The 55000-nt window shown below is 39.3% G+C and overlaps 1 protein-coding gene across 1 annotated transcript; it reads right to left on the bottom strand.

The window, feature by feature from the left end:
- Window positions 1-13747: 13747 nt before the first annotated feature.
- LOC137648238 (loricrin-like) lies at window positions 13748-32400 on the bottom strand. The gene is made up of 3 exons (XM_068381161.1): window positions 32310-32400; window positions 18214-18318; window positions 13748-13857 (listed from the first exon to the last, which is right to left on the bottom strand). Exons 1-3 carry the CDS (start codon window positions 32398-32400, stop codon window positions 13748-13750), a joined length of 306 nt encoding a protein of 101 aa, XP_068237262.1.
- Window positions 32401-55000: the final 22600 nt, after the last annotated feature.

Genomic DNA, 55000 nt, shown 5'->3' with positions numbered 1-55000 from the left:
TATATACATATATATTTGTATATATATATATATATATATATATATATATATATATACATGTAAAATATATATGCATATATATTTTACATGTATATATATATATATATATATATATATATATATATATATATATATATATATATATATACACATATATATATGCGTGTATGTATGTACGTGCATAATGAGGCATAAAAATAAAGCCGTACAAATAACTACTAAACGTTGCATAATTGAGATGGCGTGAGAGCAATCGCTAAATACAAAAGAAAAATAAGAATTTTAAACACATCCCCATCCGCCAAGTTTATCCCCCCCCCCCTCCATTTCACCACCATTCGTGTTGTCACCACCACCACCACCACCACCACCACCACCACCACTACCAGCATCAAAGACCTTCAGCCTATCTGTCGGCAACAGGTCGAATCCAATCTCAAGATGGCAACATTGACAAAGCCTGTTATCTTGACTTCAAACTTTCCACAGTCCAATTAGTCTTTCCTCTACTAGTTCCTTTAATCATTATTCTCCCTCTCTTCCCTATTCCAACTCCTTGTTCTTCCCTTTACCGCCTCTCTTCACTTATTTTGATTGCAATGTATATCACCGGATTGTAATCGGCTTCTAAAAACGGCACGTGTATCCTGTTTTGCCTTCCCTCCCAGAGGAATTAGATCCGATGTGATATTGATCGAGGCCCAAGAGAGATCCATAGACAGAGGCACAGAGTTCAACCAAAGTGTCGCATGATAAAAGGCAATGGAAGTCAGGGGTATCGGTGGCATTGTTAACCGCACCGACCTGAAAGACGCCACAACAATCAATTATATTAATTTGCTGTTGACAATCTATTCGTGATGAAACGTTCTCGTCAGACTTTCAAGGCAGAAATTGGGAGAATTAAATATATCTTTAGAAAAAATACTTTTTTCTCTTTACTTTTTGTTTCGCACTTGTTCTGTATGTTTTTTTTTGTACTAGTACAAACACGCGCACACACATACACACACACACACACACACATATATATATATATATATATATATATATATATATATATATATATATATATATGTTAGCACCAAATGCAGCCGTTACTATTCCACTGCAGGAGAAAGGTTTCAGACATGTCCTTAATCATGTCTGGTGTTTGGCCATTTTCATCATCACGCTGGCCAGTACGTTTTGATAATGATGGGAGACGCTAGTCTGATTGCTCACAGCAAAACCAACCTAGTATGGATGGAACTGACTAGTTCAGCTTTACTAATCATGGCGATACACAAACCCTTCCTCAACGTTAAGGTATCCCCATTCATCAATATATATATATATATATATATATATATATATATATATATATATATATATATATATACAGTATATATATATATATATATATATATATATATATATATATATATATATATATATATATATATATATATATACAGTATATATATATATTTTTGGGCTCAAGCCATGTCGTCCTGATGGAAGTTCCTATAGGGTAGCTTCCTAGGGTATATTACAACTACGGCGATATTCCCAGAGAATTTACCTTAAGGTACCAGAATTCTAACTCCTGGAGCGAGTATCCCTCATGAAAGGGATATCGCGACATATCAGAGGACGTATTCTAGACACGTCACATGGCAATCTACATCCTGGACAGAGATTTCGTCTCGGAGGTGATTGACGATATACGAATTCGGGAAAGAAAAAGGGGAGCCGCTCCCAAGGCTTCCCTATCCCCCGATTCGTATGCGTGCCTGGCGCCAATCCTGGCGCCATCTGTATTCCTTTTTGCGTAGCTTAACAACTCGGTGTTTTTTCCTGTTTTTCTCGCAAATCTTGGATTTATTCGGCTTTTCATGGCTTCTCCGTCTTCGTTGGCCTCTGATAAGTTGAGTATAGTGTCTGTTATGTATAAATGTAGGCTCTTGGTAAAATTCTGAGTGATTAATAGGATTAATCTTTGATACAAGAGCCGTAGCCTACCAGAGGTGTCCTGGACACTGTCGCTCGCTAGGTATAAATTAGTTAGTCAGAGCGACATTCCTGGTTGTTTTGCTTTAATAAATTTTAGCTATTTAGCATTACATAGGATTTCCTTTCGTGCTTAGTATTATTTGGCGAAGTATTCGCCATTCTGGCCTACGCTAGGCCATGTAGCCTAGTCGTTTGGTCCTAGTACTTCATGCATGATTTTGGTTTTTCCGAGTGTAATTAAAATTTTATTGAAGCTTTAGGCTATATTTTATACATTTTAGACTGTGTGGAATATTTCCAAGATTGTATACGTGTGAGTTTCGGTGAATTAGGTAATCAATTCTCTTGGTGCCTAGGCTAATTGCTTATGGAGCCTTAGTATACTTTATCATACTCCCCGGTTGCTTCTTTTCTTCGGAGAAGGTATGCAATCCCTTTCCCTCTGTTTAAGCCTTGGGTTTATCCCTAAGTGGTTTTTTCCTAATTTATTTTCGATAAAACTATACTAGGGTGTTACTGTACCTTCCTGTTCCTGTAGTTATGGTTCAAGAGGGACAGAACAACAGAGTTTTTAGTCTGAGTCTGTGTTGTCTGGCTTGGGGCAGAGTCCCCCTCGCTGACCTAACACATACAAAGGGAGCTTAGCTCCCTTAGGTCACTACCGAAGGTTTCTGTAGTTATGATTCCTTCTTTTGTGATCTACCAGACTAGTCCTGTTGCTGTTCTCGGGGGAGGATAAGTTCTTCCCTTGGGAGTAGCAACGCCTTCCTTGCTTTGGTGCTATGGAAGCTGGCAAGTATTGCTGGCCTTTCCCCTTAGATCTCCCTTAGGCTAAGATAAGTTTCTTGGCTGCGGGTGATCTGTCACTAAAGCAAGGTTGGCAGGACCCTCTTGTCCCTTCCCGCTCTTTCTTCGTAATGGCCGAGCCATTACTGTACTGTACGTCGTTCTACATCTGGACCTAGTATAGGTTAGGATGTGGAATTGACTCAGCCCCTTGCCGGCCGGCAGAGCTGGCCGGCAGGGGTCTTACTGTACTGTACGTCGTTCTACTTCTGGACCTAGTATAGGTTAGGATGTGGAATTGACTCAGCCCCTTGCCGTCCGGCAGAGCTGCTGGCCGGCGAGGGTCTTATGTTTTCGAGTGCTGCCCGGACCTCTCTTGGTCCCTCATCCATGCCTGCCGGCAGAGCCGGACGGCATTGGTCAAGGAAGCCTGAATTAGTTTCTCCCCTTCCTTATATGCACTCTTTCGGTTGCCGGGCTTGGAGGTTGTGTACACTCTTATCCCGGCATCCATTCTATTTTTCTTCTAGTGCTGTACCTGTAGTCCTCTGGTTCTTTTGCTGCCGGCTGGCATCGGTCTTGTACCTTTGCCGGCCGGCTTATGTCAGTCCTTGTCTGCCGGTCACCAAGAGTGTGGCCGGCAGCTGGGTACTACCTTGTGTAGTTGCTGGCCGGCAGCCATTGCCGGCCAACACTGGCTGTTACCGGCCGGCAGTTGCTGCCGACCGGCACAGGCATTTGAACCAGAGTGCTGCCGCCCTATAGCTGTTAAGTAGTATACTTTAAAGCTAGTTGTGGTGTGTGCCGGCCAGCAAAGGCAGGCCGGCACACATCCCCCTATACTGTACTAGTATTCTTCTGTATAGCATATACAGTAAGAAGAAAACTATAGTAAAGGTTTTGGTACAGCACTGTATCTTCTAACACTATTGTGTTTTCTTGCACATCCCTTTGCTGTTGCCCTCAGACAGGAAGCTGAGTTCTTCCCTGTCTATTATCCAGGATTTTAAAATCATTGCTTAGGTGTGAGCTCCACCTGTTTCCTCTGGAAACCTTGCATTGGTTACTCTAGAAGAGATGAACCATTTTTGATTTTATTATCTGGAAGGCTGCAACAATGGGTTGTGAGGGAAACACAAGTGTGTGTCTTTCCTTTCTGAATTGTTATGCTATACTATGCATATCCAGTGATACATAGTTCACTTGATACTCATGGAAATTTCTTCTCTTTACAGAAGGACACTCCGAAGTGGGGAAGTGCTTTCTGCAATGTCAGCAGCAAGAACCTCTGCGGACATGAGTTTTGTAGGAGACACGCAGCATACGCTGTCTCCAAGGATGATCTCCGGTATTGGGACCCTCAGGTATGTACTGTGTGCACTAACCTGATTAATGAGACATTTAAATAGCTAGGAAGAAGCTTCGTACCTGGGTAAGGGGCTTCCAAAAGAACTCTTCTGGCCCTTATCTTCCAAGTGAGAAGATGAGGGCGTATCCTTTCCCTAAGGCATCAGCTGATGCAGTGATTCCCCAGCCTCAAGAGGAGATCCCCTAAGTTCAGATCCAGGTGGATGCTGAAGTCGCGGTCGCGATGCAAGACATCCAGCTAGATGACAGGATGTCTGATGTGGACGGGTGTCAGGAGGAAGACCTCCTGGCAGAAGCCCAGGATGAAGTTCAAGCCCCTCTACATCGGCCGGTCTCCCAGTAGAGCTGGGACAGGCCCTCTCTTCTATTGTTGGAATGATCCAACAAATGCAGAAGGAGAATCAGGAGAAGGCGGCTGCAATGGAACTGAGAATGCAGTGCCTTGCAGAATCACATGGGCCCCAGAAAAAACTCAATGTGAAAGACCTTCCCTTGTGCTCAGATGCTAACCCATGGAGGTATGCTGAGCACATGCCGATGACGACTGGAAAGATCGTCATCTCGGATAAGCTGGGCTCAGTTCCCCTGGAGGGTGGAATTCTGGCCCAGCAAGGCATCATATCCGGACTGTTATGTCCGGCTGAGGAAGGAACCAGCTTCAAAGGAGGAGACAGAGCCGAAGGAGGTCATAGTGATGGACCATGCTAAGGCTCAAGCTCTACTTTCATCCTCGATGAAAGAGAGGGGCTTCTCTAACTCAAAGGTAACTGCATTGAATAGGAAGCTCCCTTCCTTTGTGTCCTCGCCTACTAGAGCCTTCCCCTTTTTACAGAAAGGGTTTCTGGCTGTACTAAAAGCAATCGAGGCCGGCAAGTCTTGCCCCTCCCTAGAGGAGTGTAAACCCTTGTCGCTGGCCCTGCCTATGGACCACAAAGACTGGAAGGATGTCCATCTTACGTTCTCAGTGGGAAAGTTGGAGGCTGATATTGCCGGACGTCAGTTCGGCAAGGACCTCCCTAAGCTGTCTGACTTTCTTTTGCGAAGTGAGTTCGATACAAAAGAAAGACTGACTGCCTCAATGTCTCTTCAGACTACTCTCGAGACGATGGCAAGTGACCCCAAGGTCCATGAAATGTTCATGGTAGTGGCCAAGCCTCATCTGGCCACAGTGACGAAGGACCTTTATGGCTTCGTCAAGGCAAGGAGAGCTTGTAGGGAGTTCGTGTTTACCTCGGCTACGGTGAGGCACGAGATAAAGAAACTAATCTCCTCCAACATTTGGGGAAAAGACCTTTTTCCCTACCGACTTGGTCAAAGAAGTTGTTGATAAAGCCGCCTTGGAGAATAGAAACCTTCTCCAGAAGTGTGGCCTGGCTATCAAAAGAAAGTCTTCCCCGGATGAGGGTCCTCAACCAAAGAAGAAGACTATGAGGATTAGGCTACCGTCTCGGCCAGCCAAGCCTCTTAGACAGCAACAGCAACTGCAATTGCCATTGCCCCCAGTGCCCCAGATCGTGGCACAAACCCCGACCACCTTTCAGTGGGTACCCCAGGCCGTGTCGACACAGTCCACGGCATTCACCCCAGCGTTCGAAGGGCAGTCTACTTCCTTTCGAGCAAAGCCTAGAGGAGCAGCCAGAGGCTCGTCTAGACGCCCCTCAAGGGGAAGGGGATTCAGGGGTGGTCGTGGTCAAGAAGGCAAGACCTCAGGACGGCAGTCCAAGTGAGGTGATACCGGTAGGAGGGAGACTGATGAAATTTTGGGATCGGTGGACCTTCGATCCCTGGGCCCACAGCCTACTCAAGAATGGACTGGGCGGGAGCTGGTACAGCACTCCACCCCCGTGCCTTCGGTTTTTCCAACACTCCACCCCCGTTATGGAGGAGTACGTTCAAGAACTGTTGGAGAAAAAGGGTGAAGCCCATCAATTTCTAAGGGAGGCTGTTTTGTGTTCCCAAGAAAGACTCGGAAAAGCTCAGAGTCATTCTGGACTTGTCGCCACTTAACAAGTTCATAGTGAATTGCAAATTCAAAATGCTAACACTGCAACACATAAGGACCTTACTGCCCAAGAGGGCATATTCCGTCTCTATGGACTTGTCAGACGCCTACTGGCACATTCCAATTAGCCATCGACTCTCCCCCTACCTAGGGTTCAGGCTACAACGAAGACTATACGCCTTCGGAGCCATGCCATTCGGGCTAAACATAGCCCCAAGGATTTTTACGAAGCTTGCGAGCGTAGCTCTCAAACAATTTCGCCTAAAGGGAATTCAGGTAGTAGCCTACCTGGACGACTGGTTGGTGTGGGCAGCATCCGAGACAGAATGCTTGCAAGCTTCCAGTCAAGTGATCCAGTTCCTAGAGTACCTAGGCTTCAAGATCAACAGAAAAAGTCTCGACTTTCTCCATCTCAAAAGTTCCAGTGGCTGGGAATCCACTGGGACCTTTTGTCACACCGTTTCTCCACCCCGGCGAAGAAAAGGAAGGAGATAGCGGGTTCTGTCAAGAGACTTAAAGATTCCGAAAGGATATCAAGACACGAGCAGGAGAGAGTACTGCGCTCTCTCCAGTTTGCTTCGGTGACAGACCCAGTGCTAAGAGCACAGCTAAAGGATGCAATCGGAGTTTGGAGAAGTTATGCATCAAACGCGTGAAGAGATCTGAGAAGACCAGCCGCTTCGGCTAAGTACTCTTCTCAGGCCTTGGTCCCAAGCCAGACATCTAAAGAAGTCAGGTTCTTCTTCAGCTACCTCCCCCGTCGGTGACGATTCACTCAGACGCCTCGAAGGAGGGATGGGGAGGTCACTCTCATCGGAAAAAAGTCCAGGGGACTTGGTCCAGGCTATTCAAGACCTTTCACATAAAACTTTCTAGAAGCTAGGGCAGTGCTCCTTACCTTAAAGAAAGTCTCCCCGCGTCATTCGATCCACATAAGGTGGTGATAGACAGCGAGGTAGTTGTGAGATACTTGAATCGACAAGGATCGAGATCACCACCTCTCAACCAGGTGATGTTGGCCGTCTTCCGATTGGCGGAAAAGAAGAAGTGGTACCTGTCGGCAGTTCACCTTCAAGGAGTCCGCAATGTGACAGCGGACGCTCTATCCAGGTTCACACCGATAGAGTCGGAATGGTCCTTAGACGCAGGATCATTCTCCTTCATTCTGAATCAGTCCCAGAACTGCAGATAGACCTCTTTGCGACGAAAGACAACAAGAAGTTGCCCCTGTACGTGCCCCGTACGAGGACCCCTTAGCGGAAGCAGTGGACGCGATGTCCCTCGACTGGAACAGATGGTCCAAGATTTATCTGTTCCCTCCTCACAACCTTCTGTTTAGGGTCCTCAACAAACTGAGATCCTTCAAAGGGTAGCGGCAATAGTGGCCCACAAGTGGCCGAACAGCGTGTGGTTCCTCCTGGCATTGGAACTGTAGCTGAAGTTTGTACCACTACCAGATCCAGTTCTGACCCAGCGAGTCCAGAAGTCAACTGTCTGCGCTTCATTACAGAAAACCCGGACCCTGCAGCTCATGATTTTCTCTCCTTAGCGGTGAGAAAGCGTTTCGGGATTTCGAAAGCCAGTATAGACTTCCTTGAGGAATATAAGTGCAAATCTACTAGAAGGCAATATGAGTCATCTTGGAGAAAATGGGTGGCCTTTTGTCAAGGCGAAGATTCCGCAGGAGATCTTGACAGACTTCTGCTTATCTTTTTTCCCCACCTCCATGGTCAAGGGTTGGCAGCGAACACGATTTCAGCGTGTAAGTCTGCTTTGACAAGACCCATTCTATATGCCTTCCAGGTCGACCTAGGTAACGAGATCTTTAATAAAGTCCCGAAAGCCTGTGCTAGGCTCAGACCTTCAGCACCTCCAAAGCCCATTTCATGGTCTTTAGACAAGTTCTTCATTTCGCTTCTCTGTTGAGCAATGAAGAGTGTGCGTTAAAGGATTTGACACAAAAAGTTATTTTCCTATTTTGCACTCGCGTCCGGGGCCAGGGCTAGTGAGATTGTAGCCTCTCGAGAGAGGCAGGTCGTGTTCAGTTCCTGGATGGGGAAGAACTGAACCTGTTTCCGGATCCTACGTTTCTCGCCAAGAATGAGTTACCCACCAACAGGTGGGGTCCCTGGAGAATCTGCCCTCTGAAAGAAGATGCATCTCTATGTCCAGTAGAATGCCTAAAGGTCTATCTTCATAGAACTTCAGACTTCAAGGGTGGTCAACTATTCAGGGGAGAAACATCAGGCTCAAATTTATCTCTGAATCAACTTAGAGCGAAAATCACATATTTTATTCGCAGAGCGGATCCTGACAATACACCCGCAGGTCACGATCCGAGGAAAGTTGCCTCATCCTTAAATTTCTTTAATTGTATGGATTTTGAACATCTCCGTTCATACACTGGCTGGAAGTCTTCCAGAGTGTTCTTTCGCCACTATGCGAAGCAAGTAGAGGAACTAAAAGAGATCTGTGGTAGCAGTGGGTCGCGGTGTTAACCCTACTGTTTAACTCTGCGAGGAACAGTGGTCTTAATTGGGACGATTAATTCCAGGGTGAGTGTGTAGTTACATACTGTACTACAAACTAAGTGAGGGCACTGTGTTGCCCATCCAGACTGTTCCATTTCCGAAGGTGAACCTAGCATAAGTGCAGACATGTGTGCCGAGCGTTTCTAACGCTAATGTCATTGATTTGTAATACAGGCTTTTATGACTTTGATACCTCGGTATCTTAAAAGTGGCATCTAATGTTTTTTCTTTCAGACAAACAAGCTCTGTTTACTATCATACTTATGCTTAAAGTTTTGGGTTATCCTCTTCTTATATATATATATATAATTGTGGTTAACCTGTCTATTTATTGCCTGTCAATAATCTGGTTCTTGAGAACCTTGCGTCTCCTTCACCTGTGTCAATTTATTGGTATAATTGAGCATTCATTCTATGTACCTTATCTGGGATAATTCTAATAGAATTGTTCCTTTATGCAAGCTATGTTGCATTGGTTTTCCTCCTATGCGGATATAAAACCTTTGTCCAATACAAGTATTGTGCGGATTACTGGTCGATATTTCATATTGACGCAGTGGTCCTTTACAAACTATGCTTTAATTAATATAGGGCGAGACCACTATATTAGCTTGCCTGGTATTCATACATAGATATATGTACTCTTCGAGACTTTTCCAGAGTCTAGTAGGACTCTTCCCTGTAGGGGGCAGGAAGCTCTAACATAGTTTATAGTTAGTTGAAAAGATGCATAACGGTAACATCTTAGGTCTCTAGGTCTAGTCGACCGGGAAAAAATTACCTCCGGGGAGTACGGCACGTTCTGAGAATCCACAGATACAGTAATGCTCTGGTACACTTCCATCAGGACGACATGGCTTGAGCCCAAAAAACGGATTTTGAGCGAAGCGAAAAATCTATTTTTGGGTGAGATGGCCATGTCGTCCTTATGGACCCGCCCTTGCCTTTCTAAGAAAGGGCTGTAGGACCCCTCCCTACATACAGTATCTGTAGCAACTCGTGTACGCTACAAGGAATACAGATGGCGCCAGGATTGGCGCCAGGCACGCATACGAATCGGGGGATAGGGAAGCCTTGGGAGCGGCTCCCCTTTTTCTTTCCCGAATTCGTATATCGTCAATCACCTCCTACGAGACGAAATCTCTGTCCAGGATGTAGATTGCCATGTGACGTGTCTAGAATACGTCCTCTGATATGTCGCGATATCCCTTTCACGAGGGATACTCGCTCCAGGAGTTAGAATTCTGGTACCTTAAGGTAAATTCTCTGGGAATATCGCCGTAGTTGTAATATACCCTAGGAAGCTACCCTATAGGAACTTCCATCAGGACGACATGGCCATCTCACCCAAAAATAGATTTTTCGCTTCGCTCAAAATGCGTTATATATATATATATATATATATATATATATATATATATATATATATATATATATATATATATATATATATATATATGAATACCAATCTTACAAATCCATCAACAAATGCAATTTCTTAGCCACTTTGGCACATTCTCTATTCTAAGAATCTTGGGTTCTCAAAGGATATACATGAAGAAATTTGCGTTTGTGAACAGGTGGCAATTAAAACCAGGTAAAACGATCATCAGATTTCCAAAATAGCTTTTGTATTTCGCTTGAATCATTCGGCAAATCAACTCCCTACACGTTGTAATATGAAAAAGTCTATGCTAAAATAGTCGACCGTTTAAATGACTGAAACATGTAATGTTATTTTGAATAAACCATTAAATATTTCTACGATTTCTGAAGAATGGACTCCTAACATCCTAAAAGTTTTACGGTATGTATAGTGACAATTTATGTTCATTTAGGTGAGCAGATGTCATGGGACTCTTTATAATAATAATAATAATAATAATAATAATAATAATAATAATAATAATAAGAAGAAGAAGAAGAAGAAGAAGGAATATATGAACAGAATTGGATTTATATATTTCAGCTATATAGCCAGGCGCTGGAGCCTGGGGAGCCATTCAGCGCCCTATGGAAAAACCCTCGAATTACACTATGAGCTAAAATCTAGAAGAGGCTGGAGAACAATATAGAAGAAAGGCAGCTGGAATGGAGGTAAAGCAGAAAGATATAAGACAAGTGCACCTAGGGGACAAAGGAACACTTACAAAGTCCCTCAAGTAATGCCTACAGTGCACCGCGTGAAGTGAACTGACAGTACTAACCCTCCACGGAAGTAGTGTGCATATACTTGACTTAAGCTAGATTGACTTTTCAGGAATATATCGGGAGTCACAATTGTTCGGTTCCCTGACGACGATAGGCTGTGAGGATACTTTGAATACCTGTAGCTATTTATAACTCGGCTCTATCGACATAAATTCCATTACTAAGGGTGCGTTGCTTATGCTAAAGCCATGACTCTCGGGGAGACTTCCTCCTTATATGATAAAAAACAACGTGTCTGGCTATATATATATATATATATATATATATATATATATATATATATATATATATATATATATATATATATATACATATGTGTGTGTGTGTGCAGATATATTTCTTTCCTGTCACGTTTAGCGGCATTACCATCCGTATGACTATTTGGTCTCTCCCATCTTTTGGGTAGGGGGAGAGGGAGTAGTCATCGCCTGGTGAGAGGGGGTAACCCTGAGAGGTACACTCGGAAGCAACAATCTCCCACAAATTACCGAACCATCAGGTTATAGTTAGGAAAGGCGGAGGGGATGGGAAGGGCTGCATCTGTGCGTACGTGTGTGTGATTACCTAAATATTAAGCTGCCCTTTTTGTCGGGTCGCGCACACTAGTTAAGTAACAATGCTAACCTCTCAATAACTCTGGTAATAAGGGGTACTGAACAATAAAAGCATACGTGTCTTATTTCCTAATGTTCTATTATCCGACTATTAATAAGTAGCCTACTACCATGAATATCTATCACTAACAGTACTATAATCATTTTAATGACAGCATGATTGGGTACCCTCTGATGCAATCGAAGTACAATAATACTACATCTCTCTCTCTCTCTCTCTCTCTCTCTCTCTCTCTCTCTCTCTCTCTCTTCGAAGAGGGGAGGGACGAGTGGAGCCTTGCCACGTCTTCTGATTTCGCAGAATTTCAGGTTCCAATTATCGCTTTGAATGCTGGATATCCGAAACATTATAATGGAAGTCACGCCTTTGTGAGCGTGTGTGTGGAATGCTGAGTTTCAAGAATACAGTGCATCAGATACAGATGCATTTGCAATTGCAAATACGGACTTGTTTCATAACAATGTCGCTCGAAATCCTTCTATGATCTAGGAGGTTATACCGTAGGTTTTTTCGAACTACATTACCAACATTTGAGTGTAATAAGTTGCAATTGAATGAAAGTACATTGAACGCATGACAGATATAAAGAGAATTTCATTTAGGACAAAAATTTCCATTCTTTATAATCTGAGGTGTGACTGCTGTTGATCAAGGATTAACACAAATTCACACTCCTATATAATAAGTGAACTTCCAGATACACAACTTCACCTATAAAAACTTCCAATATTCTGTAAATATTTCAATGAGACCGAAGAGGTGGAATCATGTTATTACTGTCACGATGGAATTTCTTTAGACTGAACTTAAAATTCGATTTATAACTTTGGTCGAAATCAAAAGTCGGTAAAATTATCATTATCATCATTAATTTCTTTTAGTTGCGTCCCATGATATAAGCCAAAAGGCTCCAACAAGGGAAATAGCTCAGTGAGTAAAGAAAATAATGATACAGGTGGAATAGTGTGCTCGAGGGTATCCTTAAGTAAAAGAACTGTAACCCAAGATAATGGAAGTCCATGGTACAGAGGCAATGGCACTACCCAAGTCTAGAGAACAATGGTTTTATTTTGAAATGTCCTGATCTTAGAAGAGCTACTTACCATAGCTAAAGAGTCTCTTCACCCTTTACCAAGTTGAAAGTAGCCACAGAACAATTACAAAGAAATAAAAAAGAATAGAAGAATTAGAAGCTAAAGACAAATTAAAATGAGAATTTCTCTGTAATGAGCCGAGAAAAAGCATAAACAAGACATAGCGAGAGTGAATTCCTTGATGAAACCCACAAGTACTCTCTCACACTTTCTAATACTTTTAAATCTTCTGGATTTCAAAAAAAAAAAATTTCTACCTTAGGAAAGAGAAGCAGGGGACCTTACGGGAAACGGGACTAAATCATTACCTTATCTGGAATTTATCATAATATTCGCTGATGAAGAGAGGCTCCCTAGACTATATATACTGTATATACATACATACATACATACATACATACATACATACATACATAAATACATACATACATACATATATGCACGCACGCACGCACGCACGCACGCACGCACACTATCTATATATATATATATATATATATATATATATATATATATATATATATATATATATATATAAATATGATAAATTTTGCACATTTTTACGTGTTTTTCATATTCAAATAAGCCATATATATTTTGATATATTAATGTCTGGATTCTCTTAACGACCTCGGGATCAGAGCCCCAGGCGAAATCTCACAAAGACAAGAGCTTGGCTCCGGCCGGGAATCGAACCCTGGTCGGCAAGCTTATATAGACAGATACTAACCCATTCGGCCGAATGGGTTAGTCACTGTCTATATAAGCTTGCCGACCAAGGTTCGATTCCCGGCCGGAGCCAAGCTCTTGTCTTTGTGAGATTTCGCCTGGGGCTCTGATCCCGAGGTCGTTAAGAGAATCCAGACATTAATATATCAAAATATATATGGCTTATTTGAATATATAAATATATATATATATATATATACATATATATACATATATACAGTATATATATATATATATATATATATATATATATATATATATATATATATATATATATATATATGTATGTATGTGCATAATGAGGCGTAAAATAAACCGGTACAAATAACTACTACACGTTGCATAATTGAGATGTCGTGAGAGCAATCGCTAAATACACAAGAAAAGAATTTTAAACACAACCCCATCCGCCAAGTTTATCCCCCCTCCATTTCACCACCATTCGTGCTACTACTACCACTACCACCATTACCACTACCACTACCACTACCACAACCACCTTCAGCATCAAAGACCATCAGCTGATCTGTCGGCAACAGGTCGAATCCAATCTCAAGATGGCAACATTGACAAAGCCTGTTATCTTGACTTTAAACTTTCCACAGTCCAATTAGTCTTTCCTCTACTAGTTCCTTTAATCATTATTCTCCCTCTCTTCCCTATTCCAACTCCTTGTTCTTCCCTTTACCGCCTCTCTTCACTTATTTTGATTGCAATGTATATCACCGGATTGTAATCGGCTTTTAAAAACGGCACGTGTATCCTGTTTTGCCTTCCCTCCCAGAGGAATTAGATCCGATGTCATATTGATCGAAGCCCAAGAGAGATCTATAGACAGAGGCACAGAGTTCAACCAAAGTGTCGCATGATAAATGGCAATGGAAGTCACTGGTATCGGTGGCATTGTTAACCGCACCGACCTCATACACGGCATAACAATCAATTATACTGATTTGCTGTTGACGATCTATAGGTGATGAAAGGTTCTCGTCAGACTTTCAAGGCAGAAATTCGGAGAATTAAATTTACCTTTGGAAAAAATACTTTTTTTTTTCCTTTACTTTTTGTTTCGGACTTGTTCTGTATGTATTTTGTACGAGTACACACACGCACTAACGCACACGCACACACACACACACACACACACACACATATATATATATATATATATATATATATATATATATTAGCAACAAATGCAGCCGTTACTATTCCCTTGGAGGACAAAGGCTTCAGACATGTCCTTAATCATGTCTGGTGTTTGGCCATTTTCATCATCACGCTGGCCAGTGCGGATTGATGATGATGGGAGACTCTAGTCTGATTGCTCACATCAAAACCAACCTAGTATGGATGGAACTGACTAGTTCAGCTTTGCTAATCATGGTGATACACAAACCCTTCGCAACGTTAAGGTATCCCCACTCATCAATAATATACACACACACACACATATATATATATATATATATATATATATATATATATATATATATATATATATATATATATATATATGAATACCAATCCTACAAATCCATCAACAAATGCAATATCGTAGCCACTTTGGTACATTCTCTATTCTAAGAACCTTATATTCTCAAAGGATATACATGAAAAAATTTGCGTTTGTGAACAGGTGGCAATTAAAACCAGGCAAAACGATCATTAGATTTGCAAAATATATGTTGAATTTCACTAGAATCATTCGGTAAATTAACTCCCTACACGTTGTAATGTCAAAAACGTTATTTTGAATAAAACATTAAATATTTCTACGATTTCTGAAGAACGGATTTCTAATATTCTAACAGAGCTTTATGTTATAATGAAAATTTATGTTTATTTAGGTGAGCAGATGTCATGAGACTCTTTAATATCTTAATAATAATAATAATAATAATAATAATAATAATAATAATAATAACAACAACAACAAGAAATATATGAGAAGGTAGAAGATGAATTAAATTGGATTTATGAATTTTGGTTATATAGCCCGGCCCTAGAACCTGGGAGGCCATTCATCGCTCAAGTATATATATGGCAAAACCCTAAAATTAAATCATGAGCTAAAATTTAGAAGAGGTTGGAAAACAAGATGGAAGAAAGGCAGCTGGAATGGAAATAAAGTAGAAGGATATAAGGAAAGTGCACCTAGGGGCCGAAGGAACACTTACAAAGTCCCTTAAGTAATGCCTACAGTGAACCGCGTGAAGTGAACTGACAGTACTAACCCTCCACGGAGGTAGTGTGCATAAGTCTTTTACTCTTAAACAATTGTCACTTGACTTGAGCTAGATTGACTTTCAGGAATATATCGTGAGTCACAATTGTTAGAGTCACTGATGACGATGGGCTGTGAGGATACTTCGAATACCTACGTCAATATGCATAGGAGGAGATGATGATGATGATGATTTATAACTCAGATCTTTCGAAATAAATTTCATTACCAAGAGTGTGTTGCTTATGTTAAAGCCATGAATCTTGGGGAGACATCCTCCCAATATGATAAAAAACAACGTGTCTGGCTATATATATATATATATATATATATATATATATATATATATATATATATATGTGTGTGTGTGTGTGTGTGTGTGAATGTGTGTGTAGATATATTTATTTCCTGTCACGCTTAGCGGCATTACCAGACGTATGACTATTTGGTCTCTCCCATCTCTTGGGTTGGGGGGGGGGAGGAAGTAGTCATCGCCTGGTGAGAGGGGGTGACCCTGAGAGGTACACTCGGAAGCAACAATCTCCCACAAATTACCGAACCATCAGGTTATAGTTAGGAAAGGCGGAGGGGATGGGAAGGGCTGCATCTGTGCGTACGTGCGTGGATTATCTGAATATTTAGCTGCCCTTTTTGTCGGGTCGCGCACACTAGTTATGTAACAATGCTAACCTCTCAATAACTCTGGTGATAAGTGGTACTGAACAATAAAAGCATCCATGTCTTATTTCATAATGTTTCATTAACCGACTATTAATAAGTAGCCTACTAACATGAATATTTATCACTAACAGTACTATAATCATTTTAATGACAGCATGATTGGGTACTCGGATCCAATCGAAGTACAATAATACTACATTCTCCACTACGCACCACCACCGATAATGCAGCGACTATTTAATGTGCTGCCAGCTCATCTAAGAAACATATCAGGAGTGAGCGTAGATGTGTTTAAGAATAAGCTCGATAAATACCTAAGATGCATCCCAGACCATCCAAGACTGGAAGATGCAAAATACACCGGAAGATGCATTAGCAACTCTCTGGTGGATATACGAGGTGCCTCACACTGAGGGACCTGGGGGAACCCAAACAAAAAATAAGGCAATAAGATAAGGTAAGGCTCTCTCTCTCTTCCAAGAGGGGAGGGGCGAGTGGAGCCTTTCCACGTCTTCTGATTTCGCAGAATTTCAGGTTCCAATTATCGCTTTGAATGCTGGATATCCGAAACATTATAATGGAAGTCACACCTTTGTGCGCGTGTGTGTGGAATGCTGAATTTCAAGACTACAGTGCATCGGATACAGATGTATTTGCAATTGCAAATACGGACTTGTTTCATAACAATGTCGCTCGAAATCCTTCTATGATCTTGGAGGTAATACCGTGGGTTTTTTCTAACTACATTACCGACATTTGAGTGTAATAAGTTGCAATTGAGTGAAAGTACATTGAACACATGACTGGTCTAAAGATAACTTCATTTAGGACTAAAATTTTCATTCTTTATAATCTGGGGTGTGACACTCCTATATAATAAGTGAACTTCCAGATACACAACTTCACCTATAAAAACTTCCGATATTCTGTAAATATTTCAATGAGACCGATGGAATTTCTTTAGACTGAACTTAAAATTGGACTTATAACTTTGGTCGAAATCAAAAGTCAGTAAAATTATCATTATCATTAACTTTTTTTAGTTAAGCCCCATGATATAAGCCTAGGGTCTCCAACAAGGGAAATAGCTAAGTGAGTAAAGAAAATAATGAAACAAGTGGAATAGTGTGCCTGAATGTATCCTCAAGCTAAAGAACTGTAACCCAAGATAATGGAAGGCCATGGTACAGAGGCTATGATACTACCCAAGTCTAGAGAACAATGGTTTTATTTTGAAATGTCCTGATCCTAGAAGAGCTACTTACCATAGATAAAGAGTCTCCACCCCTTACCAAGTGAAAATTAGCCCCTGAATAATTACAAAGAAATAAAAAATAAAAAGGAATAGAAGAATTAGAACCTAAAGACAAATTAAAATGAGAATTTCTCAGTAGTCAGCCGAGAAAAAGCATAAACAAGACAAAGCGAGAGTGAATTCCTGGATGAAACCCACAAGTACTCTCTCACACTTTCTAATACTTTTAAATCTTCTGGATTTCAAAAGAAAAAAAATATTAAACCAGTCCTCTCATTAGCTGAGAGTTGACTCATTACCAGATACTTAATTTCTACCTTAGGAAAAGAGAAGCAGGGGACCTTACGGGAAACGGGACTAAATCATTACCTTATCTGAAATTTATCATAATATTCGCTGATGAAGAGAGGCTCCCTAGACTATATATACTGTATATACATACATACATACATACATACATACATACATGCATGCAAGCATGCACGCACGCACGCACGCACACACATTATATATATATATATATATATATATATATATATATATATATGTATATATGTATGTATGTATGTGCATAATGAGGCGTAAAATAAACCGGTACAAATAACTACTAAACGTTGCAAAATTGAGATGGCGTGAGAGCAATCACTAAATACAAAAGAAAAATAAGAATTTTAAACACATCCCCATCCGCCAAGTTTATCCCACCCACTCCATTTCACCACCATTCGTGCTATCACCACCACTACTACCACCACCACCACTACCACTACCACCACCACCACCACTACCCCCACCACCTTCAGCATCAAAAACCTTCAGCCTATCTGTCGGCAACAGGTCGAATCCAATCTCAAGATGGCAACATTGACAAAGCCTGTTATCTTGACTTCAAACTTTCCACAGTCCAATTAGTCTTTCCTCTACTAGTTCCATTAATCATTATTCTCCCTCTCTTCCCTATTCCAACTCCCTGTTCTTCCCTTTCCCGCCTCTCTTCACTTATTTTGATTGCAATATATATCACCGGATTGTAATCGGCTTTTAAAAACGGCACGCGTATCCTGTTTTGCCTTCTCTCCCAGAGGAATTAGATCCGATGTCATATTGATCGAGGCCCAAGAGAGATGTATAGACAGAGGCACAGAGTTCAACAAAAGTGTCGCATGATATATGGCAATGGAAGTCAGTGGTATCGGTGGCATTGTTAACCGTGTACCAACCGTGTGTCACACAATTGTACATAATTTCTTTTGTATATATTATGCTTGTATCTTCGCTCTTCCCTCCCACTAAAACGAACATGAAAATTCATGTCTGGTTTTCCTCTGTAACATTGTCACTTTCTCGAACATGTATTTTCCTGTTGCCTTGAGGTTTTGTATATAAAGGAGAGTGTTCCTTAATAAAGTACTCAGTTGATTGCATCCTGCCTTTGAGTCACAACCTTCTCCCTCCTTCGTCACATTGGTGACCCCGGAGTGACTCGCTTCTCCCGCCTCTCCCCCCCCCCCCCTCCACCTCTCACCGTTACTATGACGCCGTCAACGCATACCTTCTGCAGCAGTACTCGCCGTCGCCAGCCGCCCGTATAGCAACGCCTTTTCAGCTCTCTCAACAACCGTTGGGGGACCAAAGGGCTTCACTCACCCTCGGGAATATGACCAGTATCACTCGCCTGCAACCTGTCGCAGATAGCTCTCCTCGTGAGGTGAACCTACTTCGTGCCCTTATGGACAGCCACTTCAAAACCTCCATCAACGCCTCCACTCGTGACGATGAGGACACCTATTCAACTTCAACCGAAGCTGACGTGAATGCCGTAGGACACGCCTATGAATGCTCCTGCATCTACACCTACAACTGCTCCTGCATCTACACCTACAACTGCTCCTAAAAAGGACCAGCAACGACCTGCAACTGTTCCTAAAAAGGATCAGCACCGACCTGCAACTGCTCCCCAAAGGGACCAGCAACAACCCTCATCCTCATCCCCTTCTCAAACCTTGACTCAAGCAATTGAGTCTCTCACCTTGCAAGACCTCATACCTATCGCCTTCCAGATCCTTACCAAAGTCCTCTCCCTCTCATCAACCTCCACCTTCCAGCAACTCCTGCAACAGTTCCAGTTTCCAGCCACGGAGCAGAGATAATCCTTCCCTGCTTGAAATGCTCTCCTTCCCAATTCCCTATTCCTAAAAGGAGAATAGTTATTACAAGGCTGTGTTCCTCATAAGGAAACAGCTCTTGTTTTTCCTATCTCCTACCCTTTTTCACTGTCATCCCTCTTCCTACCCTATCCTTAGGGGGCCTTTCTCGTGCTTACTGTCCGAGCGTTGCACAGAAATGGCCCCCTCCCCCTTTCCATCACAAGAGCAGGAATAAGCTTCTTTGCTTAAACCTACTCCTATTCTCTCCTACTAAAATTCCTTCTCTACTCTCCCAGTCTCTTTTACTTACTGGGACTTGCTACTATCAATACTATTTTCTCTGACTAAAAACTTTCTTTCGTGGACCTAAAAAGGAGTCCCCTTTTTCGGGTTACTTTCTACCCCTTTTCACGTCTTGTAAATCCATCCCATTCCATCCCTCATTCATCATCCTCACCTCTCATCCTTCGTCCTTTTTCCTAATTTTTACCTAACATTCCTTTTCCAATTTTTACCTAACATTCCTTTTACTAATATAAATTTACTCCTTTGGAGTACACCCTTTACAGAACCAATCGCTTACGGGCTGTCTTTATTGACAAGAGCCCACGTCATGCTATATGCATGGCAATCTACTCATCATCATCATTAATAAAGTACTCAGTTGATTGCATCCTGCCTTTGGGTCACAACCTTCTCCCTCCTTCGTCACAACCGCACCGACCTCATAGACGCCATAACAATCAATTTGCTGTTGACGATCTATTTGTGATGAAAGGTTCTCGTCAGACTTTCAAGGCAGAAATTTGGAGAATTAAATTTATCTTTAGAAAAAATTCTTTTTTTCCCTTTACTTTTTGTTTCGGACTTGTTCTGTTTGTTTACTTTGTACAAGTTCACACACACGCGCGCGCGCGCACACACACACACACACGTATATATATATATATATATATATATATATATATATATTAGCAACAAATCCAGGCGTTTCTAATCCACAGCATGACAAAGGCTTCAGACATGTCCTTAATCATGTCTGGTGTTTGACCATTTTCATCATCACGCTGGACAGTACGGATTGTTGATGATGGGAGACGTTAGTCTGATCGCTCAAAGCAAAAACAACCTAATATGGATGGAACTGACTAGTTCAGCTTTTCTAATCATGGTGATACACAAACCCTTTCACCATGTTAAGGTATCCCCACTAAAAAAGAAGATATATATATATATATATATATATATATATATATATATATATATATATATATATATTCACATAAGCCATATATATTTTTGATACATAATTGTCTGGATTCTCTTAACGACCTCGGGATCAGAGCCCCAGGCGAAATCACACAAAGACAAGAGCTTGGCTCCGGCCGGGAATCGAACCCTGGTCGGCAAGCTTGTATAGACAGTGACTAATCCACTTGGCCACGAAGAAAGATAAAAGTCAATGACAATTCTTCTGTACTTATACCTGTACTTATACCTTGCCGACCAGGGTTCGATTCCCGGCCGGAGCCAAGCTCTTGTCTTTGTGTGATTTCGCCTGGAGCTCTGATCCCGAGGTCGTTAAGAGAATCCAGACATTAATGTATCAAAAATATATATGGCTTATTTGAATATGAAAAACACGTAAAAATGTGCAAAATTTATCATTAATTGAATGCCAAGTAACAAACTACCAATTAGCTACGATGGTGAAGATGGGTTGATTTCAATTCTAAGTACAAAATACCTGAATTCGACAGGTATAAGTACAGAAGAATTGTCATTGACTTTTATCTTTCTTCGTGGCCAAGTGGATTAGTCACTGTCTATACAAGCTTGCCGACCAGGGTTCGATTCCCGGCCGGAGCCAAGCTCTTGTCTTTTTGTGATTTCGCCTGGGGCTCTGATCCCGAGGTCGTTAAGAGAATCCAGACATTAATGTATCAATAATATATATGGCTTATTTGAATATGAAAAACACGTAAAAATGTGCAAAATTTATCATTAATTGAATGCCAAGTAACAAACTACCAATTAGCTACGATGGTGAAGATGGGTTGATTTCAATTCTAAGTACAAAATACCTGAATTCGACAGGTATAAGTACAGAAGAATTGTCATTGACTTTTATCTTTCTTCGTGGCCAAGTGGATTAGTCACTGTCTATACAAGCTTGCCGACCAGGGTTCGATTCCCGGCCGGAGCCAAGCTCTTGTCTTTGTGTGATTTCGCCTGGGGCTCTGATCCCGAGGTCGTTAAGAGAATCCAGACATTAATGTATCAAAAATATATATGGCCTATTTGAATATGAAAAACACGTAAAAATGTGCAAAATTTATCATTAATTGAATGCCAAGTAACAAACTACCAATTAGCTACGATGGTGAAGATGGGTTGATTTCAATTCTAAGTACAAAATACCTGAATTCGACAGGTATAAGTACAGAAGAATTGTCATTGACTTTTATCTTTCTTCGTGGCCAAGTGGATTAGTCACTGTCTATACAAGCTTGCCGACCAGGGTTCGATTCCCGGCCGGAGCCAAGCTCGTCTTTGTGTGATTTCGCCTGGGGCTCTGATCCCGAGGTCGTTAAGAGAATCCAGACATTAATGTATCAAAAATATATATGGCTTATTTGAATATGAAAAACACGTAAAATGTGCAAAATTTATCATATATATATATATATATATATATATATATATATATGAATACCAATCCTACAAATCCATCAACAAATGCAATTTCGTAGCCACTTTGGTACATTCTCTATTCTAAGAACCTTATATTCTCAAAGGAAATACATGAAAAAATTTGCGTTTGTGAACAGGTGGCAATTAAAACCAGGCAAAACGATCATTAGATTTGCAAAATATATGTTGAATTTCACTAGAATCATTCGGTAAATTAACTCCCTACACGTTGTAATGTCAAAAACGTTATTTTGAATAAACCATTAAATATTTCTACGATTTCTGAAGAACGGAATTCTAACATTCTAAAAGAGCTTTATGTTATAGTGACAATCTATGTTTATTTAGTTGAGCAGATGTCATGGGACTCTTTAATATCTCAATAATAATAATAATAATAATAATAATAATAATAATAATAATAATAATAATAATAAAAATAATAATAATAATGATAATAACAACAAGAAATATATGAGAAGGTAGAAGATGAATTAAATTGGATTTATGAATTTCGGCTATATGGCCAGGCGCTGGATCCTGGGAGGCCATTCATCGCTTAAGTATGTCTACAGCAAAACCCTAAAATTACATTATGAGCTAAAATCTAGAAGAGGTTGGAAAACAAGATGGAAGAAAGGCAGCTGGAATGGAGGTAAAGCAGAAAGATATAAGACAAGTGCCCCTGGGGGCCGAAGGACCACTTACAAAGTCCCTTAAGTAACGCCTACAGTGCACCGCGTGAAGTGAACTGACAGTACTAACCCTCCACGGAAGTAGTGTGCATATACTTGACTTAAGCTAGATTGACTTTTCAGGAATATATCGAGTCACAATTGTTTGGGTCCCTGACGACGATGGGCTGTGAGGGTACTTTGAATACCTGTAGCTATTTATAACTCAGCTCTATCGACATAAATTCCATTACCAAGGGTGCGTTGCTTATGCTAAAGCCATGAATCTCGGGTAGACATCCTCCCTATATGATATAAAACAACATGTCTGGATATATATATATATATATATATATATATATATATATATATATATATATACATATATATATATGTATATATATACATATATATATATATATATATATATATATATATATATATATATATATATATATATATATATATATATATATATATATATAGAGAGAGAGAGAGAGAGAGAGAGAGAGAGAGAGAGAGAGAGAGAGAGAGAGAGAGAGAGAGAGACGTGTCTGGTTATATATATATATGTATATATATATATATATATGTATATATATATACATATATATGTATATATATATATATATATATATATATATATATATATATATATAGAGAGAGAGAGAGAGAGAGAGAGAGAGAGAGAGAGAGAGAGAGAGAGAGAGAGAGAGAGAGAGAGAGAGAGAGAGAGAGAGAGAGGTGTGTAGATATATTTCTTTCCTGTCCCGCTTAGCAGCATTACCAAGCGTATGACTATTTAGTCTCTCCCATCTCTTGGGTAGGGGGAGAGGAAGTAGTCATCGCCTGGTGAGAGGGGGTAACCCTGGGAGGTACACTCGGAAGCAACAATCTCCCACAAATTACCTAACCATCAGGTTATAGTTAGGAAAGGCGGAGGGGATGGGAAGGGCTGCATCTGTGCGTACGTGTGTGTGATTCCATAAATATTTAGCTGCCCTTTCTGTCGGGTCGCGCACACTAGTTATGTAACAATGCTAACCTCTCAATAACTCTGGTGATAAGGGGTACTGAACAATAAAAGCATGCATGTCAACCGGCACGGTGCGCTATAATGCTAGGGTCAACCGGCACGGTGCGCTATAATGCAATTTAGTGTTTTCTTATGTTTATACCTGTAGAGAATGCGAAGTGAAGCGAGGACTTTCAGGTTCCAATTATCGCTTTGAATGCTGGATATCCGAAACATTATAATGGAAGTCACGACTTTGTGCGCGTGTGTGTGGAATGCTGAATTTCAAGACTGCAGTGCATCGGATACAGATGCATTTGCAATTGCAAATACGGACTTGTTTCATAACAATGTCGCTCGAAATCCCTCTATGATCTAGGAGGTAATACCGTAGGTTTTTTCGAACTACATTACCAACATTTGAGTGTAATTGAATGAAAGTACATTGAACACATGACTGGTCTAAAGATAATTTCATTTAGAACTAAAATTTTCATCTTTATAATCTGAGGTGTGACTGCCCTTGATCAAGGATTAACACAAATTCACACTCCTATATAATAAGTGAACTTCCATATACACAACTTCATCTATAAAAACTTCCAATATTCTGTAAATATTTCAATGAAACCGAAGAGGTGGATTCATCGTATTACTGTCACGATGGAATTTCTTTAGACTGAACTTAAAATTGGATTTATAACTTTGGTCGATATCTAAAGTCGGTAAAATTATCATTATCATCATTAATTTTTTTCAGTTAAGCCCCATTATATAAGCCCAAAGGCTCCAAAAAGGGAAATAGCTCAGTGAGTAAAGAAAATAATGAAACAAGTGGAATAGTGTGCCTGAGTGTATCCTCAAGCAAAACAACTGTAACCCAAGATAGTGGAAAGCCATGGTAGAGAGGCTATGGCACTACTTAAGTCTAGAGAACAATGGTTTTATTTTGAAATGTCCTGATCCTAGAAGAGCTACTTATTATTATCATTATTACTTGCAAAGCTATAACCCTAGTTGGGAAAGCAGGGTGCTATAAGGCCAGGGGCTCCAACAGAGAAAATAGCCCAGTGAGGAAAGGAAACAGAGAAAAAGAAAATATTTTAAGAAGAGCAACAACACTAAAATAAATATCTCCTATATAAACTCTAGAAACTTTAACAAAACAAGAGGAAGAGAAATAAGATAGAATAGTGTGCCCGCGTGTACCCTCAAGCAAGAGAACTCTAACCCAAGACAGTAAAAGACCATGGCACAAAGGCTATGGCATTACCCAAGACTAGAGGACAATGGTTTGATTTTGGAGTGTCCTTCTCCTAGAAGAGCTGCTTACCATAGCTAACGAGTCTCTTCTACCCTTATAAGGAGGAAAGAGGCCACTGAATAATTACAGTGCAATAGCCCGTTGGGTAAAGAAGAATTTTGGTAATCTCAGTGTTGTCTGGTGTATGGACAGAAGAGAATCTGTAAAGAATAAGCCAGACTATTCGGTGTGTGTCTGTAGGCAAAGGGTAAATGGACTGTAACCAGAGAGAAGGATCCTATGAGGTACTGTCTGGCCAGTCAAAAGACACTTTATCTCTTTAGCGGTAGTATCTCAACGGGTGGCTGGTGCCCTGGCCAACCTACTACCTATATTTACCATTGCTAAAGTCTCTTCACCCCTTACCAAGTGAAAATTAGCCACTGAATAATTACAGAGAAATAAAAAATAAAAAAGAATAGAAAATTAGAGCCTAAAGACAAATTAAAATTTCACAGTAGTGAGCCGAGAAAAAGCATAAACAAGACAAAGCGAGAGTGAATTCCTTGATGAAACCCACAAGTACTCTCTCACACTTTTTAATACTTATAAGGGACAAAGTAATCCAATCTAAAAAAAAAAAAAAAAAAAAAAAAACCCTCTCATTAGCTGGAAGTTGACTTATCACCAGATACTTAATTTCTACCTTAGGAAAAGAATAGCAGGGGACCTTACGGGAAACAGGACTAAATCATTACCTTATCTGAAATTTATCATAATATTCGCTGATGAAGAGAGGCTCCCTAGGCTATATATACTGTATATACATACATACATACAGAGATCTATAGACAGAGGCACAGAGTTCAACCAAAAGTGTCGCATGATAAATGGCAATGGAAGTCACTGGTATCGGTGGCATTGTTAACCGCACCGACCTGAAAGACGCCATAACAATCAATTATATTGATTTGCTGTTGACGATCTATATGTCATGAAAGGTTCTCGTCAGACTTTCAAGGCAGAAATTGGGAGAATTAAATTTATCTTTAGAAAAAATACTTTTTTTTCTTTACTTTTTGTTTCGGACTTGTTCTGTATGTTTTTTTTTGTACGAGTACACACACGCGTACACACACACGCACACACACACACACACATATATATATATATATATATATATATATTAGCAACAAATGCAGCCGTTACTATTCCCCTGCAGGACAAAGGCTTCAGACATGTCCTTAATCATGCTGGCCAGGGCGGATTGATGATGATGGGTGACGATAGTCTGATCGCTCACAGCAAAACCAACCTAGTATGGATGGAACTGACTGGTTCAGTTTTACTAATCATGGCGATACACTAATCCTTCCGCAACGTTAAGGTATCCCCACTCATCAATAATATATATATATATATATATATATATATATATATATATATATATATATATATATATTACATACATACATACATACATACATACATACATACATATATATAAATATATATATATATATATATATATATATATATATATATATATATATACATACATATATATACAGGAAAAATGAGAATATAAAACAGAACACTCAGTCCCTTGAAGCAATATCACGAACTAGTCAGGACTGTCTTAAATTTTTTAGTTTCATTTTCCCTGGCTTTTGTTTGAATTTGAGCATCACGTTTCCCTGTAATTTTTACGATATATATATATATATATATATATATATATATATATATATATATTTAAATACATACATATATATATATATACATACATATATGTGTATATATATATATATATATATATATATATATATATATATATATATATACATATGAATACCAATCTTACAAATCCATCCACAAATGCAATTTCGTAGCCACTTTGGCACATTCTCTATTCTAAGAATCTTGTATCCTCAAAGGAAATACATGAAGAAAATTGCATTCACGAACACGTGGGAATGAACACCGTATAAAATGATCATTCATATTTGCAAAATATATGTTGTATTTCGCTTGAATCATTCGGCAAATTAAACACCTACACATTGTAATATGAGAAAGTTTATGCTAAAATAGTCGACCGTTTAAATGAAATAAACATGCAATGTTATTTTGAATAAACCATTAAACATTTCTACGATTTCTGAAGAATAGATTTCTAACATTCTAAAAGAGCTCTATGTTATAGTGACAATTTATGTCTATTTAGGTGAGCAGATGTCATGGGACTCTTTAATATCTCAATAATAATAATAATAATAATAATACCAAGAAGGAATATATGCGAAGGTAGTAGATGTAGTAGTTATGTATTTCGGCTATATGGCCCAGCGCTGGAACCTGGGAGGCCATTCATCGCTTAAGTATATCTACAGCAAAACCCTAAAATTACATTATGAGCTAAAATTTAGAAGAGGTTGGAAAACAAGATGGAAAAAAGGCAGCTGGAATGGAGATAAAGTACAATGATATAAGGCAAGTGCACCTGGGGGCCGAAGGACCACTTACAAAGTCCCTTAAGTAACGCCTACAGTGCACCGCGTGAAGTGAACTGACAGTACTAACCTTCGACGGAGGTAGTGTGCATATACTTGACTTAAGCTAGATTGACTTTTCAGGAATATATCGAGTCACAATTGTTCGGGTCCCTGACGACGATGGGCTGTGAGGGTACTTTGAATACCTGTGGCTATTTATAACTCAGCTCTATCGACATAAATTTCATTACCAAGGGTGCGTTGCTTATGCTAAAGCCATGAATCTCGGGGAGACTTCCTCCCTATATGATAAAAAACAATGTGTCTGTATTTATATATATATATATATAAATATATATATATATATATATATATATATATATATATATATATATATATATATATATATATATATGTGTGTGTGTAGATATATTTCTTTCCTGTCACGCTTAGCGGCATTACCAGACGTATGACTATTTGGTCTCTCCCATCCTTGGGTAGGGGGAGAGGGAGTAGTCATCGCTTGGTGACAGGGGGTAACCCTGAGAGGTACACTCAGAAGTAACAATTTCCCTACAAATTACCGAACCATCAGGTTATAGTTAGGAAAGGCGGAGGGGATGGGAAGGGCTGCATCTGCGCGTACGTGTGTGTGATTATCTAAATATTCAGCAGTCCTTTTTGTCGGGTCGCGCACACTAGTTATGTAACAATGCTAACCTCTCAATAACTCTGGTGATAAGGGATACTGAACAATAAAAGCATGCATGTCTTATTTCCTAATTTTTTATTAACAGCTTTTGCTCAGAGAGTTTATGCCTCAACTGAAAAGGAGTACAATTTATCCATAAAACAAACCCTTTCTGGTACAACTCAGGAACATAAATGGTGGTCTACCCTTAAATCTGCACTCTTTGGTGTAGATGCAACAGTTCCTCCTTTACTTAAACCAGATGGCTCAGTCACTCACTGTCCAAGGGAAAAGGCAACCCTTTTGGCTAATGTTTTTGACAGTAAACAGAGTAATGGAAAACTTGAACTTCCTCATTCCTGTTTTCCTGAGGCTAAACTAACTAGTTTAGCTTTTCGATCTCATGAGATTAAAGCTCTGTTCATGGACCTTGATGTTTTTAGAGGTGTAGACCCAAATGGTATTTTTCCTTTGTTTTCTATAAAGACAGATTTCTTAGCTCTAAAGTTATCTGTTATTTTGCGCAAGTTAGCAAGAAGAGGAGCTTTTAGCACTTTTTGGAGAATTGGTAATGTTACTCCTCTATGTAAATGTGTTTGTGGTAGCTCAAGTCCCACTGATTACCGCCCAATTTCCCTAACTCCCATATTATATAAGGTTTTTGAACATCTTCTGGCAAAACGTCTTAATAGGTTTGCTAAAGGTAATCATCTACTCCCTAATTTGCAATTTGGTTTTCGTAAAGGCCTTGCAGCATGTGATGCCCTTCTTACAATCTCCAATGCTGTACAGAAATCCCTTGATTGTAGTCAGGAAGTTCGTATGATTGGCCTAAATTTTAGTGCTGCCTTTGACCGTGTTAATCATGAGGCCCTTATTTTCAAACTCAAACAGTTGGGAGTGGGTGGGTCGTTTCTTAGCATTATTATTGATTTTTTAAGTAATAGATCTCAAAGAGTTGTTGTTGATGGGCACTATAGTGAGTATAGGAATGTGATATCCGGTGTTCCACAGAGTAGTGTTCTTGGCCCATTACTTTTCATACTACATACACATGACATGTGGTTTGGCCTAGAAAACAGGCTTGTTGCATATGCAGATGATGCTATTCTCTTTGCATCAATTCCATCCCCTGAATGTAGATCTGGGGTTGGTGAATCCCTTAGTAGAGATTTAGCTAAAATTAGTGCATGGTGCAAATTATGGGGTATGAAGTTGAATCCTAACAAAACTCAAAGTATGATTGTAAATAGGTTAAGGACAGTGGCTCCTCAACATCCGGATCTCAGTATTAATAATGTTTCTTTAAATTTGTATGACTCTTTTAAAATTTTAGGTGTGATTCTCGACAGCAAATTTACTTTTGAGAAACACATTAGGTCTGTGTCTCCTTCAATTACACAAAAAATTGGCTTATTGAGAAAGTCTTACAAGATTTTCGGTGATCAATCTATTCTGAAGAAGAGTTTTAATTCTTTTATTCTACCTTGTTTTGAGTATTGTTCTTCTGTCTGGTGTTCAGCTGCTGATTCTCATCTTAATTTGTTGGACAGAAACTTACGGTCTATTAAATTTCTTATTCCTGATCCAGATATTAATCTTTGGCACCGTCGTTCAATTAGTTCCTTGTGCATGTTGCATAAGATTTTTCATAACTCTGACCATCCTTTACATTCAGATCTCCCTGGACAATTCTATCCTGTTCGTAATACTAGGCAGGCAGTTAATTTTAATAGCCAGGCCTTCTCCATCATGAGGCTCAATACTACACAGCATTCTAGAAGTTTTATTCCAGCTGTTACCAAGTTGTGGAATGATCTTCCTAATCGGGTAGTTGAATCCGTAGAACTTCAAAAGTTCAAAGTTGGAGAAAATGTTTTTATGTTGACCAGGCTGACACGAGTCTTTTTATTGTTTATATATGACATATCTGTTTTTGACGTTGTTAATAGTTTATTTGGGACATATCTGTTTTGACGCTGTTACTGTTTTTAGAATGATATAGTTAATTTATTCTCATCATTTATTTATTTCCTTATTTCCTTTCCTCACTGGGCTATTTTTCCCTGTTGGAGCCCTTGAGCTTATAGCATCTTGCTTTTTCAACTAGGGTTGTAGCTTGGCTAGTGATAATAATAACAATAATAATAATAATAATATCCGACTATCAATAAGTAGCCTACTAACATGAATATCTATCACTAACAGTACTATAATAATTTTAATGACAGCATGATTGGGTACAATAATACTACATTCTCTCATCTCTCTCTCTCTCTCTCTCTCTCTCTCTCTCTCTCTCTCTCTCTCTCTCTCTCTCTCTCTCTTCCAATAGGGGAGGGGCGAGTCTTCTGATTTCGCAGAATTTCAGGTTCCAATTATCGCTTTGAATGCTGGATATCCGAAACATTATAATGGAAGTCACGTCTTTGTGCGCGTGTGTGTGGAATGCTGAATTTCAAGAATACAGTGCATCGGATAGAGATGTATTTGCAATTGCAAATACAGACCTGTTTCATAACAATGTCGATCGAAATCCTTCTATGGTCTAGGAGGTAATACCGTAGGTTTTTTTTTTTTTTTTTAACTACATTACCAACATTTGAGTGTAATAAGTTGCAATTGAATGAAAGTACATTGAACGCATGACAGATCTTAAAAGACTTTCATTTAGAACTAAAATTTTCATTCTTTATAATCTGAGGTGTAACTGTTCTTGATCAAGGATTAACACATTCACACTCCTATATAATAGGTGAACTTCCAGATACACAGCTTCACCTATAAAAACTTCCAATATTCTGTAAATATTTCAATGAGACCGAAGAGGTGGAATCATGGTATTACTGTCACGATGGAATTTCTTTAGACTGAACTTAAAATTGGATTTATAACTTTGGTCGAAATCAAAAGTCGGTAAAATTATCATTATCATCATTAATTTCTTTTAGTTAAGCCCCATGATATAAGCCCAAAGGCTCCAACAAGGGAAATAGCACAGTGAGTAAAGAAAATAATGAAACAGGTGGAATAATGTACCTGAGTGTATCAAGTAAAAGAACTGTAACCCAAGATAATGGAAGTCCATGGTACAGAGGTTATGGCACTACCCAAGTCTAGAGAACAATGGTTTTATTTTGAAATGTCCTGATCCTAGAAGAGCTACTTACCATAGCTAAAGAGTCTCTTCACCCCTTACCAAGAGGAAATTAACCACTGAACAATTACAAAGAAATAAAAAGGAATAGAAGAATTAGAACCTAAAGACAAATTATAATGAGAATTTCTCAGTAGTGAGCCGAGGAAAAGCATAAACAAGACAAAGCGAGAGTGAATTAATTGATGAAACCCACAAGTGCTCTCTCACACTTTCTAATACTTATAATGGACATTTCTACCTTAGGAAAAGAGAAGCAGGGGACCTTACAGGAAACGGGACTAAATCATTACCTTATCTGTAAATTATCATAATATTCGCTGATGAAGAGAGGCTCCCCAGACTATATACATACATACATACATACATACATACATGCACGCACGCATGCACGCAAACACATATATATATATATATATATATATATATATATATATATATATATACATATATATATATATGCAGTATATATATATATATATATATATATATATGCATATATATATATATATATATACATGTATGTATGTATGTATGCATGTGCATAATGACGCATAAAATAAACCGGTACAAATAACTACTAAACATTGCATAATTCAGATGGCGTGAGAGCAATCGCTAAATGCCCAAGAAAAATAAGAATTTTAAACAACTCTCCCACCCGACAAGTTTATCCCCCCCCCCCCCCCTCCATTTCACCACCATTCGTGCTACCACCACCACCACCCCCACCACCACCCCCACCACCACCACCACCACTACCACCACCACCTTCAGCATCAAAGACCATCAGCTGATCTGTCGGCAACAGGTCGAACCCAATCTCAAGATGGCAACATTGACAAAGCCTGTTATCTTGACTTCAAACTTTCCACAGTCCAATTAGTCTTTCCTCTACTAGTTCCTTTAATCATTATTCTCCCTCTCTTCCCTATTCCAACTCCTTGTTCTTCCCTTTCCCGCCTCTCTTCACTTATTTTGATTGCAATATATATCACCGGATTGTAATCGGCTTTTAAAAACGGCACGCGTATCCTGTTTTGCCTTCCCTCCCAGAGGAATTAGATCCGATGTCATATTGATCGAGGCCCAAGAGAGATCTATAGACAGAGGCACAGAGTTCAACCAAAGTGTCGCTTGATAAATGGCAATGGAAGTCAGTGGTATCGGTGGCATTGTTAACCGCACCGACCTGAAAGACGCCATGGGATGGTTTCGACCTGGCCTTTCATTACAAGGGGCTAGCGTTCGATCCCAAGTATGAGGTAGAAATTTATTTCTATTTGAACACGATGTTGTGTTGATATTTATCCATATTGACTCATTAGGGGTAATTTGAATGAATTACTACCAATTGTGTGACGTGGTGGGCCGGGAAATCGGGTAAAACTCGCTGGTAAGAAACTGATGTCTCGCCAGGTAAATCCTCGGACAGCTGGCTAGCGTCAGGTTCCGATTTCCTTTATGGCCTCTCGTGGCATGGTTGGTTTCGACCTGGCCTTTCATTAGAAGGGGCTAGCGTTCGATCCCAAGTATGAGGTAGAAATATATATATATATATATATATATATATATATATATATATATATATATATATGTATATATATATACACAGTATATATATATACACAGTATATATATATATATATATATATATATATATATATATATGTATATATATATACACAGTATATATATATACACAGTATATATATATATATATATATATATATATATATATATGTGTGTGTGTGTGTGTGTAGATATATTTCTTTCCTGTCACGCTTAGCGGCATTACCAGACGTATGACTATTTGGTCTCTCCCATCTCTTGGGTAGAGTCAGAGGGATAGTCATCGCCTGATGAGAGGGGGTAACCCTGAGAGGTACACTCGGAAGCAACAATCTCCCACAAATTACCGAACCATCAGGTTATAGTTAGGAAAGGCGGATGGGAAGGGCTGCATCTGTGCGTACGTGTGTGTGATGATCTAAATATTTAGCTGCCCTTTTCGTCGGGTCGCGCACACTAGTTATGTAACAATCCTAACCTCTCAATAACTCTGGTGATAAGGGGTACTGAACAATAAAAGCATGCATGTCTTATTTCCTTATGTTTTATTATCCGACTATTAATAAGTAGCCTACTACCATGAATATCTATCACTAACAGTACTATAATCACTTTAATGACAGCATGATTGGGTACTCGGATGCAATCGAAGTACAATAATACTACATTCCCCATCTCTCTCTCTCTCTCTCTCTCTCTCTCTTCCAAGAGGGGAGGGTTAGAGTGGAGCCTTGCCACGTCTTCTGATTTCGCAGAATTTCAGGTTCCAATTATCGCTTTGAATGCTGGATATCCGAAACATTATAATGGAAGTCACGTCTTTGTGCGCGTGTGTGTGGAATGCTGAATTTCAAGACTGCAGTGCATCGGATACAGATGCATTTGCAATTGCAAATACAGACTTGTTTCTTAACGATGTCGCTCGAAATCCTTCTATGATCTAGGAGGTTATACCGTAGGTTTTTTCGAAATACATTACCAACATTTGAGTGTAATAAGTTGCAATTGAATGAAAGTACATTGAACGCATGACAGACCTAAGGAGAATTTAATTTAGAACTAAAATTTTCATTCTTTATAATCTGAGGTGTGACTGCTCTTGATCAAGGATTTGAAAAAATTCACACTCCTAGATAATAAGTGAACTTCCTGATACACAACTTCACCTATAAAAACTTCCAATATTCTGTAAATATTTCAATGAGACCGAAGAGGTGGAATCATGGTATTACTGTCATGATAGAATTTCTTTAGACTGAACTTAAAATTCTATTTATAACTTTGGACGAAATCAAAAGTCGGTAAAATTATCATTATCATATTTTTTTTTTAGTTAAGCCCCATGATATAAGCCCAAAGGCTCCAGCAAGGGAAATAGCTCACTGAGTAAAGAAAATAATGAAACAGATGGAATAGTGTGCCTGAGTGTATCCTCAAGCAGAAGAATTGTAACCCAAGATAATGGAAGGCCATGGTACAGAGGCTATGGCACTACCTAAGTCTAGAGAACAATGGTTTTATTTTGAAATGTCCTGATCCTAGAAGAGCTACTTATCATAATTATTATTACTTGCTAAGCTATAACCCTAGTTGAAAAAGCAGGGTGCTATAAGCAAACGGGTTCCAACAGGGAAAATAGCCCAGTGAGGAAAGGAAAAGAGAAAAAGAAAATATTTTAAGAAGAGCAACAACACTAAAATAAATATCTCCTATATAAACTCTAGAAACTTTTAACAAAACAAGAGGAAGAAAAATAAGATAGAATAGTGTGCCCGCATGCACACTCAAGCAAGAGAACTCTAATCCAAGACAGTAAAAGACCATGGCACAAAGGCTATGGCATTACCCAAGACTAGAGGACAATGGTTTGATTTTAGAGTGTCCTTCTCCTAGAAGAGCTGCTTACCATAGCTAACGAGTCTCTTCTACCCTTATAAGGAGGAAAGTGGCCACTGAATAATTACAGTGCAATAGCCCGTTGGGTGAAGAAGAATTTTGGTGATCTCAGTGTTGTCTGGTGCATGGACAGAAGAGAATCTGTAAAGAATAGGCCAGACTATTCGGTGTGTGTCAAAGGGAAAATGGACTGTAACCAGAGAGAAGGATCCTATGAGGTACTGTCTGGCCAGTCAAAAGACACCTTATCTCTTTAGCGGTAATATCTCAACGGGTGGCTGGTGCCCTGGCCAACCTACTACCTATATTTACCATTGCTAAAGTCTCTTCACCCCTTACCAAGTGAAAATTAGCCACTGAATAATTACAGAGAAATAAAAAATAAAAAGGAATAGAGGAATTAGAACCTAAAGACAAATTGAAATGAGAATTTCTCAGTAGTGAGTGGAGAAAAAGCATAAACAAGACAAAGTGAGAGTGAATTCCTTGATGAAACCCACAAGTACTATCTCACACTTTCTAATACTTTTATATCTTCTGGATTTCAAAAAAAAGTAAAAAAAAAAAAACTCATTAGCTGGAAGTTTACTTATTACTAGATACTTAATTTCTTCCTTAGGAAAAGAGAAGCAGGAGACCTTACGGTAAACGGGACTGAATCATTACCTTATCTGGAATTCATCATAAAATTCGCTGATGAAGAGAGGCTCCCTGGGCTATATATACTGTATATGCATACATACATACATACATACAAACATACATGCATGCATGCACGCACGCACGCACGCACGCACAAATATTATATATATATATATATATATATATATATATCTATATATATATATATATATATATACATATATATAGTATATATATATGTATGTATGTATGTATGAATGTATGTATGTATATGCATAATGAGGCATAAAATAAACTGGTACAAATAACTACTAAACGTTGCAAAATTGAGATGGCGTGAGAGCAATCACTAAATACACAAAAAAAATAAGAATTTTAAACACATCCCCATCCGCCAAGTTTAACACACCCCCCCCTCCATTTCAACACCATTCCTGCTACCATCACTACTACCACTACCACTACCACCACCACCACCACCACTACCACTACCACCACCACCTTCAGCATCAAAGACCTTCAGCTAATCTGTTGGCAACAGGTCGAATCCAATCTCAAGATGGCAACAGTGACAAAGCCTGTTATCTTGACTTCAAACTTTCCACAGTCCAATTAGTCTTTCCTCTACTAGTTCCTTTAATCATTATTCTCCCTCTTTTCCCTATTCCAACTCCTCGTACTTCCCTTTCCCGCCTCTCTTCACTTATTTTGATTGCAATATATATCACCGGATTGTAATCGGCTTTTAAAAACGGCACGCATATCCTGTTTTGCCTTTCCTCCCAGAGGAATTAGATCCGATGTGATATTGATCGAAGCCCAAGAGAGATCTATAGACAGAGGCACAGAGTTCAACCAAAGTGTCGCATGATAAATGGCAATGGAAGTCACTGGTATCGGTGGCATTGTTAACCGCACCGACCTGAAAGACGCCATAACAATCAATTATATTGATTTGCTGTTGACGATCTATATGTCATGAAAGGTTCTCGTCAGACTTTCAAGGCAGAAATTGGGAAAATTAAATTTACCTTTGGAAAAAAAATTTTTTTTTTCCTTTACTTTTTGTTTTGGACTTGTTCTGTATGTTTTTTGCACGAGTACACACACGCACAAACACACACATACACACACACATACATATATATATATATATATATATATATATATATATATATATATATATATATATATTAGCAACAAATCCAGGCGTTTCTAATCCACTGCAGGACAAAGGCTTTAGACATGTCCCTAATCATGTCTGGGGTTTGGCCATTTTCATCAACACGCTGGACAGTAGGGATTGTTGATGATGGGAGACGTTAGTTTGATCGCTCACAGCAAAATCAACCTAATATGGATGGAACTGACTATAGTAGTTCAGCTTTACTAATCATGGCGATACACAAACCCATCCACAACGCTAAGGTATCCCCACTCATCAATAATATATATATATATATATATATATATATATATATATATACACATACATACATACATGAATACATATATATATATATATATATATATATATATATATATATATATATACATATATATACAGGAAAAATGAAAATATAAAACAGAAAAATCAGTCCTTTGAAGAAATATCACGAACTAGTCAGGACTGTCTTATATTTCCTAATTTCATTTTCCATAGTTTTTGTTTGAATTTGAGCATTAACTTTCCCTGTAATTTTTACGAAATATATATATATATATATATATATATATATATATATATATATATATATATGAATATATATATGTATAGATAGAATTATATATATGTATGTGTATATATATATATATATATATATATATACTTTATATCTGTATATATATATATATATATATATATATATATATATATTTGGGCTCAGGCCATGTCGTCCTGATGGAAGTTCCTAATAGGTAGCTTCCTAGGGTATATTTGACTGTCACTACAGTGATATTCCCAGAGAATTGTACCTTAAGGTATCCAGAATTCTAACCCCTGGAGCGAATATTCCTAAATAATCTCACAGGGATATCGCATAATATCAGAGGACGTATTCTTGACACGTCACATAGCTATCTTCACCCTGAACAGTATTAATGCTTCGAGGGGTTACAGTGACAAGAATCTGAAACGAGAATGAAAAGAGAGCCGCTCATAAGGCATCTCTCCTATTCCGTTTCCAGTGTGTAACTGATGAAGGCGGTAGCGCCCTCTTTATTCCTTTTCGTGTAGCTCTACTACTCGGTGTTTTCCCTTGTGTTCTCTCAGTATTTTGGATTTAATTCAACATTTTGATGACTTCTCCGGCCTCTTCTGCCTCTGGAAAGTTGAGTATTATCTTTACTATGTATGAATGTAAGCTCTTGTTGTTTTGAATTAAATCAAAAGTGATATTAACGTAAACAAGAGCTGTTGCCTACCGGAGGCATCCTGGATGCTATCGTTCGTTATTTATGGGTCATTTAGTTAGCTAGAGCGACGTTCCCGGTTTGTTATGTTTAAATAATCTAGCTATTTAGCTCCTCTATGAATGCTTATATAATGCCGTTAGTTTTTAGTTCCGTGATTTAGGTAACCGATCTTGCCCTTCGCGAGGCTTAGTAGCCTAGGCGTCTGGCCCTAGTACTTTCATGCATGATATAAGTTTTTCCGTGTGATATATTATTGAAGCTATAGGCAAATATTTTATACATGTAAGATATTGTTGAATCTTCTTTCCAAGATTGTATGCGAGAGAATTTCGGTGAATTAGGTAATCGATTCTCACCGCACCTAGGCTAGTAACCTAGGTACAGTAGTATACTTTCGCACATCCCCGATTGTTCTTTTCTCCTCCGGAGGCTAAGTTCAATCCCTCTCTCCCTCTGAGTAAGCCTTAGGCTTAATCCTAGTGGTTCTATCTGTATAATAATTCAGGTATAACTATACTAGGATATGTCTGTCCTGACCTGATAACCAGAGTGACTGGTTTTTTGGGTTAGGGCAGAACATCAGAGTTTCTAGCCTGTGGTCTGCTTCTTCCTAGCATAGAGAATGAGTCTCCTTTGCTAGGTTAGGGGCAGATACAGGAAGCTTTGCTTCCCTAGTCCACGTCTGAAGGATTCTGTACGAGATGATTCCTTCCTCTAGTGGCCTAGCAGACTGTCCTGTGTTGTTTTTCTCGGGCTGGAGAATGAGTTTTCTCTGTTGCCTGGCGAAATAACTTCACCTAACTTTGTTCTGGTTGGGAGGAGGATAGCAAGTATTGCCAGTCTTCCTCCCTAATAGACAACTCTAGGTTAGGATGAGCCTCCCTAACTGATGAGTGTGTCTCTTGCTAGAACGAAGTTTATAGGACCCTTATCCCTTCCCCACCTCTCTTTCTTTTATCTTTTGGCCGCAGTCCTACTTCCTTACCTAGTGTAGGTTAGGATGGAGGACCGGCTCAGCTTTCTGCCGGCTGGCAATTACGTGACAGCCGGCAGAGACCCCTTGTTCTTTGCAGAGTGAACCCCAGACCTCCCTTGGTCTCCCTTCCATGTCTGCCGGAGGCTATGGATTCTTTGGAAACCTGAATGCTACATTCTCCCCTTCCATAAGTTCACTCTTTCTGGATGGAAGGTCGTATGGCAATGCCGCCTTATAACCTTACATCCATACTGTTTCTCTGACTATTGTGTTGTATCCCTAACCCGGCTGTCGGCTGTTAGTGGAGGTTCTCTGGTTCTAAGCTACTGCCGGCGGGCATGGGTATTGCTACCTTTGCCTGCCGGCAGTGGAAACACATCCCGAATCTGCTGGCCACTACGATTAGCGGCCGGCAGCCGGGTATTAGTGTTTTCAGCTGTCGACCGGCAATGATTGCCGGCCAGCACACATTTGCGAACCAGTGGGCTGCCGCCTATTAGTTAAAGGTAGTATATCTTTGAACTATACAGGGGTAGATGCCGGCCGGCGCAACAGCATGCGATGTACTGTAGTTACTATATTTGTAGTGTAGTACACACTGCATTGGTAACACTACAGTACAGAGTTTGTGATAACACTAAAGTTCTTCAACATACTTAATGTTATCTTGTACAGCCTTTTGTTGAGACCATACAATATATAGAAAGTGAGTTCTTTCTGTATTCTTTCTATCCCGTATATTAAAACTTTATTTCAAGGTGTGAACTACACCTTAAATTTCCGTTTAGGAAATTACATAAGGTATTCTAGAGTAGAATTAACCTTAGTTTTAATATCTTGGGAGGTTACTGCAATTGACTGGACAGGAAATACAAGTATGTGTCTTTCCTTCTTTCTTTTATAGCTTTTCTATATAAGCTACATGTTTCAATATAAGTGAAAAGCCTTCACTTGATACTCATGGATTTTTCTTCTCTTTACAAGAGGACCATCCGAAGTGCAGGAGTGTGTTCTGTAATGTCCGCAGTAAGAACTTCTGTGGACATCAACTTTGCAGGAGGCACGCAGCATGCGCAGCCTCCAGAGGTGATCTCCGGTATTGGGACCCTCAGGTTTGTACAGTACGTTCTAACCTGATTACCGAGGCTTTTGACGACCCTAAGTCGACGGAGTCGAGGGATGCTGCCAGGGAAAAGTTACGAACCTGGGTGAGGGGTTTTCAGAAAAACACCTCAGGCCCCTACCTTCCAAATGAGAAGATGAGGGCCTACCTTTTCCCTAAAGCATCGGCTGATGCAATCATCCCCCAGCCTCAGGTGGAGATACCAACTGCCCAGAATCCAGTAGATTCTGAAGTCGCGGCCGCCCTTCAAGACATCCAATTGGACGATAAGATGTCGGAGGTGTCGGATTCTACTGAGAAGGACCTTCTAGGAGAAGGTCAGGAGGAGGAGCTGTTCCAGGCTCCTCAAGTAGAAGAGGAAGAAATCGACGAGGTGTCGGTTACATCAGTTCCGGACCCAGAACCTGTTCCCTCTACATCGTCTGCTATCCCAGATGAACTGGGAAGGACTCTTTCTTCCATTGTTGAGATGATCCAACAAATTCAAAGGAAGAATGATGAGAAGGAAGCTGCAATGATACTGGAGATACGCAGACTTGCAGCATCACGTGGGCCCCAGAAGTGGCTCAGCGTGAAGGATCTTCCTTTGTGCTCGGATACCAATTCTTGGAGGTATGCCGAACACGTGCCAATGACAACCGGGAAGATCGTGATTTCAGAAAAGTTGGGAGCAATTCCCCTGGAAGAGGTGGAATTTTGGCCCAACAAAGATTCTTATCCGGACTGCTATGTCCGTCTTAGGAAGGAGCCAGCCTCAAAGGAGGAGACGGAGCCGAAGGAGGTCATAGTTTTTTACCATAGTAAAGCTCAGGCGTTACTAGCGAGCTCAATGAAAGAGAGGGGATTCACTAACTCAAAGGTGCCAGCCTTGAGTAAGAAGCTTCCCTTCTTTGTGGCCTCTCCTACCAGAGCCTTTCCCTTCATGGAAAAGGGATATAAGGCAGCCTTAAAGGCGGTGGAGGCAGGGAAACCATGCCCCTCCTTGGAGGAGTGCAAGCCATTATCTCTGACCTTGCCCTTGGACCAAGAAGACTGGAAGGACGTACACCTTACCTTCTCAGTCGGGAAGCTGGAAGCTGATATCGCTGAACGTCAGTTTGGTGAGGAACTTCCAAAACTGTCGGAGGTTCTCTTGCGTAGAGAGCAAGAGACAAAGGAAAGACTTGCGGCATCAATGTCGTTGCAAACGACATTAGAAACGATGGCAAGCGACCCCAAGAACCAGGGCATGATCATGGAAGTGGCCAAAACCCATCTGGCCACAGTTACGAAGGAAGTCTATAGCTTTATTAAAGCTAGGAGAGCCTGTAGAGAGTTCGTGTTCGCCTCGGCTGCGGTGAGGCACGAACCGAGGAAACTGATCTCCTCTCGTATCTGGGGTAAAGACCTCTTTCCCAATGAAGTGGTTAAAGAGGTAGTAGATAAGGCCGCCAGAGAGAATAGGAACCTTCTCAAAAAGTGGGGCTTAGATCTTAAGAGAAAGTCTTCTCCGGATGAGGGTCCCCAACCCAAGAAGAAGACAAAAAGGCCTAGGCCATCCTCTCGGCCGGCTAAACCCTACCGACATCAACAACAACAACAACTTCCTATGACCGCGGTGCCTCAGATAGTGGCACAACCTCCAACCACGTACCAGCTGGTACCTCAACAAGTGGCGACACAGTCGCCAGTTTTTAACCCAGCCTTCGAAAGGCAGACTTCTTCCTTTCGTTCGAAAGCTAGAGGAACAGCCAGAGGTTCTTCTAGACGCCCTTCAAGAGGAAGGGGATACAGGGGAGGACGCGGTCAAGGAGGCAAGGCCTCAGGTCCACAACAGCAGAAGTGAAATACTTCCAGTAGGAGGGAGACTACAGCTATTTAGGGATTGCTGGACCTTCAATCCCTGGGCCCACAGCCTAATAAAGAATGGACTAGGTTGGAGCTGGAGCAGTCCTCCACCTCAATTTCCTCAATTCTCCCAACACTCAACCCCCGTTCTGGAAGAATATGTCCGAGAACTCTTAGACAAAAGAGTAATCCGGAAAGTTAAGTCCATAAAATTCCAAGGAAGGCTGTTTTGTGTTCCAAAGAAGGACTCAGAAAAACTCAGAGTCATTCTAGACTTGTCGCCACTCAACAAGTTCATAGTGAACTACAGGTTCAGAATGCTCAGGCTTTAACACATAAGGACCCTACTGCCCAGAAGGGCATATACTGTCTCTATAGACTTGTCTGACGCTTATTGGCACGTTCCAATTAATCGTCACCTCTCCTCCTACCTAGGCTTCAAGTTACATAGAAAACTTTACGCCTTCAGAGCCATGACTTTCAGGCTAAACATAGCCCCAAGGATTTTCACGAAGCTCGCGAACGCAGCCGTCCATCAATTACGCCTAAAGGGGGTCCAAGTAGTAGCCTACTTGGACGACTGGCTGGTGTGGGCAGCATCCAGGACAGAATGCATGCAAGCTTCTAAGATAGTGATCCAGTTCCTGGAACATCTGGGATTCAAGATCAACATCAAAAAGTCTTGACTTTCTCCAGCTCAAAAATTTCAGTGGCTGGGAATCCACTGGAATTTGGAGTCACATCGACTTTCCATTCCTGGTAAGAAGAGGAAAGAAATAGCAGGATCTGTCAAGAGACTACTGAAATCCAAACAGATATCAAGACGCGAACAGGAGTGCTGGGCTCTCTTCAGTTTGCTTCGATAACAGATCCAGTGCTAAGAGCACAGCTAAAGGATGCAACAGGAGTCTGGAGAAAATACGCATCAAACACGCGAAGAGATCTAATAAGACCACTACCGATTCGACTGCGAACGCTTCTCAAGCCGTGGTCCAATGCCAAGCAATTGAAGAAATCAATACTTCTCCAACCTCCTCCCCCGTCAGTAACTATCTACACAGACGCTTCAAAGGAAGGCTGGGGAGGTCACTCTCATCAGATGAGAGTCCAAGGAGCTTGGTCCAATCTTTTCAAGTCATTTCACATCAACTTTCTAGAAGCCATGGCAGTACTTCTGACACTAAAGAAAGTTTCTCCTCGCCACTCGACCCACATAAGACTGGTTCTAGACAGCGAGGTGATAGTGAGATGCCTGAATCGACAAGGGTCGAGGTCACCTCAAATCAACCAAGTGATGTTGGCCATATTCCGTTTGGCGGAAAGGAAGAAATGGCACCTGTCAGCAGTTCACATCCAAGAGTTCCGCAATGTGACAGCGGACGCTCTATCCAGGTTTACACCTATAGAGTCAGAATGGTCCCTTGACGCAGGATCGTTCTCCTTCCTCTCGAGTCAAGTCCCGGAGCTGCAGATAGACCTCTTTGCGACGAAAGACAACAAGAAAATAGGTCGTTATGTGTCCCCATACGAGGATCCGCTAGCGGAGGCAGTGGACGCTATGTCCCTGGACTGAAACAGATGGTCCAGTATTTATCTATTCCCTCCGCACAACCTCCTTTTGAGGGTCCTCGATAAGCTGAGATCCTTCAAAGGGAAAGCAGCAATAGTGGCCCACAAGTGGCCAAATAGCGTGTGGTTCCCTCTGGCACTGGAACTACGACTAAAATTTGTACCGCTACCGGATCCATCCCTGTCTCAGCGAGTACAGAAGTCGACTGTCTTTGCTTCATCACAGAAAACACGGAACCTACATCTCATGATTTTCTCTCCTTAACGATGAGAAAAAGATTTGGTGTTAAATGTCAGTTCAGACTTTTGGAGGAAACCAGAAGACATTATGAGGCTTCAGGGAAGAAACAGATATCCCTTGTCAAGGCGAAGAAACCAAAAGAAATCTAGACAGATTCCTATTTATCATTCCTCATTCACCTTCATGGGCAAGGTTTAGCAGCCAAGTCTGCCTTGACAAGACAGATACCATATGCCTTACAGGTCGACCTCTCTAACGACGTTCTTAATGAACTACAAAAGCCCATGCTAGGCTTAGCCCTTCAGCACCTCCAAGGACCCCTTGCATGGTCAGTAGATAAGATTCTTCATTGTGTATAAATAATGAACAATGAGGAATGCGCTTAGAGGGCCTTGAATTTTAAGTCATATTTCTGCTTGTACTCGCATTTGGGGCCAGAGTTAGTGAAATAGTGGCTCTCTCTAGAGAGGAAGGCCACGTCCAGTTCTTGGAGGGAGAACTGAATCTATTTCCAGACCCAACGTTTCTTGCCAAGAACAAGCTACCCACCAACAGGTGGGGTCCCTAGAGAATCTGCCCTCTGAAGGAAGATGCATCTCTATGTCCAGTGGAGTGCCTAAAGGTCTATCTTCATAGAACTTCAGACTTTATGGGAGGACAGCTGTTCAGAAGAGAAACCCTGGGTTCAAAGTTTTCTATAACTAAGGGTGAAACTCACCCGTGTTATTCGCAGAACGGATCCAGACAGTACACCCGTTAGTCATGATCCGAGGAAAGTTGCCTCTTCCATAAAATTTCTTTAATTATATGGACTTTGAACATCCTTGTTTGTACACCGGCTGGTAGTCACCCAAGGTGTTCTTTACGCACTATGCGAAGCTAGTGGAGCAACTTAAGAATTCTGTGGTAGCAGCAGGTAGAATTCTTTAACCTTCTGTTTTAAATCTGCGAGGAACAATGTAATTAATTTGGGACGATTAATTAAGAGGGTGCGTGTGTAGTCACTGTATGTTACTACACACTGAGTGATAGGCCACGAAAGTGTTCTTACGAACTGTTCCATTGTCGTCGGTGAACTATAGCATAATGCGGACACTTGTGCCAAGCATTTTTTACGCTAGTTTAAATTAACAATATACAGACTATATCATTATTATTAATAATTCATTTGAAGTGGCAAATCTGTTTCCTAGTAGACGAAACAATATTTTCTGTTGACTGTTTTTCTTTATGCTTTGACGCATATCATCCACGTTTTATAAATCTTATAAATGTTGATCTGATATGTACGTTTATTAAATTTTAATAAACTAGTTCATAGTGAACCCTGCGTTTTATTCGCCCACACTCATTTTATTAAAAATGTACTGAGCATTAAGATTAAAATATGGATATTTTTATCATGGTATGTCTTTTAAGATTGTTCCCTGATTCAAGCAAAAGTCCACTTACTTTAACCCTTCCTTAGGAAGGGTTGACGTGGTACCCTAACGGGATAGTGACAGAGATGCAAAATTTGTTCCTATGCGGATACAACCATTATCCAATAGTTAATAAGAGTAGTCACATTGGGGAAGGTGTCACAAATTCATTCTGACATTGGTGACTCTTATACAAACTTTGCTTTATAATGTATAGGGCGAGACCACTATACAAGCTTGTCATTTTGTCATCCATAAGTTATTATGTACTCCTCGAGACTTTTTCCAGAGTCTAGTACGACTCTTCCCTGTAGGGGGCAGGAAGCACTAACATGGTTCATGCTTAGATGAAATGATGTATGACGGTAACATCATAGGTCTCTAGGTCTAGACGGACCAGGAAAATACTTTCTTGAGAGTACGGCACCGATTGAGAATCCACAGATACAGTAATGCTCTGGTAAACTTCCATCAGGACGACATGGCCTGAGCCCAAAAAAACGATTTTTAGCGAAGCAAAATATCTATTTTTGGGTGAGGTAGCCATGTCGTCCTTCCTTTTATTGTAAAAGGGCTTATTGACCCCTCCCTATAATACAGTATCTGTAGCACCTCGTATATCGCTGCAAGGAATAAAGAGGGCGCTACCGCCTTCATCAGATACACACTGGAAACGGAATAGGAGAGATGCCATATGAGCGGCTCTCTTTTCATTCTCGTTTCAGATTCTTGTCACTGTAACCCCTCGAAGCGTTAATACTGTTCGGGCAGAAGATAGCTATGTGACGTGTCAAGAATACGTCCTCTGATATTATGCGATATCCCTGTGAGATTATTTAGGGATATTCACTCCAGGGGTTAGAATTCTGGATACCTTAAGGTAAAATTCTCTGGGAATATCACTGTAGTCAAATATACCCTAGGAAGCTACCTATTAGGAACTTCCATCAGGACGACATGGCTACCTCACCCAAAGATAGATTTTTTGCTTCGCTCAAAATCCGTATATATATATATATATATATATATATATATATATATATATATATATATATATATATATATATATATATATAAGTATACATATACTGTATATATATGTATATATATTCATATATATTTATATATATATATGTGTATATATACATATATATATATATATATATATATATATATATATATATATATATATATATATATATATATATCCAACACTACCAGCTATGAATACCACTCTTACAAATCCATTCACAAATGCAATTTCGTAGCCACTTTGGCACATTCTCTATTCTAAGAATCTTGTATCCTCAAAGGAAATACATGAAGAAAATTGCATTCACGAACACGTGGGAATGAACACCGTATAAAATGATCATTCATATTTGCAAAATATATGTTGTATTTCGCTTGAATCATTCGGCAAATTAAACACCTACACATTGTAATATGAGAAAGTTTATGCTAAAATAGTCGACCGTTTAAATGAAATAAACATGCAATGTTATTTTGAATAAACCATTAAACATTTCTACGATTTCTGAAGAATAGATTTCTAACATTCTAAAAGAGCTCTATGTTATAGTGACAATTTATGTCTATTTAGGTGAGCAGATGTCATGGGACTATTTAATATCTAAATAATAATAATAATAATAATAATAATAATAATAATAACAAGAAATATATGCGAAAGTAGTAGATAAACTGAATTGGATTTATGTATTTCGACTATATAGCCCGGCGCTGGAACCTGGGAGGCCATTCATCGCTTAAGTATATCTACAGCAAAACCCTAAAATTACATTATGAGCTAAAATTTAGAAGAGGTTGGAAAACAAGATGGAAAAAAGGCAGCTGGAATGGAGATAAAGTACAATGATATAAGGCAAGTGCACCTGGGGGCCGAAGGACCACTTACAAAGTCCCTTAAGTAACGCCTACAGTGCACCGCGTGAAGTGAACTGACAGTACTAACCTTCGACGGAGGTAGTGTGCATATACTTGACTTAAGCTAGATTGACTTTTCAGGAATATATCGAGTCACAATTGTTCGGGTCCCTGACGACGATGGGCTGTGAGGGTACTTTGAATACCTGTAGCTATTTATAACTCAGCTCTATCGACATAAATTCCATTACTAAGGGTGCGTTGCTTATGTTATAGCCATGAATCTCGGGGGGACATCCTTCCTATATGATAAAAAACAACGTGTCTGGCGTTATATATATATATATATATATATATATATATATATATATATATATATATATGTATATATATATATATATATATATATATATATATATATATATATATATATATATGTGTGTGTGTGTGTGTGTGTGTATGTGTATTTCTTTCCTGTCACGCTTAGCAGCATTACCAGACGTATGACTATTTGGTCTCTCCCATCTCTTGGGTAGGGGGAGAGAGAGAGTAGTCATCGCCCCGTGAGAGGGGGTAACCCTGAAAGGTACACTCGGAAGCAACAATCTCCCACAAATTACCGAACCATCAGGTTATAGTTAGGAAAGGCGGAGGGGATGGGAAGGGCTGCATCTGTGCGTACGTGTGTGTGATTATCTAAATATTTAGCTGCCCTTTTTGTCGGGTCGCGCACACTAGTTATTTAATAATGTTAACCTGTCAATAACTCTGGTGATAAGTGGTACTGAACAATAAAAGCATGTCTTATTTCCTAATGTTTTATTAACCGACTATTAATAAGTAGCTTACTAACATGAATATCTATCACTAACAGAACTATAATCATTTTAATGACAGCATGATTGGGTACTCGGATGCAATCGAAGTACAATAATACTACATTCCCCATCTCTCTCTCTCTCTCTCTCTCTCTCTCTCTTCGAAGAGGGGAGGGCGAGTGGAGCCTTACCATGTCTACTGACTTCGGTGAATAGAATTTTTTCGCGTTACGAAGTATAGCGAAAAATAATTGTCCTAACGACATGTAAGCAGATCTTAAGTGTCTTGTTACTTAAGTTCAGTTGTTATGTAGGCAGTGGCCAATGAGAATTTAGTGTTGGGTGAAACGTATTCGATGTTTGAAGAGGTATTTAGCAAGTGGTCACTTTCTAGCGCACGCTAGCCCGAGTAAGTCGAATTTATTAGCCAGGACGCCAGGCAGGGTCAAATACAGCTTCAGATGTGAATAGTGTTTTCACGCCAGCAATCAGAATGCTGAAACCGTTTCAAGAAGTGATGGACAATCTATTATCCGATTTCCAGCAGAATATTCAACAAGTATCCGCACCTCATTAAAGTATGATGGAAAACCATTTGAATGAGCATCGCGTTATTTTGAGGAAACTGATACGAAAATGTTAGCATTAGATGCGATTGTTTATCAACTTGGAGGACAAGGAACATCTAAAACTGCTGCAGAAACGAGTTAGTACGCAAAGAGCAGCATCGCCGAAAGTGTCAAGCTAGTTAAAGATCGAGGGAAAGTGTGGATTCATATCAACTTTGATGGAAGAGGTCTAGAGCTATATAAGGCCGAGAGTTGACATTGGAGCCGGGAATGTACCAAGAAAGACGTCGAAAAGATAAGTGAAAATATAACTGTTTTTATTTTGTATACTTAGCAGTTGGTACAAGGAAATTGGAACATTGTGTTTATTTTATTTTGTTGTTTTTAATCGCCTGTTGGTTGTTATTCACAATACATTGAACAGAATTAGATTGGGTCCGGTAAGATAGTCATTGACGTCTAAAAGGGCAATCGCAAAATTCCATTTCAAAACCGTTACTGTGGTTGTTGGATTGGGTACCAATAGGTCAGAAAGGGACGAATCGGGATTTATTAAAAGAGAATGGGTGACACTTGTATCAGAGAAACTAAGAAATAATTCCTTTGACGGTGACCAAGAATGGAAATGGTAAGCAAAGGCTGGTTTTTTATTACAAACTTTTTAAGGATTTAATCAGTCTACAGTCTGCTTATCGCATAGAAATCTATTAAAACGTTGCCAATATCTTTCTCATTGGGGAAAATTTTAAAAAGTTTTTATAATGGATTATCTTTTAGATATTTTGATAAGCGGCGGTACATCTTTACTAAAGTTCTTAAGTCTGTTGGATATTGGAGATCTAAGGAAGTGAAGATTGAAGTATTTTTAGACGATGGCATAGCTGCAGATGGTTTTGTTTTGAAGGGGCATTGGATGCTAGTTATTTACTTTAAAAGCTTCAAGATTTGGAATTATTTACAAGAAAGTATAATTGGTTTTCAGACTCTAAATTGTATTTGGAAAGGTTCACAGAGGACGAATACTGAAGGCAAATTTCGTAACTACAGTATTAGGATAAACTATGTCGTTAAAGACCTTGTTTAGATGCCAAACCTTCTGAATTAACAAAAACCTTTTTTAACGAATATCTTTTGGACAATTGTCTGTTACATAAATTCCACGAAATTTGTCGTGAGAGGTATTGTAAAAATGAAAACGGTAAAGTATTTCTGTATTTTTACATATTGAGCAAAGCTAGTTGGGAACTTAATGGAGAAATATCAGATGCTCTACTTGAGATCACGTTTTGACGCAGAAATTCATTCTTTTTGCCGCAGAAATTCATTCTTTTTATTTTGGTCGTTACTTTAACTATATACTTGCATCAGACTTATTTAACCTATTACTTCATTGTGATGCCTATTACTTCATTGTGATGCCTAAGATGTAGGTAGTTTATCACTATATTGTGACGCTTAAGATGTAGGCAGTTTATCACTATATTGTGACGCCTAAGGTGTAGGCAGTTTATCACTATTGTGACGCCTAAGATGTAGGTACTTTATCACTATATTGTGACGCCTCGGATGTAGGCAGCTTAGCACTATAATGTGACGCCTCAGATGTAGGCAGTTTAGCGCTATATTATGACGCCTCAGATGTAGGCAGTTTAGCGCTATATTGTGACGCCTCAGATGTAGGCAGTTTATCACTATATTGTGACGCCTAAGATGTAGGCAGATTATTACTATATCGTGACGCATCAGATGTAGGCAATTTATCACATTGCGAAGCCTCGGATGTAGGCAATCTTATCAATATATTGCGACGCCTCATAGGAAATTTACCGCTATATTGCGACGCTTCAGACACAGGAAAATTACCGCTATATTGTGACTCCTCAGATTTAATAGTTATATTGTGACGCCTCTGGTGTTGGGAAATTTATAAGTTGTGACACCTCAGTAGTAGGTTTGGAGTAATTTTGAAGTTTTTAGCGATGAATAAAGCGATTTTTTTTTTTTATCATGAAAAGTGTGGTTGGAAACTGGACAGCAAATGAATCTTAAAAATTAAACATGAAGGAGCGGGAGGCAGGCGACAGAATTATGTAAAGTACTTTGACAATGTTTGAACGTTGTTCCAGATAACAAAAAAATTTCGATTTTAATGAAAGTAGGTAGCAAAAAGCCAGATTTAGAAATCATAGAAAACCAAAGAATTTAAACTTGTACTGAATACACTGTTCAGGTCATCAATGTATGTTAGCCCAGAAAGAGTACAAAAGAGCGGATTTTTTGAAGTGTTGTCAACTAACCTGGATGAATGGTCAATTCTTGCTTACATTTTTCAGTGTTATGGACTTGTGAGAGTTATTCATTCTTTCAACTGTTTTGCCACTTTTAAAAATATATTGAGGTTTTTAATCTCTAATATTGGTGTCCCGGTACAGAGGGAATTGATGTTTTAACTTGAGGTTTGGTGCTCTATACCAAAGGTTATTAATAAAATGGAGGTAAAAATTCTTCACTTAAGTAGAATATTCCAGAGTGGAAGTCCTCTCCATCTTGACTTTTGATATTATCGAGGGAAACTTTATTGTTGAACTTTGAGTGTTTACGTAACAAAAGGTTTATTACACACGGCAAAGATAAAAAAAAAGGGGGGGAAAATTTTCGCTGAAATTTAACTTTGATATAGAAGGTAAAGTTTTTTGAAATTATAAGCATATATGTACAATGTTTTTTATTTTTGGAATCTGCTTTCCAGGATCGTGAATGCAATGAAATGCCAGCAGTCGTCTTTGACGGTGGCATCTAATTTGGACAGGAAATTGGGGGACCTCAGTTTTCATGGGCATCTTCTATCATCGATGAATGACAGCACCGACAAGGCCTACAAACTTGTCTTTCAACAAAGAGAAACTTACAATAATGGTCACGAGCAAAGCGAAATGCCATTGTATGTTGCTTTATTTATCACGCTTTTATTAGATTCCGGTGCTTTAGTAATCTCCAGTGATCAAGCCATTTATGCCATAACGCGCATGCATGAAATGAGGGGTTACATAGATGCAACGGAAAATTCACTTGTTAAATCTTTGCAAGCACCTGTGAAACATTAAGCTGGTAGATCGGTGCATTCAAAGGATCTTTTTGATAATCAGGTGTTGCAGAATCTGCGCGGTTTATATTTTCCTATATTGAAAAACTTCTTTATTATTTTGATAGATCATTAAAGTTTTCTTATCTGAGATTTGGGGAATTAAGTTTATTGTAATTTGAAGATTTCTTAGTTGAACAGAAAAAAATGAAAAATCACCAATACTGTGAAGTTTTTGATATCGGAAGTTGTCACAAATGCTTTTCCATATTTGATATATTTTGCATGATACAGAGGAAGCTGGAATGATTTTGTCCTTTGATCGATTTATCTTTAAGAAGTTTTTTAAAAGCTCCTGTAATGTAACCAAACAGAATTTTTTGTTAAAACTGTGGCTAAAAGTTCAAACATGGCAAACGATAACGTCAATGATAGGTGTCTTCATAAACATGAGTGTTGGTAGTCTGTTTCAAGTAAACATGTTTGTCAAAGGCTTCAAAAAGAGGTTAAATGTGTAAATCATTCAATCGGAACATTTATTTCTTTCTCTCCATTTCTTTCCTTCTCTCCCTTTCTTAGGTATTATCTAGGGTCAACCGGCACGGTGCGCTATAATGCAATTTAGTGTTTTCTTATGTTTATACCTGTAGAGAATGCGAAGTGAAGCGAGGACTAGAATTTTTTCGCGTTACGAAGTATAGCGAAAAATAATTGTCCTAACGACATGTAAGCAGATCTTAAGTGTCTTGTTACTTAAGTTCAGTTGTTATGTAGGCAGTGGCCAATGAGAATTTAGTGTTGGGTGAAACGTATTCGATGTTTGAAGAGGTATTTAGCAAGTGGTCACTTTCTAGCGCACGCTAGCCCGAGTAAGTCGAATTTATTATTAATATCATCATTATTATTTATTAGTAGTACAAGAGTGAGGTCCCACCACTCAAATTTGGCTTACTCTGCATTATTGCCGTGGATACACAGGTTTCCATAGTTTTTTCAAAACTTGAGATTTTGTTTTTTATCTATGGTTTTTCCTGGGCGGCAGAGGAGGCTTATATGTTAATTTGAAAGTTTGTTCATTTTGTTTTGAATATGCACTGCTATATCAGTACAGAAGTTTGTAGAAGTTATTAGAATATGTGATGTTACATCTATATTGCTTTCTAAAAGCATGATTCATTGGAAAAATAAACCTGGCGTCAACCGGCACGGTGCGCTATAATGCAATTTAATGTTTTCTTATGTTTATACCTGTAGAGAATGCGAAGTGAAGCGAGGACTTTCAGGTTCCAATTATCGCTTTGAATGCTGGATATCCGAAACATTATAATGGAAGTCACGCCTTTGTGCACGTGTGTGTGGAATGCTAAATTTCAAGACTACAGTGCACCGGATAGAGATGTATTTGCAATTGCAAATACGGACTTGTTTTATAACAATGTCGATCGAAATCCTTCTGTGATCTAGGAGGTAATACCGTAGGTTTTTTTGAACTACATTACCAACATTTGAGTGTAATAAGTTGCAATTGAATGAAAGTACATCGAACGCATGACAGATCTAAAAAGAATTTCATTTAGAACTAGAATTTTCATTCTTTATAATCTGAGGTGTGACTGCTCTTGATCAAGGAATTGAAAAAAAAATCACACTCCTATATAATAAGTGAACTTCCAGATACACAACCTCACCTGTAAAAACTTCTAATATTCTGTAAATATTTCAATGAGACGGAAGAGGTGGAATCATGGTATTACTGTCATGATGGAATTTCTTTAGACTGAACTTAAAATTGGATTTATAACTTTGGTCGAAATCAAAAGTCGGTAAAATTATCATTATCATTAATTCTTTTTAGTTAAGCCCCATGATATAAGCCCAAGGGCTCCAACAAGGGAAATAGCTCAGTGAGTAAAGAAAATAATGGAACAGATGGAATAGTGTGCCTGGGTGTATCCTCAAGGAAAAAACTGTAACCAAAGATAATGGAAGGCCATGGTACAGAGGCTATGGCACTACCCAAATCTAGAGAACAATGGTTTTATTTTGAAATGTCCTGATCCTAGAAGAGCTACCTATTATCATATTATTACTTGCTAAGCTATAACCCTAGTTGGAAAAGCAGGGTGCTATAAGCCCAGGGGACCCAACAGGGAAAATAGCCCAGTGAGGAAAGGAAACAAAGAAAAAGAAAATATTTTAAGAAGAGCAACAACACTAAAATAAATATCTCCTATATAAACTCTAGAAACTTTAACAAAACAAGAGGAAGAGAAATAAGATAGAATATTGTGCCCGCGTGTACCCTCAAGCAAGAGAACTCTAACCCAAGACAGTAAAACACCATGGCACAAAGGCTATGGCATTACCCAAGACTAGAGGACAATGGTTTGATTTTGGAGTGTCCTTCTCCTAGAAGAGCTGCTTACCATAGCTAACGAGTCTCTTCTACCATTATAAGGAGGAAAGTGGCCACTGAACAATTACAGTGCAATAGCCCCTTGGGTGAAAAAGAATTTTGGTAATCTCAGTGTTGTCTGGTGTATGGACAGAAGAGAATCTATAAAGAATAGTCCAGACTATTCGGTGTGTGTCTGTAGGCAAAGGGAAAATGGACTGTAACAAGAGAGAAGAATCCTATGAGGTGTTGTCTGGCCAGTCAAAAGACACCATAACTCTTTAGCGGTAGTATCTCAACGGGTGGCCTGTGCCGTGGCCAACCTACTACCTATATTTACCTTAGCTAAACTCTCTTCACCCTTTACCAAGTGAAAATTAGCCACTGAATAATTACAAAGAAATAATGAATAAAAAGGAATAGAAGAATTAGAACCTAAAGACAAATTAAAATGAGAATTTCTCAGTAGTGAGTGGAGAAAAAGCATAAACAAGACAAAGCGAGAGTGAATTCCTTGATGAAACCATAAGTACTCTCTCACTCTTTCTAATACTTTTAAATTTTCCGGATTTAAAAAAAAAAATAAAAAATATTAAACCAGTCCTCTCATTAGCTGGAAGTTGACTTATTACCAGATACTTAATTTCTTCCTTACGGGAAACGGGACTAAATCATTACCTTATCTGGAATTTATCATAATATTCGCTGATGAAGAGAGGCTCCCTAGACTATATATACTGTATATACATACATACATACATACATACATACATACATACATACATACATACATGCACGCACTCACATTATATATATATATATATATATATATATATATATATATATATATATATATATTATATATATATATATATACACACACACACACACATATATATATATATATATATATATATATATATATATATATATATATATATATATATATATATATGG

This window comes from Palaemon carinicauda, chromosome 10 (genome assembly GCF_036898095.1).
Source record: "Palaemon carinicauda isolate YSFRI2023 chromosome 10, ASM3689809v2, whole genome shotgun sequence".
In the NCBI taxonomy this organism is placed as follows: Eukaryota; Metazoa; Arthropoda; class Malacostraca; order Decapoda; family Palaemonidae; genus Palaemon; species Palaemon carinicauda.
This window is presented reverse-complemented; position numbering and strand designations above follow the sequence as displayed.

Excerpts from the sequence above, each read along its gene's own strand:
- LOC137648238 (XM_068381161.1), bottom strand. The coding sequence starts at position 32,400 with ATGGTCTTTGATGCTGAAGGTGGTGGTGGTAGTGGTGGTGGTGGTGGT. Across the intron at positions 18,319-32,309 it reads TGGTGGTAGCACGAATGGTG|ATAGGCTGAAGGTTTTTGAT; the intron begins GTGAAATGGAGG and ends TGTTGCCGACAG. Across the intron at positions 13,858-18,213 it reads TGGTGATAGCACGAATGGTG|ATCAGCTGATGGTCTTTGAT; the intron begins GTGAAATGGAGT and ends TGTTGCCGACAG.